The sequence below is a fragment of the Lactuca virosa genome, chromosome 5 (genome assembly GCF_052849685.1).
Source record: "Lactuca virosa cultivar CGN04683 chromosome 5, Lactuca_virosa_CGN04683_v6, whole genome shotgun sequence".
In the NCBI taxonomy this organism is placed as follows: domain Eukaryota; kingdom Viridiplantae; phylum Streptophyta; class Magnoliopsida; order Asterales; family Asteraceae; genus Lactuca; species Lactuca virosa.
Window position 1 is genome coordinate 178,180,303 of NC_136430.1, and position 72,089 is coordinate 178,252,391.

Sequence of the window (72,089 nt, forward strand, 5' to 3'; positions counted from 1 at the left end):
ATTCGATTTTGTCTTCCAAAAACCAATATTATCGATCCCAGCTCGTTCCCCAGTCGATTCGAAGATGCATTCGACATCCAAAGTAATCAACCCAAAATCGAAATTCCAAATCAATATACCCATAACGAAGTATTCAAAAGTGTTCAAAATTAACCTTGATTAACTCATAGCGAATTCCAACTCAATCTCAAAGCGAGCTTCCAAATCACAATTGTAGATGCGAACTCAAAAACAATCAGCCCAAGTTTCTTCGACATCAAAATTCGGTTCCACGCTAAAATTAACACCACATGTCGAAATCAACTCTTCTCAACATCAAGACTCCATATTTCGAAATCATCATTAACCAGAAGAGTTCGATTTCCTAATAATTGTTCAAGAGTCGAACAATATCGTATGAACTGTCATCAACACCAAGAACTTCAATCTAAGCAAATTTGAAATTTACCACCAAATCAAACTTGATTTCGACATCCATAGCCCATTTTCAACTCGTATCCACGATTTCAACCTCCAATTCTTTGATTCATCACTTAAATTTTTAATTTGACTTTTTCTCAGTTTGACGTTTTCGATTTCAAAGTTCAACACACAAGAAATTGTCGATTATAACAACAAATTTCAGATCAAAACGTGTTCAATCAACTTTTCTTCACCTCCTTCAAGTGTTCTTGGTCAAAATCTTTAAAATCAAAGACTCAATTTTCGATTTCTAATATATGACTTGAACAAAATCGATTCCATCATATAACAGATCATATGAGATCAATTCCTAATTTCAGATTAACAATCATAGCCATTCAATTTTTAGAGATAAAGAAACGCAAACAAAACTCATGAACTCGTTGATAAAAAATCGAGATATGCTTTTTCAAAACGTACAATCTGATAAAGCGTTTGAAGATTAGAAACATTTACCAACAGTAACTTCGATTGAATGAGTTTTATAAATCATTGGGCTCAAATAACTCGTGGACATTAAAGGATTCAAAAATATTTTGGGCTCAATGATTGGACATTAACAGTAACATCGAATGATATTTGGGCTAATTTTTTATTCAAAAATCAAATTTTAGACTTAAAGCAAATATGAACAATAATGGATATGATCTGGTTTTGGGTAATTTTTGATTCAAACAACAATTGCAAATTTAGAATCGAATCTAACAAAAGAATATGACATTGGATCGGGGCTTGATCAATGAAAAATTATTTGATCATAAAAAATGGGTTTTTCAAAGCAGATTTGATCCAATGAGTTAAAATGATCAAAAAATTCAAGAACGTAAGCACGAATCAAAGAGATTTAGAGGGATCCTCGAGAGACTCACCATAAACGTTCCAATTGTGTTGAATGTAGCCAACCCGATAACCTTTTCTTCAAAAAATCACTTTGATCTTCGAAGACCCGCTCTGATACCAACTGATGTGAATTATGAGCATTTGATTTGGCATGCGGAATTAAAGAACACAAAGAACATGGTGATTTTGGTGTTTAAGAGATGTATTCGATCATGGAAGGTGTTACAAAAAGTATAACCTAGATCTAGACGAATAAATAGCTCACACTAACACTCTCAATATTACATCTCTCAAGAACACCTCTACAAGTGGTATGAAACCCACTTTATATAGAGGTGTTTACATGTCTCTCTCTCTCTCTATCTATTTCTCATGTCACAAGGCTACTCTACCACATACAAGTGGGTCTACATGAGTCAAACCATTACAAAGTCATACATGGATAACTTTGCATCCCAACAAATACCTTATGGGTAAAGAACTAGCTTTAAAAAGGGCTTGGAACTCTTCATTTGGCTTGAAAAAAAAACGTAAGATGCATTTGTGCATGCTTAGTTTCTCACTTTTGTTCATCACTTAAAGAAGAACACTTGCTTATGCTCTCATTGATCAAATACTTGGGTATTTGTTTCAAGCTTAAGAGATTAAGAGTTTTGTACAAAAGAAGTAGCATTCTATATCATGTTGAGTTATTGTTGGTGCCTCTAACGTTCATCATTCTTCATTAACTTCCTATCCTCCCAAGAGGACCCAAAGAACTACAAGGGTCGTAATTTCTTCATTCTTTCTTTGGGTGGTGTTTAATCTTTCTACAAATTGCAAGACGATCCTTGGCGGGTTTAACTTGTTTATGTTATTCAAAATTTATAAGTCTTCTGTTTCTTAAATCTTATGTTTTTGAAACTAATTTTTGAATAAAAACCCAACAAAATACACGTGTACTTCACATACCTAGACTAACTGCAATACTTGTACTCATTTGCTTACTTTCATTTCTATAATCCATCCAACAATTAATACAAATTAACTAGGCATGTGATCATTATCACCTCCGAAGGTTTTGTGTTGGAGATCCTAGCAAGGATCAATGGCTTTCCTAGTAAATCACTTGTGTAATCTTGTTCTAATTTAGATAATCGCCTTACCTAAACACCACAACCTCTCATTGAATTTGGTTGATATTTAGTCAACTGATTTTTGAGAAAAATAACCACGATAAGGCTGCATCCGTAAAAGTTCAGGTAGCGAATTTCACCTTAGCATCCTCCATGTAGAAACTAATTCCAAATATTGATTCCATCTTTTCTATCCATCGGGTTAACCCGACTACTCCCTCGTTTCCATAGAAAGATTACGGCTTACAATTCATGAAATCTTTATATGTTCAAGCTCTTAGTGGACCTCGGTTGTCACCTTGAGAACTTTCACCACCAGTTCCTCCGTCTGATCCTGTATTCTTGACGGCTTAAAAGTTATCATTGTGCCCGCGACGCGTTGGGTTACTAGTGCTTCTATGGAAGCTGAGTCCATAAGCACAAAATGAAGGTTTGTCTGGGGTCCTGGGTTGATTCGGGCGATTCTATTTGGCAACATGTTTTTTATCATATATTAGCTAGTATTGAGGTAGGTGTTAGCCATTTGTAGCTTTTTCTAATCGTTCATATACGTACTGTGATGATTCGTTTCTTAATTGTGAGAATTAGAATAATTTGTAATAATTCTTCACAAGTTGCATGTCGCAAGATATTATGAATTTCAGTCAAATAAATTTGTTATATTGCACACAACTATTTCATAGTGTAACACATTTCTTTCATGAAATACTAATTTTTCATATATACATACGTTCTGATTATAGATATTGGTTTTACATTGTGATTTCTAGAATCGCACAAAATGTGTGGTTAGGACAGAAAAAGTAAGGTATTTTATATCGAAAAAGACAACAAGTGTACTATAATCTTGCTCACAAAACCTTTTGTAAGCCTAACCCATAAATACCGCTCCTAGCAACCCTTGCTAGAGTCGTCTACTAGAACCCAAAATAAACAACCAAAAGCACTATCAATTGTGCCAACTGCTGATAAAGGAAATCAACCATCATGTATGATGCATATGCCCTCGCCTCAAACACTACAACTCTATACTCCAATATCTCTGTGGAGAGCTCCATCTCTTCCATCAAAATCTGATGCATCTGGAGTTGTAAGTTTGCCTCCTCCAAATGTTCATAAGCATCTAGGATCCTCATCTCATCAATTTCCCTAACCTTCTCCAACTCTTGGACTCTACGTGATGGATGCCCAATCTCGCTCCTCGACATCCTAAGCTCATCCTCTATTGTAATGTTCCAAATATTCATACTAAAATTTTCATTTTTAAAACCATAAAGCATACAAATGAGTTGTTCCAAAACCAATCAAAGTGAATATATTGTTTATACATCAGAGTAAAAGTCACAAATAGCCAATGCGCTAAACTCTAGGGGATGTTGTGTAGTCACAACGAGCCCTTACCTTTGGAAATGGAAGTACCTGAAACCACAAACATAAAACCGTAAGCATAAAGCTTAGTGATTTTCCCCAGAATACCAGATACCGTACATAAATATAGAATGTTATGCACCAACCATAGTCTTCCAATTACTATCATGGCATGAACCGTATCATGGTCATTCCTTTCCAAGCCGGGGGCCAAAACCCAAGTCTTACAAACAAGTGCCAAGAGCCACCTCCTGGTCTTCAGTGCAAGTATCACAATGAAAACTATCATCCTACATATAACTGCTAGGGTCCAGACCCTAGACTTGCAAATAATTTGTCGAGGGCCATATCCAGGTCTTCCATGCATTTGCCAAGGGCCACCACCTGGTCTTCCTACATAATATAATCCAGTAGACTGACATTGGTGCCTTTAACCCACAAGCAAAGTTCGGAGACTCACCTGACTCACAAAGCCGACTAGAACGCAGCTCAATATCACGTCGACCACAGCTAACAGCTACTACTACCAAACGATGGGTGCGAAATGCCTCTTAACAATCCACATAAGGTAAACCCTAAGTCTACCCTCTAAAAATATAAATTTGACTAAAATTCAACCCATGCCCAAAGTCAACGTTCAAAGTCAAATTCAACAGCCCACATTGTCCACCATTGAGTCTCATGTCGTGACAAGCCCTTGGTCACGTCGTGAGGGCACATTCGACCCGATTCCCACTCGACTCACTCTAACTCAACCAACTCAGTCATGAACATCTCATTGGGTTGACCTCATCACGTGAACATTCCTCTGTCACGGTGTGAGCCCAAAAGATGCAACAAATTACAGGTTCTTTCATGGTCACATCGTGACATCCTTAGTGTCACGTCGTGGCCATAGTCTGAAGTAATTATCCAAATATTAGAGTCCTTAATCCATTAATTCTTTATCTCTAACTTTTACAGAAGCTAAAGGGGACTCCAAAGGTCCATAAAAAAGATTACATTATGGACATGCATGCCCCATTCATGTTCTCCATCCATTATAAGTAAAAATGAAGAGATTATACCAAAACTTATATGCATGGATCCAATAATCAACCAACGTCTAGATCTGAACATTATCATACTTAAGGGGCCCTTAGAATGCATAAAGTTGCCAAATTTATGAATTTATTCCATTTAAACTAGCTCAAACATGAAAGACATGGGACAACAACTTAGACCTAACCACTTTAAGAAATATGCATGAGCCTTTGACACTTATAAGGGTCCAGAAACAGTATGAGATGATGATGATGATGATAATGATGATGATGATGATGATGATGTTTCCTTGCAAGATCCACCAGTAGAACACCTTCTTCTCATTCTTCTCTTCTTCTTCAAGCCAAAAAAATGCTCCAAAAGGCCAAGAATTATCAAGGGAATTAGGGCTAGGGTTTTTCTTATGTAAAAGGGCAATGAAGCCTGATAATGAACCCTAAAATTGACTTAGAGAGGTTTAAATACGAAGGAACCCCTAAAATGTCATGGGTTTGGGCTATAACATGTCTCACGTCGTGACATCCTATGTCTCACATCGTGAGGATGGTTCCGAACACGTTTCTCGTATTTTGCATGTCGCGTCGCGACGACCCACTGGTGACGTTGTGACAGTCGATTTTCTCCAAAAACTAACCTTCTGAATCCTTAAAACCCTAAATCGATCCATCCTGGAAAATGGGTGTTACAACTTTCCCCCACTTAAATTAGCTTTCGTCTTCGAAATCATCCATCCTGGACATATAAGACATCTTATACAACCTCCCAACATTACCATCAATGACCATTCTTAACGAAAATCACTTACTCTGACGAAGAAGCGAACCTTGTCCTACTAACTTTAACCAATGAAGAGTAACCATCACTACTCTGCCAAAAATTCAAAACTTGACACCATGTATTACTTCCAGATAGATAGAATTATTCCAATACGAACCTAATGACACCAATCAGCAACCCGAACCAAACAAACCTCTCCGACCCGGAATTATCGTACTGATACCGGAGAAAAAGAACCCTTAAGCATTTGCCTTCGCTGATAACCCTACACCCAAAAACAAAGGCGACTCCCAACATGAGTCTTAATCATCAGTGCCATACCAACATACAATCACATTCTGCTAACCAAACATTCGCATTTGTGATCTATCCGAGATCTCCGGGGTTCCAAGCAGACGTACCAATCAAATGAAATACCAAATTTCCAACTGGTTGCTGAAGATGATGTACTCACACACGACCACACCACGAGACTCCAACCAAGATTCTATCTGACAAAAACTATCCTCGCCTGTTTCGAAACACGGATCCAAAAACCCTCCTGTTCGAACAAGGTACGACATAACCAACCAACACACGAACATTAGATAGTCCACTTCATTCTGGATGAATTCTACCAGCCCAACCGTAGTCTTGCATCAAACCCGACCCCAAATATGCCTATAACCTTCGTTAATCCCATGAATGTTGTATGCCACCCATAGTCTCACAACCCTTCCTACCATGGTTTATCTCTACCTAGTGAGTATACTAGCCGTATCATAGATTCATAACACTATCACATCTACTCATCGACCTGGTGAATGCTACAGGCCCCACCGTAGTCTTATAACACTTCCATAACTGCCTACCAACCTAGTGAATTCTACAGGACACCCCTCAGTCTTACAATGCTTATGCTACTTCCTATCAATCTAGCAAATGTTACGGGACACCCCGCAATCTTACAACACCTATATCACTGCCTATCAACCTAGTGAATGCTACGAGCCACCTCGTAGTCTTACAACACTCCTACCACTGCCATGGTCCAAACCCATTGTCTTGTCAAATATCCACGACAAAACTTTTCCATGAATCAATACAATCCAAAACTCTAATCTACAGATCCCCAGCAGGCATTCAGTTCATGCTTCAAACCACAAAGCCTTCATCAGACAAGAAAAAGAATAGAGTTCCTAATACAACCCTCACCCTAAGACTAGCCAGAAAATCAAAATGGGACCCTTCTGATGCTTCACGTCCTCGGACGAGATTACCGAAATTCCAAAATGGTCTTCTTTGATTACAACTATCCAACAAACATTATTCCATGCGTAAATTTTGGCTCATCCCATGATCAGAGCTGACTATACACTTTCTCTTGGCATGTCATTCCCATTTGACCTTCATTGGGAATATTTTCATTAGTCCTAAGCGATTCTCCCCCACACGGACTCATCTACACCCTATCAATCTCGTACCCATTCGAATTTCCAAGCCATCTATAACATCACTACTCAAAACGATCGCCAGCCTGAGTTTGCAAGAACTAAAATTCCATGATTAGTCGGACTAGCATACACACATCCCAAAAATCTAAATGAATACAACCCCAATATCTTAGCAAAAAACGATATCACCAAGTACCTTCCACTGATACAACTTCAAAAACATCGAGCAACTTTAACGGATGACGAAGAATGAATAGTTCAACTATTGAAATAGGTAAATCACCAATCCAACGACCTACCTGCTATGGAGCAATTCCCATGCGAACATGCAATCAATCACCCTGCAGGTATAAATTTGATAACAACTGATCTTACGCACGTGATTAGACCAATCCTTCTTTACATTGAAACCATGGAAGATCCCTACGAGTCCTACATTCAAACCGGCACAAATACTTTGCGGCTTCATCAGACTTCTCACTGGAACCACTAACATTAAATCTGCTGGTGGTTCAACAAGCAAAACACGCATCCTTCCTCCACTTAAGGCTTGCTCTATTGTTGGTCAATGTCTCCCACATCGAAGCCCTAAATCGGCTCACCTAATTACCCTCTAAGTGCGGCTCTTCGTATGCAAAATCACATATGAAGCTTCTAAACATAGTGTCTTGCACACATAGTACCATTATCGAAATCATAAATAATACTAAGAGCATGGAGGAAATAAATACAATGCATACCTGCGACGTTAGCTGATGGAACTCAGATCTCCTCTGCCTGCAACTGAAACCCTCGACTCCTCACTACGGGAGCCTCCACTCTGCCCTTGCCACCATCACTATTCCTTAGAGTAGTTGGTACTGGTGTTCGCATCACTCCACCTTCCAATCCCGGACAGTCAGCCTTCTTGTGGCCCACTTGGTTAAAGTGGAAACATATCGGACTCGATCCCTGGGGGCAATCCATGCTGATATGACCAATCCCACCACACTTGAAGCAACCTAATCCCCTAGACCGACATACCCCATCATGTTGTTTCTCGCACTTATTGCAATGGCCCCGACCCTATTGGCATCTAGCTCGTGAATCGAAAGTCTTGGGCTTCTTTGTTGAATCCTCGACTATCAGCACCTACTCAACCTTCCACTTCGAGAGGTCATCTGAATCAATATCCCGCTCTCGGGCTCTAGTTATCACGTCCTCCAATGTCCAACAAGCTGAAAAGCTAACAAACTCCCTGATATTTGCCCTCAGGATGTCGTGCTACCGAGTCTTCTTCATCTCCTTGTCTGCGGCATACTATAGAACCAACAAAGCCCTTTATCTAAACTTGGAGGTGATCTCTGCCACAGCCTCAGTCGTCTGGCATAGGTCCTAAAACTCCCTCGCCAGTTGTTGTACTTCAACAGCTGGTGCAAACTCTGCTCGAAATTTGGACACAAAAATTAGGCCAGATCATAGCATCAATAGTCGGTGCTCCCAAAGCATATCCAATCTCCTCCTACCAATCACGGGCTCGCTCCCTTACACAGCCTACAGTGAGCCTCATCGTCGACCCCTCTGGTCAAAAACTCGTCATCCAGTCACACTTCATGTTCATTATCCATCGCCTGTCGATAATGGGGTCTTTCACCCCAAAGAACTCTATTGCCCCACATCCCCAAAAATCCTTGAACGTAAGGGTACGGGCTCCATAATGCTCGGTGGACATCTCGGCTCAATAGGCCCGAAGGCGCTCCTCCATCATCTCAGTAATCCATTCCTTGATCGACCCAAAAATCACATGGTTCGCATCAAGTATGTCATGCGTAATCTCCGAGACGATGAACTCGCGTAATCCCTTATCAATTGGTTCGGTACCGGAGCCCGAACCAGAACCAAATCCTGAACCTCGTGCTCCACCATGTGTCGTCACCATTATGAAAAGCAACCATGAAATAATCAGAACATACCCAAAGGATCCTTATTCTACATGTTTCCTAGAATCTTCGTGACTTTTCTTGATTCGAGTATAGATCCTGTGCTTTTAGTAGTACAGGCCCAATACTACCTTCCAGACCTATCCATACTTTCCTCAAGAATTATCCTAAATCCTCTAAGTCAAGTTCTCAAACTGGAATTTCCAAAACCCGCTAAGAATCATGCCAATTACACTAAAGTACTTCCTAGGCTCTCCTAGGATTCCTACATTACCCTGCCCTCAGTTGCTGAAAGACTCCTACTAATGTCAGCTAGCTACTTCATGGATACAATTACATGCAAAAAATCTTATATAATCCTTCGACTAAAAGACTCAACTTGTAACATCCATAAAAATCATCCCAAATTTAAATTATTTAAAACATTTCAAAACCCATGGTTATTACAAAACTTGTTTTCAAAATAGTATAATGTCAGAGTGTCCCAGAATCAAATTATAAAATCATAAAATATGAGGAGTTGTATGATCACGCCTTTGCCTTCCCGTGAGCATCAGAAGTACCTGAAACAATAATCGATAAATGTAAGCTCGAAGGCTTAGTGAGTTACCCCCAAAATACCAACGCAATAAAATATATCAATAACATATAATCAAACAACATGCATAATGAGCCTTCAGCCTGACTGGACCTCCTCGCAGGCCTTCAGCCTATCTGGACCGCTCTCCGAGCCTTCAGCACTTCTAGACCGCCTCGCTGGGCTTACAGCCTATCTGGACCGCTCGCCGGGCCTTCAGTCTGACTAACATGCCCTTATGGGCATGTCGTCTATCCGGACCGCCCTTGGTATGTTGGCCTTCAACACAAAGCAGGACCGCCTCAACCCAACCCCCAATCAAACAAACATGTGCACATAAATATCATACGCTATCATATATCATAGTCTTCCCGATCTAACAGATCATCAATCATAGCAACATCCTATAACCAGGATACAGACCTAACCGGTCACTAACATAGGATCATCCTATATACCAGGATACCGACCTAACCAGGTCACTAAGCATAGCATCATCCTATATACCAGGATACCGACCTAACCAGGTCACTAAGTATATCACCATCCTAATTACCAGGATATAAATCAATAAGTATATCATGCAATAAACCCGGATACAAATTCGATAAGGGCTGGCATTGGTGCCTTATACCCTATTGATATAGTGAGGAGAACTCACCTCGCAAGTAGCAGAAAAAGATAAGCTCAAACTCCTCCAAATGCAGCTCCAAATCCAACACCTACAACCACCGGTGACTCCCTTCCATAAATTCCCAAATTACCAAAATACCCCAGAGGTCAAACTGGTCAACCCTTGGTCCAAGTCAAAGTCAACAGTCCATGTTGACCAAACTCGTAGAGTACAATATACTGACTCATCGAGTTCCTTCAGAACTCACAGAGTCATAAACCTAGTCGACTCGCCGAGTTTCCAGGCAACTCGTCAAGTTCAAGTGTGTCCAAAAGTCAGGAAAACCCCATCTAACTCGTCGAGTCGTCCCACTGACTCGCCGAGTCCATGCAGAAATCATTCTCAGGCAATCTTCATCCGACTCGTCGAGTTGACCATGCAACTCGTCGAGTCCTTTCAGTCCATTACTCATTCAGACGATTTTAAGCCACCCTAAAGCTCCAAATTGTAGATTTAGCTTCCTAAGGCATGCTTATCACGTAAATTTGCAAACTCTACATGCATGCAAGGCTCTAAAGGCGTAGAATACCAAATCCAAACTTAGGATGAGGTTTAACTCAAAGGGGAATAACTCATACTTGCTAAAGTTGGCAACTTTATAGTTATAGAGACCAAGATAAATTTAGATCTGAAGTTGCAACTTAAAATCCTAGCCCATACCCGAAAATGGTTCACATACATGCTTGAAAGACCCTAATATTAGACATGAAGGGATCTAGAAGGAGGAAAGTCAAGGTAACGACTTGTTACCTTCAAAATGATGCCAATAAGCAGAAGAGTCAGATCCACTAGCTCCTTTATACTTCAATCCTCTTATACTTCAAGCCTTCTTCTTCCAAATAACCTTCCAAGCTTGAAAATCACACAAAATGGAGAGTAAGCACGAATTAGGGTTTCTGGACTCAGGGGGGCTGTAAGGGAGGCTACTGACCCTTTAAATAGGTTGCAATACCCTGGAAATTGGAGTTTCATTCACTTAAACACGCCGAGTCGTGTCCTTCGAATCGTCGAGTTGGTCACTTAAACACGCCGCTGATTTCGTTCCTACTCGACGAGTCAGGGCATCCGACTCGTCGAGTAGACCTTTTAAAATGGAAATAAAGCTCTAAAATTTATACCTGAGAGTCGGGGTGTTACAATTCTCCCCCACTTGAACTAGACTTCGTCCTTGAAGTCTGCTGCAGTGAACAACTCCGGGTAATGCTCCCGCATCTCAGCCTCCGGCTCCCAAGTCCACTCAGATCCCCTCCGATGCTCCTGTTGTACCTTTACCAAAGGTACTTCCTTGTTTCGTAGAACTTTCACTTTCCTCTCCAGACCGGCTATCGGCCTCTCTACATAATTCAGGCACTCATCGACCTAAATATCATCTAATGACACTACCACCTCCTCGTCCAGAATGCACTTCCGCAACTGCAAAACGTGGAAAGTTTTGTGGATCTGACTAACCTCCTCCGGTAGCTCGAGTCTATATGCCACCTTGCCAACCCTGGAAATGATCCGGAATGGTCCAATGTATCGGGGACCCAATTTCCCCCTCTTCCTGAAGCAGATCACACCCTTCCAGGGTGAGACCTTCAGGAGTACCACGTCACCGACCTGAAACTCCAACTCAGATCGGCGCTGGTTGGCGTAGCTCTTCTGCCGACTCTGTGCGGTCTACAGCCGCTGTCTAATCTGATGAATCATAGCGGTAGTCTGCAGGACTACCTCGGTCCGACCCATCACCTTGTGACCCACCTCACCCCAACAGACTGGGGTGCGGCATCTCTGCCCATACAACAGCTCATATGGTGGGGCACCAATGCTAGAGTGAAAGTTGTGGTTGTAGGAGAACTCTGCAAGGAGTAGGTAGGAGTCGCAGCTCCCACCAAAGTCAATAACACAGGATCTCAACATATCCACAAGATTTTGTATGGTCCGCTCACTCTGGCCATCCGTCTACGGATGATAGGCTATACTGAAGTGCAGCTATGTGCCCAGTTCCACGTGGAACTTCTGCCAAAATTGGGAGGTAAACCGAACATCACGGTCTGAGACAATAGATACCTGAACCCCATGACGAGCGACAATCTCACGTATATACACATTGGCCAGTTTCTCGGCCGATGAGCTCTCCTGATTGGGCAGAAAATAAGCACTCTTGGTCAATCGATCCACGATGACCCAAATAGCATCGAACTCCTTCGCCGTTCTCGGCAGCTTGGTGATGAAGTCCGTTGTGATCTGCTCCCATTTCCACATAGGAATCTCCAGAGGCTACGTCTTGCCATGCGGTCTCTGGTGCTTGGCCTTGACCATCCTACAGATCAAGCACCTCTCAACATACTAAGAAATTCAAGCTTCATGCACGGCCACCAGTAACTCAATCACAAGTCCCGGTACATTTTGGTGGCCCTGGCTATCCTGAACAAACCGGGTGTTCTCACCCCTAATTCTCTCAAACTTCAAATTCTCCTGGTGCATACCCTCTTCTTGGGCTTCCCTGATCAAGCCCACAAGCGGAGAATCCACAGAAATCCCCATGCACGTCATTGGAGTAGAATATGCAGCTGACTTGCGGCTCAGAGCATCTGCAACCACGTTCGCTTTACCTGGATGGTAAAGGATCTCACAGTCATAGTCCTTGACTACATCTAGCCACCTGCACTGTCTCATGTTTAGGTTTGGCTAATCCATGATGTGTCTCAAGCTCTTGTGGTCCGTGTAAATGGTACAGCGGACCCCATAAAGGTAATGTCTCCAAATCTTGAGACCGAATACCACCGCTCCCAACTCCGGATCATGAGTAGGGTATCTCGTTTCATGCGGCTTCAACTGCCACGATGCATAGGCTATCACCCGTCCTCTCTGCATGAGAAATGTTCCCAGCCATGTGATGGATGCATCACAAAACACCACAAAATCCTCAACTCCCTTCGGAAGAGTCAAAACTGCAGCCTCACATAGTCGTTGTCATAGGGTCGCAAATGCCCTCTGCTGCTCGGGGCCCCACCCGAAATCCACCCCCTTCCTCGTCATATTAGTGAGGGGTACTGCAATCTTGGAGAAATCCTGTATGAATCTCCGGAAGTACCCTGCCAATCCTAAAAAGCTTCTGATGTCTGAGGGAGATTTCGGAATATCCCATTGCAAAACCGCCTCGATTTTGGCCGGATCGACCAAAATCCCCACATGTTTAACGACGTATCCAAGGAACTGAACCTCTCGTAACCAAAACTCGCACTTCGAGAACTTGGCATAAAGTCGTTCTTGTCTTAGAACTCCCAATAACTCATGTAGACGCTCCTCATGCTACTCTCGGGTCTTGGGGTACACCAAGATGTCATCTATGAACACTGTGACCGAGCGATCGAGCACCGGTCTGCAGACCCGATTCATCAGGTCTATAAATATTGTTGGCGCATTGGTGAGCCCATACAGCATCACCACGAACTCGTAGTGTCCATAACGCGTCCGGAACGCGGTCTTCTCTACGTCCTCTTCCCTAACCCTGACCTTATGGTATCCGGATCTCAGGTCTATCTTGAAGAACCAAGATGCTCCCTACAACTGATCAAAAAGATCATCTATCCTCGGGAGTGGATAACGGTTTTTCACTGCCAACTTGTTCAACTCCCGGTAATCAATGCACATCCGGTGTGAGCCATCCTTCTTCCTGACAAAGAGAACCGACGCTCCCCAGGGAGAACTGCTTAGACCAATGAACTGCTTGCCCAGCAGTTCCTGCAGCTGTGATGACAGCTCCTACATCTCTGGTGGTGCCAACTGGTACGACGCCTTGGCGATAGGGGCCACACCTGGCACTAGGTCGATCCTAAACTCAACCTACCTCTCCGGAGGCACTCCGGGTAACTCTTCCGGAAAGACTTCAGCAAACTATCTGACCACTGGAAACTCTGATAGTGAAACCTGATCCCTGACCCGTATATCCACCACATCCGCTAGATAACCCGCACACCCGTGCTGAATGTACTACCGAGCCCTGGCAGCCGAACAAAACCCTGATGCCAAACTGGTGCCTTCGCCATAAACAATCAATTCTCCCCCACTAAGGGTTCGAACTACCACTCGCTGACCCTCGCAGTCAATCATGGCACCAAAGCGACTAAGCCAGTCCATACCCACGATCACACATACATCCCCCATGGAAATCGGAATCAGGTCTATCGGGAAGGATACTCTGAAGATCTCCAATACGCAATCCTGATAGACCGAAGAAGCGGTAATCCCGTGTTCGTTGGCGATAGAGACCCGCAACGGACACTCTAGCTCTCCTACTGGCAAACCGAACTCCCTACTAAATGTCTGAGAGACAAACGACCGACTTTTCCTAGAGTCAAATAATACCAGAGCAGGTAAGGAGTTCACTAAAAACGTACCTAACCATAGGTACAACCATATAAGCATAATGTTGGATAAGGTGTCTAAGTCCATAACTATATTTGGTATGTACTTGACCCGAGAGTAGCATGGTCCATTTGGGTTGCATGGCACTAGAACAATTTGAAGGATGGACATTTGAGAAGAGGTTGTTTATGATTTATTAATATATTATAAGTTCTAATATATTAATATGAAATCATATTATTTAATTAGTATTGATCAAGAATTAGTTTGGAATTAATTTAGTGATCAAAAGAGACTAATTAAATATATGGGGATTGATTGTGTAAATCATTGATTCTTATAATGTGGGCCAATGATCCATAATTCTTTAGGTTGGGCTAAACCAATGTGACAACCCATGGATGCTCCATGGAGGTTTAAACCCATGGATCGTAAGTAATATGGAAGGTCATGCACATTAGGGTTCACATGGTGTAACCCTAATCCTTGCCACACTATATAAGAAGCCCCTTAGCACATGGAATCAGCACTAGTGATCTTTGGAAGAGCATAACCGAATTTTTGAGTGCAAGTGATCCTCTCTCAAGTCCTCCATTGTTGGTGGTGTTGTGTGAAGAATTTGAGGCATCACATTTGGGGTGCTAGGCAATTAAAGGTCCAAGAAATCAATCTACAAGAAAGGTATGTCATCTAACTATTTTTTGTTATACAAGTACCCATGTTTTGTATGCTAGTTAGGACAATGCTTTGGAAAATCAAATTTCATGTATAATTAGAGAAAACATAGATCCAAAGCATTTAGGGTTGTATGTGCACCTTAAGGTTGTTAGGATGCTCAAAATCATCAGTGGTATCAAAGCCTAGGATTGTTTTCTATTATACTTGATGTATTATTGGTTTTCAAATTTGAAAAATCGAATTTCTGCATTCTTTTCAGTGAACTCACCGAGTCCACTGGATGACTCGCCGAGTCCACTCATAAAATGACCAACTCGGCGAGTCCAGTTCATGTACTCGCCGAGTTGGTGCTCCAGTGTGCAGATTTTCGACTTTTGGCCACAAATTAGATTAGGATCATTACCCCAAACTGTTTTTTGAACCATGAAATCTGTTTTTTCATAAGGTAATGATCATGCTTGTCCAATTAAAAGGATAATTGTCATAACTTCAAGATTTGTATTAGTTTATATGATTAGGCTAATTTCTTGAAGATTAATGATATGAATTATCTTATGCTTATGAATTTAATTAGATCATATATGTATTTTCTGATTATTGTGTTAATTAAATTAATGATCTTAATGGTTTAATGGACTCCATAACTTGTCTGCAAGTTATTGAAAACCAAAAGTCTTTTTTTTAAAAGTCATTAAACTCATATGTTATGGAAATGAAAAGTTTAGACAAGTTTCCAAACTTGCCCTCATGTTTTGAAATTTGTAAAGTTACACTTATGAATACTTTAATTCCAAACCTTAGAAATTTAAAAGTTAAAATTCAACCCTTATACTATTATAATATTATAGGTATAATATATATATATATATATATATATATATATATATATATATATATATATACGACAAGTCAGTCTTACCGTTAGTAGGTGTCACACCCCGCTAAAGCGGAAACGCAAGGTATGACAGCGATAACGGTTTCATTGCAAAAGATAATGATACATCACCATAGCAGTATTTAAAAGTTTACAACCCATAGCTTCAAAAGAAACAAAATACAAGTTTTTCCAAAATAACATTGTTCAAAGAAAACTCCACAAATAACTTCAACACGATGCAGCATGCTCTATGATGATGAATCTTTATATCCACTTACTAATTATTTCCTGAAAAAGCATGTAAAACGAGCGTCAACTATGAAAATAGTTGGTGAGTTCACAAGTTTATAAAATCGAGCTTGAAATAAGGTTTTTCGTAAATACAAGTACATTGCTTTAATGATAACAGAGTTGATTGCTATTAATGAATACAAGTTTATTGCTATAACGAGAACGAGTTTTGTATGTGTATGAGAAAACAATGAGTCTCAACCAAACCTATGACTGAAGCCCTATCGAGATCTATGCTTATCGTTCCATAGATGAATATGGTATCATGCACTCCAGCGATTCGGGCGAGTGAGGAGTTGTCAATTCCTAATAGCGCTATCCATAATGACCATTGGCTCAAAGAGTTAATGGTTACAGATAAGGGAAGGGCCTTAGTACGATAAGTTCTCATGTTCCGTGTTGCATAGACATACATAAAGAGACATAGCAATAAAATAGCAATCATGTTTGATAATAATCAATTTAAATACAACATGCAAACAGTAGTTTTTCTGGACATACTTTTCCACCCCAAAACATAAAACGGAAAATAGGGGAGTGCGTGAATACTCACAACGTTTCGAGTAGGTACAAGGGGTACTTCGGAATGCACCAACGTCTTACTACCGGGATCCTACGACATCAAACACACACTAGTGAGTTTCCATGTCGAAATCTAATGCTAATATACTAAATTCTACATATAGTGAAATGCCAATTTATGTTTTAGTATTTGATTTTATATTAATTGGTTACACTTTTTCTGAAATAATGAAATTCTACAAATCGTGCGATTAATTACAACATTGGAATATAAATTTTCCAAATTTTTAAGTCCTTATTACAACATAAATTCACGAAAATAGCATTCAAAGGATAAAAATTCCCAAACTTTTTATTTAACTGTTATTACACAATACTAAGCTGGGAAAATTATAAAAATGGATTTCCAAGCTGTTTAATTATATTTTATGATTTTTGAGCATTTATTCCAATAAAAATTAAAATAAATAGAAAACAGTTTCCAAAATTACCCAAACTTTTTAATTAACTGTTATTGTACATAAATAGGCTGGGAAAAATATAAAAGATATTTTTCAGTGGGTATTTCTATTTTTCCTTGTTTTATTCCTTTAAATAATCATTAATTGAAGAAATAATATTAAACAGTTAAAATAATTTACCAAAAATTTTTGTAACATCATTTACAGTATAAATAACCTGGGAAAAATACCAAAAGTGGTCTTCATATTGTATAATCCGGTTTTGGGTATTTATGTGAATTTAAGTGTAATTAACTTTAGAAATTAAGAGAAAAATAGTTTTCAGTGGAGAAAAATTCTTAAAATTTTTATGTAACCTCCTACTGTACAACATGATGTTCTGGTAAATTTTCATGAATTTTGGGTAATCAGAACTATTTTTCCTATTTTTAAACCATTATAATTACCAAAAATTGGGAAAAATAGCAAGGCATGATGAAAAATGTTGAAATTATTTTTCTGAGTCATCCATCACAGGTAAGGTATGCGAAAATTGTTAGATAAAATTTTCACCTCTCCAAAGTGGTTTTGCGATTTATTATATCCTAACAAAAAGAAAATCGGAAAGCATACCAAACAGCAACAAAAATTGATGAAATTTAGTGAGGGGTCATTATCCTTCATAAGGGTCATTCATGAATTTGTTCCGGATTTATTGACCTCTGGAAGTATTTTATGTGATTTATGCCCTTGGTTTCTAGCAATAATTTTAATAAATCAAAGAAATAATAAAAGCTTTTGGTATTTTACAGATTATCACATGCATGTGAGGAAAAATGTTCGAAATTTATTCAGAAGGAAAATAGGGGTATTGAACCCAAACAATATAAGAAATGTTGCATGCAATGGTGCATGAGATGTAAATGTGGCTGAAGTTCATGAATTTATGAAGCACATTCTGTGGGGTTTGAAGCCACGAAATTTCAACCATCATTCACTGGATATGTTAAGTTTCTAAAGTATTTTTCCCCAGATTTATGGTTGGGTTTAAGGCCATTGATCATGCAAAGCAAAAATGGTGATCACAGAAAAAGAGCTGTTTGCGCAACCATTTTGTAAAAATTGCCAAAAATCGGATATTTAATATTTTACAGTGAGACCAGTTGGGTTTGAAAGTTAACTCATGGAACTATCCAATACAAAAAGAATATCATGATTTGGTTAAGTAATGACGGAGATATGGTCGTTCAAAGCTGAATAAAGTAATCTGGCAGATTGCATGTTTGCTTTGAGTGCATCCTTAGGACATTTTGACAAGAACATCATGCATGCCTTTGATAAGGTCCGATTTCTAGCACATTCATGGAGTGAATGAGCATCCAAGATGTACTAGAAATGGTTTAAATGCTTTTGATCATGCAAGAACACAAAAGAAATGGAGAAGAAGATGTAATACTTGTTTTTGAAGTCACATGAACATATGTGCATCATTTTCACTCCTTGCATGGGTTTGATCCCGGATTTTTCACCATTTCAAACACATGCATTGTGTTATGGTGAGAATCTACAAACCACAAGGGAAAAATAAAGATTTCTAGCCATGGAAAGGCATAGAATCCGAAAAGAAGAGAAAACTAAGAAGAAGAGGAAGTAGAATCATGAAACTATGGGAGAAGTTGTTGTTGTTTACCTTGGTTTTGATCTTGAGGGAAGTAAGAACACTTCAAGGTCTTCAAAATCTCGAAATTTGGCAGAGGAATGAGAGAAATTTCGTGGGTTAGAGAGAGAGAGGAAGAGAGTTTGTGGGTTAGGAGGGTGGAGTGTGAGAGAGTGAAGAGAGAAGAGGTAGAGTGAGGGTTTAAGTCTAATGATTGAGTTTTGGGAAGAGAGAGGACATAGGGAGGGGAGAGTGGCTGGATTTTTGAGGCATTAAGGCCTTCTCTCTCCTCAATTCAAATTTTATAAAAATCCCTCCTTAATTTTTATAAAAATCTAATTTTTATAAAAGTGATTCTTTAAGCAATTTTTTTTTTTTTTGATTTATTTAAAAATCTTGTTTTTAACTAATAAATTATGATTAATGCATGATAATTTAAATTTCTATTTCATTGGTATAATTCATAATTTGATTAATAAAAACTTGATATTAGGAAGTTTATAGCCAAATTTTTATAAAGTTTTTAAGCTTTAAGGTTTATAAATTTGGATTTTTGGCTCTTTAGGGTTTTTGGAATATTGTTTGATATTCACCATCACATTGAAGCATAATTAGAATACTTTAATTTATTTTTAGGGTTTTATACCCTTTTTCAATTGTAACAAAGTTTGAAGTTTCATTCTAATTATAGCATTGGCATTTCCTATTGTAGTTAAGCAACTTACTAGAATCGTAAGTGTCAAGTATATTAGTCCTAGATCTTAGTTGGGTCCTAGTTTATGCAAGATTTTGACCTAATTTATACTACTAGGCCATGGCATGTTGTGCATGAATGGTTTTTATAAAGATGCATGAGTCCGAGAATGACCTGAATTGACAGTTGTCACAGTATCCCCCACTTAAAAAGAATTTCGTCCCGAAATTCATTCTATGTCATTGCTTGTCATCGCATGGGAAAAGTTGTGGATACTTTTCCTTCATGAAGTCCTCACGCTCCCAGGTGTACTCCGGCCCGCGTTTTGAGTTCCATCGAACTTTCACAATTGGAATCTTACTCCGCTTAAGTTGTTTTACCTCCCTGCCAAGGATTTCTATCGGTTCCTCAACGAAGTTTAGCTTATCATTGATCTTAATTTCCTCCAGAGGTACTATCAATGTTTCGTTGGCTAGACATTTCTTAAGATTGGAGACGTGGAATGTGTCGTGAATGGCGCTTAACTCTTGGGGCAACTGGAGTTTATAAGCTACCGGACCAATCCTTTCAATGACTTCAAAGGGTCCAACATATCTCGGGCTTAGTTTTCCTTTCTTACCAAAACGCACAAGCCCTTTCCAAGGCGACACTTTTAAAAGTACCTTGTCTCCTACTTGGAATTCTAATGGTTTACGACGATTATCCGCATAACTTTTCTGACGATCCCTAGCAGCTTTAAGCCTATCCTTGATGATAGCAATTTTGTCAGATGTTTCCTGGATAAGTTCGAGTCTAGTCAACTGTCTGTCTCCGATTTCTGTCCAGCATAAGGGCGAACGACACTTGCGTCCATACAATGCTTCATATGGAGCACATTGGATACTCGTATGGTAACTGTTATTGTAGGAAAACTCAATTAGAGGCAAATGAGTATCCCAATTTCCTTTGAACTCAATGACACACGCTCGTAGCATGTCTTCCAATGTTTGTATTGTTCTCTCTGTTTGCCCATCTGTCTGAGGGTGGTAAGCTGTGCTCAAATCTATCTTGGTTCCTAGTGCCTTCTGTAACATCCACCAAAATCGAGATGTAAAACGACTATCTCTATCAGAAATGATAGATAGGGGGTAGACCGGGCAATTCCTCCGGAAACACCTCGGGATAGTTTTGAACCACTGGAATCTCCTTGAGTTGCTTAGCTTCAGGTTCTCTTTCTAGCACGTGGGCCATGAATGCAATACAATTCTTTTTCAGGTACTTGTGAACCTTCACGCTTGATACTATGTTTAAACTTCTTCCTGGCTTCTCACCGTGTATGATAAGGGTTTCTCCATTAGGGAGAGGTATCCTAATGACTTTCTCGTAACAACCAATGTCCGCTCTATTCTTGGATAACCAATCCATTCCTACTATTACATCAAAACTACCTAGCTCGATAGGAATTAGGTCAATGCTAAAGAGTTTATCAGCTAAATTCAGAGTACAACCAGGAATTATATCATTAGCCCTAATTTCATACCCATCAGCAAGTTCAATAGCATAAGCATTCCACATCTTTTTCGATTTCAAGCCAATTAACGGTCTAAATGCTAAAGAAACAAAACTCCTATCTGCTCCCGCATCAAATATTACTGATGCAAAATGATTGTTCAGGAGAAACGTACCTGTTATCACTTCAGGGTTCTGACGAGCTTCTTCTGCACCAATCACAAAGGCTACACCTCTTGGCCGCCCACCTTGATTTCCTTGGAAATTTTGCCTAGCTTGGCCTTGTCCATTGATACCAGGCCCCTTGTTCAGTTTGGGACAAGCACTACGCAGATGATCAGTACTCCCGCACTCGTAACATGCCCTTTTTCCATCCTTATTCAGCTTACAATACTTCGGGTAATGGCCTGTCTGTTTACAGTTTTGGCACACTGGGCAAGCTCCCTTGTGATGGAAGTTACACTTATTGCACTTCGGGTGCGGTCCTGAGTACTGCTTTCTCTCCTGCACTTCCTGTTCTTGAGTTTTCATTGGTTCTTGCTCCTGGGCTCTTACCATAAAGTTTCTTGAGACTTTCTGCTTCCTCCCTGACTTGCCTCCATACTTCTTCTCTCCCTGATCTGCTGGCTTCCTCTTGCTACTAGAGTTTTCCTTTGTCGATGCTCCCATCCTTATCATATCATTGGTTAGTCGATTTGCTAGACTTACTGCACTCTGAATAGTAGTTGGATTTGCTGAAGTAACCATTCCCCGAATCTCTGGTGCCAGACCCCAGATGTAACGATCTACCCGTTTCTCCTCAGGAGTAACCATGTGAGGTACCAGTTTTGCTAGTTCATGAAATCGGACTGAGTACTTCTCTATTTGTGTTCCAACCATAGAATGGTTCCAGAACTTAGATTCAAGCTTCTGAATTTCATCCTTGGGACAATACTCCTCTATCAGCAGCTTCTTTAGGTCTTCCCAAGTTAGCTGATATGTCGCTGCACGACCTCGGGTTTGCACTAAAGTATTCCACCAGGTCAATGCCCTATCCTGAAGTAGACAAGTTGCATACTCCACTTTGTTGCGTTCGAGATATTTGCTAATGTGAAGGACCGACTCCATACTGTCAATCCATTTCAGCAACCCGACCGCACCTTCCTTTCCGTGGAATTCCTTAGGTTTACAGGCCATAAAGGACTTGTAGTTGCATTCTCTTTCATTGTTTCCCCGGTTTCCTCCACTACTTCCTTGGTTAGCATTAAGTCCTGCAGTTACTTGAGTAACAATGTTTGGGATTGCTTCCATGAGTTGTTGTGCTACAATTTGAGCAACATCGGGTGTTTCGTTCTGTGGGCGCCCGCGATTAGGCCTTCCTGACATGGTTCTATTACACAGGAGAAGAAATACGTATAAATACATAAAATAATGTATAATATTTAGTTCACTACTATTTTGAAAACCGTAAGTGTTGTCAAATCACTGGTTTGCATTAATACTAGACATATATATTTTAGAAAGAAAAGAAAAGAAAAATATCTTTATTCGACCATTTACCAAATAAATTCTAGGGTTTGACCTCATAGTAAAAGTTTTCAAACATAAAATAAAATTCTTCATTACCATTTGACATTGTCTTAGAAACCAAACCAATACATCAAATCCAAAATAAAGTTTCAAATGTTTTTCCCAAAAGACACCCAACATGGGTTTTCATTTCATGACAAAATAAAATAAAATACTGAAATCAGAACCAAACACTAATCGCTATCCCAACAAGAAACATCAACACCACAATCAGTAATAGCCCAACAAGCACATAATATGCGGTCATCGCACGACATGCCACTCGTCTAGCAGTACTAGCAGTGTCAGCAGTCTCCATCGAATGCTGAAACAGGATTTCCATTCCTGTCACGACTTCATCCAAAACTTCCCGATGTCCAGCTATCACAGCGAGACTGTGACGTAGGCCCGCTGCTATCGACTGCAATCTCCGGGACTCCTCCGGGGTCATACCTGGCTGTCTGACAGGTATCCCTATGACTTGCTGTGGTGGGGGTGCTCTCGGTCCTGCAATGCTAGGTCCTACCCTGTTAGGTCCTGCCGTGCCAAGTCCTGCTGTGCTGGTGGCTATCCTTCCTGGAATGGGAACACTCTTCCTCGCCGTCCTCCGAATGCGAAGCCCATAAAGTGGTGGCTGTGGCATCACCAATGTAGGCGATGCCTCGCGTCGCTGACTCGGGGCGTTGTCATTGCTGATCTCCACCGAGTTTCCTGTATCTTCTGTGTCTTCCGAGGGGTCTTCCTCCACCGAGGCGGGGGGATCACGTCGAGGGATAACAGTGACGTAGCCGGACTCATCAGCTGGGGCGGTAGCGTGAGAAGATGACGATGTCGACATAGTGGACAGAGACATAGATTCAATGAGATATGAAATAAATGACAATGCATGCCTATAATATGCAATGCTTACACACACCAAAATTAACCTTTTTGAATTTTTTTGAAATAAAGTTTTCTCAAAAATTTTGTTGAACATATTCCCATTATAATTAGCTCAAGCTTTGTATAAATCTTTCCTTAATTAAACATAGGTGATCAGGCTATGTTTAATTGAGGTCCAACGATACAATTCCCGACCTAATTATATTAGTAATATGTTTGATGTAAAAAGAATTTTTATAAGTTTTGGTTATAGGTTGTGTTTTCTTAAAGGAAAACTGATGTTCTCTATAACTTTAGCTCTGATACCACTTCTGTCACACCCCGCTAAAGCGGAAACGCAAGGTATGACAGCGATAACGGTTTCATTGCAAAAGATAATGATACATCACCGTAGCAGTATTTAAAAGTTTACAACCCATAGCTTCAAAAGAAACAAAATACAAGTTTTTCCAAAATAACATTGTTCAAAGAAAACTCCACAAATAACTTCAACACGATGCAGCATGCTCTATGATGATGAATCTTTATATCCACTTACTAATTATTTCCTGAAAAAGCATGTAAAACGAGCGTCAACTATGAAAATAGTTGGTGAGTTCACAAGTTTATAAAATCGAGCTTGAAATAAGGCTTTTCGTAAATACAAGTACATTGCTTTAATGATAACAGAGTTGATTGCTATTAATGAATACAAGTTTATTGCTATAACGAGAACGAGTTTTGTATGTGTATGAGAAAACAATGAGTCTCAACCAAACCTATGACTGAAGCCCTATCGAGATCTATGCTTATCGTTCCATAGATGAATATGGTATCATGCACTCCAGCGATTCGGGCGAGTGAGGAGTTGTCAATTCCTAATAGCGCTATCCATAATGACCATTGGCTCAAAGAGTTAATGGTTACAGATAAGGGAAGGGCCTTAGTACGATAAGTTCTCATGTTCCGTGTTGCATAGACATACATAAAGAGACATAGCAATACAATAGCAATCATGTTTGATAATAATCAATTTAAATACAACATGCAAACAGTAGTTTTTCTGGACATACTTTTCCACCCCAAAACATAAAACGGAAAATAGGGGAGTGCGTGAATACTCACAACGTTTCGAGTAGGTACAAGGGGTACTTCGGAATGCACCAACGTCTTACTACCGGGATCCTACGACATCAAACACACACTAGTGAGTTTCCATGTCGAAATCTAATGCTAATATACTAAATTCTACATATAGTGAAATGCCAATTTATGTTTTAGTATTTGATTTTATATTAATTGGTTACACTTTTTCTGAAATAATGAAATTCTACAAATCGTGCGATTAATTACAACATTGAAATATAAATTTTCCAAATTTTTAAGTCCTTATTACAACATAAATTCACGAAAATAGCATTCAAAGGATAAAAATTCCCAAACTTTTTATTTAACTGTTATTATACAATACTAAGCTGGGAAAATTATAAAAATGGATTTCCAAGCTGTTTAATTATATTTTATGATTTTTGAGCATTTATTCCAATAAAAATTAAAATAAATAGAAAACAGTTTCCAAAATTACCCAAACTTTTTAATTAACTGTTATTGTACATAAATAGGCTGGGAAAAATATAAAAGATATTTTTCAGTGGGTATTTCTATTTTTCCTTGTTTTATTCCTTTAAATAATCATTAATTGAAGAAATAATATTAAACAGTTAAAATAATTTACCAAAAATTTTTGTAACATCATTTACAGTATAAATAACCTGGGAAAAATACCAAAAGTGGTCTTCATATTGTATAATCCGGTTTTGGGTATTTATGTGAATTTAAGTGTAATTAACTTTAGAAATTAAGAGAAAAATAGTTTTCAGTGGAGAAAAATTCTTAAAATTTTTATGTAACCTCCTACTGTACAACATGATGTTCTGGTAAATTTTCATGAATTTTGGGTAATCAGAACTATTTTTCCTATTTTTAAACCATTATAATTACCAAAAATTGGGAAAAATAGCAAGGCATGATGAAAAATGTTGAAATTATTTTTCTGAGTCATCCATCACAGGTAAGGTATGCGAAAATTGTTAGATAAAATTTTCACCTCTCCAAAGTGGTTTTGCGATTTATTATATCCTAACAAAAAGAAAATCGGAAAGCATACCAAACAGCAACAAAAATTGATGAAATTTAGTGAGGGGTCATTATCCTTCATAAGGGTCATTCATGAATTTGTTCCGGATTTATTGACCTCTGGAAGTATTTTATGTGATTTATGCCCTTGGTTTCTAGCAATAATTTTAATAAATCAAAGAAATAATAAAAGCTTTTGGTATTTTACAGATTATCACATGCATGTGAGGGCTTTCAAAAGGAAAAATGTTCGAAATTTATTCAGAAGGAAAATAGGGGTATTGAACCCAAACAAGATAAGAAATGTTGCATGCAATGGTGCGTGAGATGTAAATGTGGCTGAAGTTCATGAATTTATGAAGCATATTCTGTGAGGTTTTAAGCCACGAAATTTCAACCATCATTCACTGGATATGTTAAGTTTCTAAAGTATTTTTCCCCAGATTTATGGTTGGGTTTAAGGCCATTGATCATGCAAAGCAAAAATGGTGATCACAGAAAAAGAGCTGTTTGCGCAACCATTTTGTAAAAATTGCCAAAAATCGGATATTTAATATTTTACAGTGAGACCAGTTGGGTTTGAAAGTTAGCTCATGGAACTATCCAATACAAAAAGAATATCATGATTTGGTTAAGTAATGACGGAGATATGGTCGTTCAAAGCTGAATAAAGTAATCTGGCAGATTGCATGTTTGCTTTGAGTGCATCCTTAGGACATTTTGACAAGAACATCATGCATGCCTTTGATAAGGTCCGATTTCTAGCACATGCATGGAGTGAATGAGCATCCACGATGTACTAGAAATGGTTTAAATGCTTTTGATCATGCAAGAACACAAAAGAAATGGAGAAGAAGATGTAATACTTGTTTTTGAAGTCACATGAACATATGTGCATCATTTTCACTCCTTGCATGGGTTTGATCCCGGATTTTTCACCATTTCAAACACATGCATTGTGTTATGGTGAGAATCTACAAACCACAAGGGAAAAATAAAGATTTCTAGCCATGGAAAGACATAGAATCCGAAAAGAAGAAAAAACTAAGAAGAAGAGGAAGTAGAATCATGAAACTATGGGAGAAGATGTTGTTGTTTACCTTGGTTTTGATCTTGAGGGAAGTAAGAACACTTCAAGGTCTTCAAAATCTCGAAATTTGGCAGAGGAATGAGAGAAATTTCGTGGGTTAGAGAGAGAGAGAGGAAGAGAATTTGTGAGTTAGGAGGGTGGAGTGTGAGAGAGTGAAGAGAGAAGAGGTAGAGTGAGGGTTTAAGTCTAATGATTGAGTTTTGGGAAGAGAGAGGACATAGGGAGGGGAGAGTGGCTGGATATTTGAGGCATTAAGGCCTTCTCTCTCCTCAATTCAAATTTTATAAAAATCCCTCCTTAATTTTTATAAAAATCTAATTTTTATAAAAGTGATTCTTTAAGCAATTTTTTTTTTTGATTTATTTAAAAATCTTGTTTTTAACTAATAAATTATGATTAATGCATGATAATTTAAATTTCTATTTCATTGGTATAATTCATAATTTGATTAATAAAAACTTGATATTAGGAAGTTTATAGCCAAATTTTTATAAAGTTTTTAAGCTTTAAGGTTTATAAATTTGGATTTTTGGCTCTTTAGGGTTTTTGGAATATTGTTTGATATTCACCATCACATTGAAGCATAATTAGAATACTTTAATTTATTTTTAGGGTTTTATACCCTTTTTCAATTGTAACAAAGTTTGAAGTTTCATTCTAATTATAGCATTGGCATTTCCTATTGTAGTTAAGCAACTTACTAGAATCGTAAGTGTCAAGTATATTAGTCCTAGATCTTAGTTGGGTCCTAGTTTATGCAAGATTTTGACCTAATTTATACTACTAGGCCATGGCATGTTGTGCATGAATGGTTTTTATAAAGATCCATGAGTCCGAGAATGACCTGAATTGACTGTTGTCACAGTAGGCCTCATTCACAAAGCCGGTGCATAAGGGGGGTATAAGGTTACTGCCTATAAAATGACAGTTTAATGGGTGTCCACTCTCACCCACCGCTTCCTTGACTGGTGGAGGGTCGTTAGCCGAACGAGTAGGATAGGACATTAATTCTCATTAAAAGTATAATGATAATTATAAAGTAACTAAACTTTTATTAAATTCCCAATCTTAGTTACTTTAGAAAAATGTGAATTTGAAGCTAATCCATGAAATTGCACTTTGCACCTTGCCAACTCGTTAGTGGAGCGTGTGTGGTTAACCGGCACACTAACTTGGACTAGTAAGGGTGGCAAAGGGTAGCTTGGTTGTAACATCCCAGGTTCAGGTATTACCTTGTTAACCCTTGATCATTTGAGTAATTGGCCATTTTAGTCCCTTTATGAGAAAAGGTGGTGAATGAGTACGCGGGGCGTACGCGAGTGTACGCTCAGCGTACTCATATGCGTGCATTTGACGCGGAAGCCACCTAGTACGATGGGCGTATCATAGGGTACGTTGGACGTACTAGGCCCAAAGTAAAAACCCTAATTTAGGGCGAGTCCCCTATTTAAAGGATGTGATGGCCTCATTCCTGGCCACCATTCTCAGACACCAACCCTCCTAAACCCTAGTTTTTGTTCTTAGAGCTTGTGAGTGCATTTGAGAGCCTTGAGAGCATTCTTGAGTTTCTTTTGAGGGAAGAAGGAGTCTTGAAGAAGAAGGAGTGGGATTCCAGGCCTTGGATCTGAGCTTATCTGAGTATGGAGCTTCATTTTGAGGTATAAAGCTCAAAGCTTTTTCACTCTTTTGGTTTTTGCATCATAGTAGGGTATTTCAGGGTTTTGTCCCAAAAGTTGGAGACTTTATGTGATATTGTGCTCCAAAGACTATGATCCATCCCCTTTTAGTGTATTTTGTGATGTAATGCCATAAAAATTCAATCTTGGTCGTTGGAATCAAGCCTTGCAAGAGTTATGAGCTTGTTGAGAAAAGAGAGTGAGTGTTTTGTATGTTTGTGACCTTTCCAGCCATGCAAAGGCTTAAAGTCACTGAGTTTATGGAGTAAGAGCTATTAGGGAGTCCAGATTTGTGATATTAGCCAAAGTTGTAACTGATTAAGACCAAATGAGTGAGTAGGGTGAAACTGGCACGTACGCTGGGCGTAATCCTAGTTTTTCAACGTAGGGGTCGAGCATCCCTGATGCATGCATGGCAGCCGAGTATGCCCATCGTAGAGAGTTGGTACGCGCAGCGTACTCCTTGCCGTTGACTTTTGGTTGACTTTTAGGGTTTAGTCAATTTGTGGACTATTAAGGCCATAGAGGGGTAAAATGGTCTTTTGCCCTTCTGTTAGTTTGTAGAAGGGTTAGTTTAGCTTCAGTAAGAGCCTTATTAATTAGGGATAATTATCGTTGTGTTAGGCGGAGGCTAGACCGTTGATTCGAGTTCGAGATTATCCGAGTTCTTACGAGGTGAGTCTTCTCACTATATTTACCATGAGTGGTATCTTTGCGTGACTGAGGTGTCTTATGTGCTTATATTGAGAATTGTGATATCCTGCATTATGTCTATGTGATTTATGTTGTGTATTATTCTGAACTTGCTGAGTTACGGCCGGAGGGTCCACCCGAGTTGTGGGACCGGAGGGTCCCACTGAGACACATTGGCCGGAGGGTCTTATCTGAGTTATAGCCATGAGAGACTAATGAGATATGTGTGGTATTTTGGGGAACTCACAAATCTTTGTGCTTACCGTGTTATGTGTTATATGTTTCAGGTACTTCTCAGGATCACGGGAAGGCGCCGGCTTGATTGTACACACGTCAGAGATTTGAGTTATGTTTTGAGAGGATCCTAGATTTTCTATATATACAGTTTTTTTGGAAATTTGTTTTGATGACTTGATATTATGATATTTTGAGATGTTTTGAATTGAGAAAAATGTGTTTTGAATTTGAAAAATTTGGTTGAAAATTTACGTTGTTACATTGGTGTTTATCATAGATCGGTGGAGCGTGTGTGGTTAACCGAAACATCGATTAGGTGATAAATGACATCAAGTGTACCAAGTTAATTTGCATGGTTATTCACACCTTGTTTGTGATCCTCGGTATCCCAGTCAAAACTTGAAGGGAATAATTGAGATTTAAACATGCCATTGAAAAGTTCAATGAATCTCAAAGGAATCTAGGAATTTCAATCCAATTAAAACTTAATAATCAATTTCATTTTTCATGGTGGAAATTGGTAAATTATCCTTTACGTACCTTCAAATATTTTGCAAGTTAGATTACGGCATCCCTCTTCCAAATTGTAAAATATTGTGTTGGGTCCTAGCCTTAATATTTCATTTGGGTGTTATATTATGGACTCTTATCTAAACTACACTTTATTCTTTTGTTTTTCAGATGTCTTCTAACACTGCTTCTGGCTCAAACCCTACTGGCTCCTTCTCTCTCATGAACCTTTGTGGGAGAGTCATCTTTGATGGTACTAACTTCAATGACTGGATTAGGAACATCAGGATGGTCACTCGCTATGAGGACAAGGAATATGTCCTAGACAAGGAGCTTAAGGAAATCGATGAGTCTTCTGCTACTCCTCAGGAGATTGCTGAGTTTATGGCACATGAGAAGGATGCCACCAAGGTAGCTTGTATCATGCTTGCCACTATCTCAGCTGAACTCCAAAAGTCCTATGAGAACTTCTACCCTTTTGAGATGCACCAAGACCTGATGGAAAGATACCATCAGAGTGCTTGTCAAGAGAGGTATGAAATCATCTGCTCCATGATTACAACAAAGATGAAGGATGGTGAACCCATCACGGCCCACTTGTAGAAAATGCAAAGGTTTGTGGATTGTTTGCTCAAATTGAATGTTAACTTCGATGAAGAGTTGGCCATAGATATCATTCTACACTCTCTACCTTCCTGTTATGATCAGTTTCGTATGACTTATCATATGAACAAGGAGGAGGTCACTCTGAGAAAACTTCAAGGCCTTTTCAGGACTGATGAAAGTGGTCTCAAAAGAAAATCTGTTGTAACCACTCCTACAGCTACTGCTCCTGTCTTGGCAATTGGACATGGGAAAGGGAAGAAAAGGAAAGCTCCTTCCAAGAGCCGCAAGGGAAAGTCTCTTGATGGATCCTCTTCAAGTGGGACCAAGGTTGGTTCTGTTGCTCCCTCTTCCATTCCTAAGGAAGCAGATTGTTTCTACTGCCATGATAAAGGGCACTGGAAGCGAAGCTGCCCCAAATACTTGCAGGATGTAAAGGATGGGAAGGTTAAACCCACCCATATAGGTATTTATACTATTCTATCTAATAACTCATCACATTATTGTTCTTGGGTCCTTGATACATGTTGTGGAATTCACATTTCTTCTGATTTGCAGGGACTAAAAAGAAGTAAGGATGTGGAGCACGGGAAGATGAACTTGATCATGGGGAATAGGAAGGTTTCACCTGTCACCAAGATTGGAGTTTATTCTTTATTGCTGAGTAGTGGGTTAGAAATAGATTTGAATAATTGTTTATACTCGTCTGAAATGGCAAGAAATGTTATTTTCTTTCATGGTTTGTACAAACAAGGTTTTAGTTTTTCATTTGATAATGAAATTGGTGCTATAAATGCTTATTATAATGGTGTTTTTTATTTTAAAGCATTGCCTTGTAATGGTGTATATGAAACTGGGATGGTTGTAGACAACTTAGGAAATAATGTGTTGCACATTGATTCTTCCAATGAATTGGATAAAGCATGCTTGTGGCATTATCATCTTGGACATGTCAGCAAGAAGCGCATAGGCCAACTCCAAAAGGCTGGAGTTTTGGAGTAATTCGACTTAAGGTCGGATCACACTTGCGAATCTTGCTTACTTGGAAAGATGACCAAGTCACCCTTCACTTGTACTTGTGAAAGGCGTGAAGGTTTTTTGGATCTCATACACACCGATGTGTGTAGGCCCTTTAGAACCGCCAGAAGGGATGCTAACTGCTTCTATGTGACTTTTACTGATGATTATAGTAGATATGGCTATGTCTAATTAATCAAGCATAAGTCAGAAACCTTTGAGAAATTCAAAGAGTTTAAGCAAGAAGTGGAGAATCAGCTGGGCAGGAAGATAAAGATGCTCCGATCGATCGGTGTGGTGAGTATCTTAGTATCGAGTTCCTAGAATATCTTAAGGAATGTGGGATTGTTTCACAATTGACGCCACCTAGGACACCACAGCTAAATGGTGTGGCTGAGAGGCGCAATCGAACCTTGTTGGACATGGTTCGTTCCATGATGAGTCGAGCTTCGTTACCTATCTCATCCTGGGGGTATGCCTTAGAGACTACCGCCCATATCCTTAATCTAGTCCCAACTAAGAAGGTTGCCAAAACACCTCACGATATGTGGACATGGAATGTTCCCTCGTTAGCACACATCAAGTTTTGGGGTTGCAAGGCTTTCGTGAGGCGTGAGACTCACGACAGCAAGCTCGAACCTCGAAGTGAGCGGTGTATATTCATCGGCTACCCACAAAAATCCTTTGGTTATCTCTTCTACAGACCGAGTGACAATGTTGTCTTCGCTGCGAGGAGAGGAGTCTTTCGCGAGAGAGAGCTCATAGGACAAGGAGACAGTGGGAGGCAAATTGACCTTGAAGATCTTCAAGAGTCAAGAGGTAAAGGAACCTCAAACACTAGCAGTCAACCTGAGGAGGAAACTCATGTTGATCCAGTTGACGAGTTTGTACCTCTGAGGCGCTCTAGTAGAGTTAGTGTTCCACCTATGTTATATGGTTTTCATATAACATCTGAGGATGATACATTTATCAGTGATAACACACTAGTAAATTTGGATGAACCTAACAATTACAAGGAAGCCATGGCAGGCCCCAAGTCTGCTAAATGGAAAGAGGCTATGAACAGCGAGATTCAGTCCATGTATAACAATCAAGTTTGGAACTTGGTTGACAATGTACCGGGTCGTAAGACAGACGGGTGTAAATGGATCTTCAAGAAGAAGACCGACATGGATGGAAAGTTACACACATATAAGGTGCGACATGTTATGAAGGGCTTTACTCAAACTCCGAGAGTTGACTATGATGAGACCTTCTCACCAGTGGCGAAAATTAAGTCTATTAGGGTTACGCTAGCCATAGCTGCATTTCATGACTATGAAATATGGCAAATGGATGTCAAAACCGCTTTCCTTAATGGAAAGTTGGCTGAGGATGTTTACATGAGTTAGCCACAGGGTTTTGTCAATGCAAAGTTGTTGGATTAGTGTCTAAGTCCATAACTATAATTGATATGTACTTGACCCGATTGACATAGTCCATTTGGGTTGCATGGAATCGGAACAATTTGGGTAGACTTTTGTGAGAAAAGGATATTAATGATTTGTTAATATATTATAAGTTCTAATATATTAATATGAAATCATATTATTTAATCAGTGCTGATCAAGAATTAATTTGGAATTAATTTTGTGATCAAAAGGAGACTAATTAAATATATGGGATTGATTGTGTAAATCATTCATTCTTATATATGTGGGCTTATGATCCATAGTTCTTCATGTTGGGCTAAACCCATGGAGTAACCCATGGATACTCCATGGAGGTTTTAACCCATGGAGCATGGAGAATAAGGAAATACATGAGTTACATCGTGTAACCCTAATAGCCACAATATATAAGGACCCCATGGCTCAAGAAATCGACACTAAGGTGTGTACACATGAGGGCTAGCTGATTTGAGCATAAGAACTTTTCTCTCAAGTTATTCCAAGTTGTTAGTGGTGTTGTGTGAACCATTTGAGGTGTCACACTTGAGGCACTAGGTATGTATTCTAACTTGTTTTATTACCCTTGTATCAAAGATTGTATGCTAGTTAGGGTAATACCTTGGAAAGTTCAAGTTTGCATGTATAATAGAGAAAACATAGTGTCACACCCCCCAAACAGGAACGGCGGAAACGTTCGGGGGTGGAGGACGTCATGTAAAGTATCACAACAATTGAATAATAGTAATCAAAGCAACAACAACCATTGTATTAATAGAATAGTGTTTACATTATATTTGAATCATACACGATTGACTCCAAAAGTAAATACAAGTAAAGACTCGAAGCTACTATGCTTCATGTTCTTGAATCTGGGCGTGTACATGTCTACTAATGTCTTGAGAATACAAGTAGGTTTTGAAAGAGTATCAGCATAAAGCTGGTGAGTTCATAAGAATTTTGTTTTGGAAAATTGTTCTTTGTTCTTTGATATCTTTTGATATTGTTCCTCAAGAAAATCCATTATTTTCTTATGAAAAGCATGTTTAAACCCATTCCTTCTATGACTTCTTAGTTCATACTAGTTACGCATAAACCAATATCGAATAGACAGTTAATTGTGTGGATCTGCCCTAAACCCACAACCAAACAAGGAATAGGGAATGAGGCGGAAACCACACATTTCACAGTCTATTGGGTATTCTTCATACGTAACCCGGATGCATAAACTAAGGAGTCATGGAATTAATATGAATATTCGTTACTTGAATAATAAACCAACTATTTATAAAATACTGATGTTTACTCTGGAAGATCCTATATCTTCCCTAAGTGTAAGTTATTGAATTATCCGTTCTAAATCGAAGAGTACAAGTATCTACCATACTTGAGACTAAATGTTAAAATCACATATGATTGAATAAGGGAGGTTCACGGCCACACTAAGGTGTGTACGGCCATGGGGGCCTCTAAATCGAAGAGTACAAGTATCTACCATACTTGAAACTAAATGTTAAAATCACATATGATTGAATAAGGGAGGTTCACGGCCACACTAAGGTGTGTACGGCCATGGGGTTCACGGCCCAAGAGTGTACGGACGTACACTCATGAAGAAGTTATGAAAATAAGGTGTTTTAAGGTACTATCTAGCATCAAGGAAGTGTTCTTAGTCCCATGCTTAGCTTTAAGGAAAGTTTGAGGCTAACTATGAACATCAACAGGGGTTTACGGCCCTATGAGGTGTGTACGGCCGTACAAGGGTTTACGGCCGTACACCCTTCATGTTCTTGCTAAGATGGTCGATTTTAAGATGAATAACAAGTGTTTCTAGTAGATAACAAGCATAGGAAGCAGTTACTCATGATTTGGAAGCTTGATGAGGGTTCACGGCCACCAAGAACTAGTGTGTGTTCTTGGTGTTCTTGGTGAAAGATGAAGATCTAACCAAAGATGAAATTTATGGAATGAAAACATGGATTCATCACTAGTTAAAGCAATGTAGCAACAAATTAAGGTAGGAAACACTTACTTCTTAGAAGATCTAGGTGAGAAACTTGATGATAGTTGAGAGAGAATCCGAATTCTTGGCTTGGAAGTGTGAAAAGTGTTGAGAAAATGACTAAGTATCATTATACAGGTGAGAGTTCACGGCCATAGATGGGTGTATGGCCGTACACCCATGTGTACGGTCGTACACTCCTCTAGAAGGAGTGTTTGGCCCGAAAGCAATCCTATCACTTTAAATAACTCATCCCTAAACCCAAACCCTGATTGTACTAAGCTTAGAACACTAAAACAGACCCTAAATAACACGAAAAGATAACAGAAACGAGTCTGACTTTGATTGAATTGAATGGCTTATACCAAAGAGAAATTTCGGGTTGTCACATCATCCCTCTGTTAGAAGGAGTTTCGTTCCGAAATTCAAGCAGAGAATACAAATCATGGACTCGGAAAAAGATAAGGATGTTTCTGCTTCACCTGATCTTCGCGCTCCCAAGCGACTTCAGGTCCTCGCTTGGCATTTCAACGGACCTTCACTATCGGTATGCGACTTTGTTTTGTTCTCTTGACTTCCCGATCCATGATTTCAACTAGTTCTTCCACGAAATGTAAGCCCTCGTCTAGTTCGATCTCATCAAGGGGTATCAAAAGCAACTCATCAGACAGACACTTCTTTAGAATCAGTAGGGTACTTGGGTTTCATAAAACCCTTGCGTTCTTCAGTGAATTCAGATCCTCGCTGGGTGTTTCGGTGGATCATCACTTGTTGTATCTGTTGTTCTGGTCTGTGAATGGTGTGTAGGTTTGACTTGCCTGACCACGTTCATCCAACTGGTAGAATGCCCTTTTGTGGTCCTGAGCAGCCTTTGTCCTGAAGGTCGTGGTAGGACTCATACCTGGTTCATCTATCATTGTCTCGTGTACACAAGTCGTATATAATTAAGATTGATAAGACGGTCGGATGGGTGGCTCTGCCCCAGGTCCACAACCAGCCAATGAAGAGGAGATAGGGCGGAAACACACATCCTAAGTTCGTAGAATCTTAATTATATACCACCCTCGCATGTACATTTAACATGGATAGGTTAACCGTATTTGTCCCTAGCCTCTGTGCTTGAACTTGACTTGCTGCGCGAGTGGTATTTCCAGAATGGTCTGTCGGGGATGCTTAAGGAAGGTTACGGGTGGATACCATACTCTTCGCATGAATATTTTCGGGGTTTGAAGGGAGATGAATTTTCGAGGTTCACATCTAGTTTGTTGTTATGAGTGGCAAGAGTTTTGGTATTCGATCGGTTTAAGGCAAGGGTCTCCTCGGTGACATGTGGGTTTGGTATGATGTAGACTCAGTTGGACTAAGCAGAATGACGTCGTAGGATCGCGTGTTAAGTTAGTTTGGAAAGAGTGCTTTGTTAGAAAATCGGTGCATATGAGTGTATGTTTCTGGTGCTTTCTGTTTTGATCATGATATTACTACTACGATAGTTTTGCATTGCCTTACGTGTGTATTAACTGAAAGATTGTTCTAGTGATTGATACTCGATATTATGATCCCCATCCGGTCCCTCTATAATCGCTTGGTGTCTACAAGTCATATATAATAAAGATTGACAAGACGGTCGACTGAGTGACTCTGCCCTAAATCCACAACCAGACAAGGAACAGGAGATAAGGGGGAATCACGCACTCTAAGTCTATTGGTTCTTAATTATAAATGGCCCTAATGTTTACACCAACTCATTATAGCTTACCAGAAAGAGTATTTAGTTTCTATATAAACTATGTGCTTAGTTTAGACGAGGAAGAAACTATTATATCTAGGATTCAGTTGGGAAACGTACACAAATTTCAAAAGGGGAGGGAATTCCTCGTTACTATTGTATGTCATGTCGTTACACTCCTCCTTCTCCTCCTTCATTTCTCTCCATCGGAAAGTATCTCTTGAAATGCCCCATTTCACCACATGCATTGCATACTTGGATTATGCTAGCATCGGTAGGTGAAGTGATGTGTTGAGTCGGAGTTCTACAGAAGCGAGCTTCTTCGTTAATTCTAGTCTTCGGACAATTTCTCTTACAATGTCCAGATTCGCCGCACTTATAACAGACCTGACTTAAACCAATGTCGAGGACTTGAGTGGTTGGTTGTGTCGGTATCCTGCAGAAACGAGTGGTGTGTCTTTGTCTGTTGCAGTTTTTACATCGCAATTTGCGGCATTTTCCTAAGTGGTGGAAATTGCATTTCTTGCAATCCGGTAGATTTCCAGCATACTGCCGTACTGGAATTGGTAGTGGAGTGGCAGATGTCGTGGCTGTAGAGGTTGCCACAGGTTGTTGTCTCTTGGCAAGTTTTTGAGATAACTTGCGCTCCTTTTTGTTCCAGAACTTTCGTTTATTATTCTTAGGTTTGTGAGTTGGACTATCATCATGGCTAGGCCATTGTCGGTTTCCTTGTGTGTTACTACAACTTGAATTGTTGAAACTGTTTCCATTCTCGTTTGGGTTGTTTGAATTGAATTGCGCCATGACAGCTGTCACGGCGGCTGTGACCGCGGCCTGGAATGTAGTGGAGTCTACCTGTAGGATCGGTGTCTCACCAGTTAGTCGGTTACCTCCTTGTGAAGACATGGTTCTGTGGCATGACGAGAAACGATCTTGTGAGCAAGGATGGTCATTGGTAGTTGTATTTCACTAATTTATATATACTTATAAATTCCACGCCTTGATGGGCTATCTTGAATGTTTGTGACAATATTCCTGAAGTGTATTCTATGGAAGTGAGTATTGTACGAGTGTTATTTAAGCTAAGTTGTACCGATTTTCGAGAGTATCATGATCCGACTTATATAGTGTTCTGATATGAAATAGACTTTTGAATTTGGAGTGACTACTCTGGAATGAATTTTTATGATATGGTTTACTGATACTGGTTGATATGAAAAAGGAGACAAGCCTAACACATAGTGTGAGTAGTGTAATCACTAACTCACTAGATCATATTAGTTAGTTAATTATTAGTATGACGTATATGGTACTCTACCACCCTGCGTACCTCGGTAGGGGTTTCCTGTCCTAGTTATGATGGTCTTGAATTCAGCCGTGGGGATTTGTTGTCTATGAACTTTCCTATAGTTTTCCTATTCACTACAGCTCATGCTTCGGGTTCTATCACAGATGTACAGTACCTCCTGATGAGAGATTTGACTTCTCGTATGATTCCTTCTCGGAATCCACTTTATGAACCCTCTCTTATTCCTCATTGACTTCTCTGTTGGTGGTTGGAGTGGTTATCTATTTCTAGGTTGTTCGTGCGAGAATGGGGATGTCTAAAGAATCTTATGAGATTAAGTAGAACATTTCTTTTGTAGTTATTGATGATCCAAACTAGGTCCTCCTATAGTCAAGCAGTGCATGCAAGCTGTATATAACCAAGATCCAATAGACCTTCGAATATGTGATCCTACTCTAAAACCACAACCAAACAAGGAACGGGTAATAGAGCGAAGATCACCAATTTCTAAGTCTATAAGATCCCAATTATATATAACTCAGGAAGCATGCGCTTCGCAACTATAGACCTGTCAGTAGGGATCTTTTAGTTCTCATATAAGTTTGTTATAGTGCCTAAAATACTCCTATAGTATTTTATCTTTATGTTTTGTTCTAGGGATACTTTGTATATAGAGTTAGGTAAGTTTTAGACTCGTTGCGACACCACTATCACTCCCAAACACATATTGGTCGTATCTCGAATAAATATAGTTGATCAGGTTATATTTATTCCAGATATAATTACATAACTGCTTAGATTTGACTGTAGTGTCCAACATCTAAATACTTTTGTTTGTTTTGTTTCTATCTGTTCTTATTGTAATACTTGTCCTTAGTACGTATACTTATTAGTATACTTCTCGTAAAATACTTATATTTTAAAAGTATACTTTTAGTCAGAGCACTCCGGCCCCATTGTTATTTATAGTTGTATATCTTTTACTGGTTGATATACTAAGTTCACTATAAATGTGACATCGCGGAATTTAGGTCATAGACTGTGAACGGTCAAGTTCACAGTAAACCTCTTTATAATTTGACTCATTATGTTTTAGTTCATCTAAAGAAAAATAATTGAGTTATTTGAATTATTATAAGATACCAGATAGTATCTTACTTCCAAATGTGTAATTTGGCAAACAAATCAAACGGCAACCGTAGGAATTGCGTCTGAAAAATTGAAATTTTGTAATAAGTCGTTGGGAGAAAAACAAACACTCTAGACTCGTAATACGCGTTTCCCTGATTCTGAAAATATAAAAAACATCCAAAACGGAATTTGTATACAAAAGATACGACCATTTTAAGAATCAAAAACCAGTATAATCTAATGTTTCTAACCATTGAGGGACTTGCACCCTTCAAATGAAAATTCCAAAAGCATTTTTGGATTCAAGGTATATTCTAATATTTAATTTCATATTTGAAATATTTTTAGTAATAATATTTATAAAAAGTAAAAAAAAGATTAGTACGTTCAACTTTATTAGCCACTTTCAGAAAGATTTCATGTTTCGATATGATGACACTCGGTTCGAGAAATGAGACCTACATCATTCATATACATAATACATGTTATTTTTATTTGAAAAGTCAAAGAAAACTTTTCTTTTGGTATTCTTAAGAAAACTTCTATATGAAGCTACCCTTTTCATATACTCCACCTCCCAATGTCTCTTCTCTCATCTCGTTTTTCTCTCTTGTTTTCTTTCTCCACCGTCCATTATTGTTTCTGATTGTCTCCCTTACCAACTCTCCTCTCATTGCAACCACCCGAGAATGCCCATACGAACTGTAGACGAGGATAAATGAGGTAGAAAGGATGTCGCCAGGAAAATGGGCTCCCCGGAGACCTCGACTTTCTTCATTCCACCGCTATGCACGCCGTCCAGGCGCTCAACTTCGTCAAGCTCCGTCGCAGTGAACTACCCAGGCCGACGCAACCCACTTCACCACTCACCGTTGTTGCTGTTGTCGAAATCCATTCCTCCGACCGCCTGCTACTCTCCCTCGTCCCTCTCTTCCTTCTATCTCACCGGTAGAAGAGAAAACAGAAGCAGCGGAGTCCGCCGGAGCCACCCACCGCTGTTGCTGAACAACCCTCAGCCACCACCACCTGTTGCCACTCCCCTCGACCCCCTCCACTGTAAGTGCCCACCGCTACCTTCGTTTCACCATTGCTATTTCCGTCACTGTGTTTGAGTTAGGATCGAAGGCCCTCCATGCGAAAAGATCAATTTTTTTATTTCATTTCGTTTATACATTCTGCGTGAAAACGGAACAGAAGAAGTTGTACTATGCAAACTTCATTTAATGTTATTTAAAAACAACCTTCAAGTTGCGTGTGATTTACAAACCAGTCCCTCCCCATCAAACTTTCATTTCAAAATAATTATTTGAACCCTCCTAAGGAAAAAGTTAACAAAATAAGTCCTACTACCCAAACTTTGGTTTAAAATGTACAATACAACCCTCTATTTTGGAAATAATTTACGAGACCAGTCCCTTGTTGAATAAATTTAGCAAGATCAATCCCTAGAATTTAATTGTTTTAACAAAAATCACCCTATACTTAATAATTAATACCAAAACTACCCTTTGGTCTATTAGGAAATATAAATATACTCGGTGGTTTGTTTTAAAAGCAAGGAACATCACGTAACAACTTTCACGACTAGTTTTACACCACGAACCTCGTCCACGCTACAAAAGTGAGTTCATACTCCCGTATTTTTATAGTTTTTACTGTTTTAAGGGGGAGAATACAAGTCTAACACAATGATTTTTGTGTTACAAACAAATGATTTCAAATTGTGATAAAATGTATTCAAGTCATTAAAAATATTTCAAAATATTAAACTTCTTTTAAATGTTTTTATAAACTTATATTTTCCTCAGAAATCATATATATATATATATATATATATATATATATATATAAGATTTAAAAGGCTTAAGACTGATAAATCGTTTTGGTTCCTTATCCTTGTGTGGATGTGGGATTATAAATATCAGTTATTTGTCTGAGTGTCATTTAAATTTTACTTATATATATTTTTATATGTATATAAGTATAAAAGTTATTTATTAAGTTCAAATACCATTTGTAACATGTTGAGCAAGGGGTTACATTCATGAATACTCGGTATCAATTCTAAAAGTACATATAAATTATAATAGGTATAATTTATGATTCACAAAACATTAATTTATGATTCAAGTATACTAAAGTACATTGTTTTACAAGAACAAAGGTTTGATTCAAAATTAATCAAGAGTATACATTTTTCATATACATGTTAAGAATACTAATTCAAGAACATATTGTCAATCATTTATTTCAGAATGATTGAGTTTTCATAACTAGTATACATGTAACGTTTATATGCTTTTTATGAGTCATTTTATACAAGTTGTTTAATTTACTTTAAACAATATAGTTAAAGTCCTGACATTATAACCAGAATCTCCAGTCGGGGATCGAAACAATGTGTGTATAGATCTATATTGGGATTGACAACCCCGCACTCAGACTGCTAGCTACAGTCAGGCATACACGCCTACGAGTGACAATTGTTATCAACAGTTTTAGACGCCTTCAAAGCGTTGGGTCAGGTGATCTAGTCTCAGTATGGTTATAATAACTCATTAAAAATGATATTAACAATACGTTAGTGTATAATTAATTAAACGTAAGTACATTTTCAAAGTACCAGTTTACCATGATATAGTTTTTACAGTATTACATCTCAGTATTCAATAAACAGTTGGTTAAGCCAGGCACACTCTCACTTATACAGTTTATACAAAAGGAATTCACTAATAGAATATTGGTTTATAAATAGAACGGTTTTATGTAATTAAAACTACTTTTCATATACAACAGAAAATATAGGATTTTCTGGAACAGTTTACATATTCAAGAAACATAAAACATACTTTCAAACATAAATATTTATGCACTCACTCAACTTTATGTTGATACTCTCTTTTCAAATTACTTGTATTCTCAGGGAATCAGTAGACAGGTACACCCCGAGCTTTTGAGAAGATGGAGCTATTTATGTCTTGTCTTCTTCTTTTGTACAACTATTTATTTTCAATATACAATGTTGAAACACATGTAAATACTTATACTTTTTAAATATAGTGGTTGTTTGTAATCTGATTACTATAATGCATGTGTTGTGATACTACAAATGAAGTCCTCCACCCACGGACGTTTCCGCCATCTGGTTTGGTGGTGTGACAATAAACAATGCTCTGATACCAATCTGTCACACCCCCAAACCGGAACGGCGGAAACGTTCGGGGGCGGAAGACATCATGTACAATATCACAACAATTGAATAATAGTAATCAAAGCAACAACAACCATTGTATTAATAGAATAGTGTTTACATTACATTTGAATCATACACGATTGACTCCAAAAGTAAATACAAGTAAAGACTCGAAGCTACTATGATCCATCTTCTTGAATCCGGGCGTGTACCTGTATACTAATGTCCTGAGAATACAACTAGGTTTTGAAAGAGTATCAGCATAAAGTTGGTGAGTTCATAAGCATTTTGTTTTGGAAAACTGTTCTTTGTTCTTTGACATCTATTGATATTGTTCCTCAAGAAAATCCATTATTTTCTTATGAAAAGCATGTTTAAACCCATTCCTTCTGACTTCTTAGTTCATACTAGTTACACATAAACCAATATCGAATAGACAGTTAATTGTGTGGATCTGCCCTAAACCCACAACCAAACAAGGAAAAGGGAATGAGGCGGAAACCACACATTTCACAGTCTATCGGGTATTCTTCATACGTAACCCGGATGCATAAACTAAGGAGTCATGGAATTAATATGAATATTCGTTACTTGAATAATAAACCAACTATTTATAAAATACTGATGTTTACTCTGGAAGATCCTATATCTTCCCTAAGTGTAAGTTATTGAATTATCCGTTCTAAATCGAAGAGTACAAGTGTCTACCATACTTATATTGTTTAAGCATTGTTCTTTTTGAAAACTCTGGCTACCTCCAGTAATGTATATTAGTCTTATTACATAAATAAAACTGGTTGAAAACGTGTTATTCTGTATACCGAAAGTGTTGTTAATACCCTCCTATGATCACTTAGTACATACGAGTTATAGAAATCTAGATCGAACGAACAGTCGATTGGGTGATTCTGCCCTAAGCCCACAACCAAACAAGGAACAGGAAATGAGGCGGATATCACACATCCCACTGCAAGTCAGATATTAATTTCATATTACCCTAATGTACATACTAAGTCATCACATAGTTACTAACCCCGTTGACTGATTTTTAAGTACATTATTACGTGGACGAGTCGTTGTTTCACCTGTGGATTCTTATAACTATACTATGGACGATAAACATTACGACGTACTTCAGACGTCGCGAACTGAATGACGTTTGTCACCCTCGGTTGACTATAGCTAATAGTCAGGGTGCGGGATTGTCACTCCCATATAGATCTATATACAAACTCACGCTCTCCCTCCAGGAGACTCTAGTTACAAGGCGTCTCACACTGTAGCTCCCTCAACGAATCCACGAATAATACTATGAAAACCCTTTTTATTATTAACATGAATCCTTATAAAATAATATCTTTTATTTCATAATTCATAAGGTTGTTTCCTTTGTTCTGAAAACTGTATTTGCAACGTTTGTATCTTAACATGTTTATAAAACTGCTCGCAATTCTAGTATTATATGTGTTCATCATGTTTTGGAAAGTTCTATGTTCAATGTATACTGATGATAGGAAAATATAATAAACCAAATTATATTTTTTAAACACAAGATTACTTGTGCTTTTACGTGTATTCCCCCCCCCCTGAAAACATTAAAAAATCGGAAAATATAGGGGTATGAACTCACTTTATGTGTTTGATCCGATTGAAGGTTCGCGTAAGGATGAGAAGTTCCACGAATGAATTCCCGAGACACAAACGAGTCCTAAATGACATATAATGGCATATATAGGCTTGTAATTAGTGTTTTGGACAACTAACATGCAAGGAAGCACCCTTAGGGACTAGGAAACACTTGAAACTAAATGTTAAAATCACATATGATTGAATAAGGGAGGTTCACGACCACACTAAGGTGTGTACGGACATGGGGTTCACGGCCCATGAGTGTACGACCGTACACTCATGAAGAAGTTATGAAAATGAGGCGTTTTAAGGTCCTATCTAGCATCAAGGAAGTTTTCTTAGTCCCATGCTTAGTTTTAAGGAAAGTTTGAGGCTAACTATGAACATCAACAGGGGTTTACGGCCCTATGAGGTGTGTACGGCCGTACGAGGGTTTACGGCCGTACACCCTTCATGTTCTTGCTAAGATGGTCGATTTTAAGATGAATAACAAGTGTTTCTAGTAGATAACAAACATAGGAAGCAGTTACTCACGATTTGGAAGCTTGATGAGAGTTCACGGCCACGAAGAACTAGTGTGTGTTCTTGGTGTTCTTGGTGAAAGATGAAGATCTAACCAAAGATGAAATTTATGGAATGAAAACATGGATTCATCACTAGTTAAAGCAATGTAGCAACAAATTAAGGTAGGAAACACTTACTTCATAAAAGATCTAGGTGAGAAACTTCATGATAGTTGAGAGAGAATCTGAATTCTTGGCTTGGAAGTGTGAAAAGTCTTCAGAAAATGACTAAGTTTCATTATATAGGTGAGAGTTCACGTCCATAGATGGGTGTACGGCCGTACACCCATGTGTACGGTCGTACACTCCTCTTGAAGGAGTGTTTGGCCCGAAAGCAACCCTATGACTTTAAATAACTCATCCCTAAACCCAAACCCTGATTGTACTAAGCTCAAAACACTAAAACAGACCCTAAATAACGCTAAAAGATAGCAAAAATGAGTCTGACTTTGATTGAATTGAATGGCTTATACTAAAGAGAAATTTCGGCTTGTCACACATAGATCCAAGGTATTCAGGGTTGCATGTACACCATAGGAGTGTTAGAATGCTTAAAACCCTTCAGTGGTATCAGAGCCTATGCTTGTTTTCATTTATACTTGATGCAACTTATTTGTCAAAACCAAAATCTGCCCAGACTGGAAAACTCGTCGAGTTTTGGCCAAAAACTCGCAGAGTTCATGAGTTAATACATGAACTTGACGAGTTACTTATAGAACTCAACGAGTTTGTCTTACAGTTTGCAGTTTTTCGAGTTTGGCTGCTGGAAATGGACTACAAACATTACCCTAAACTGTTTTGGTCTTATAAAACTTGTTTTAGATGGTGTAATGTTTATGCTAATCCATTACCGTTAGTAGGCCTCATTCACGAAGCCGGTCTATAAGGGGGGTATAAGGTTACTGCCTATAAAATCGCAGTTTAATGGGTGTCCACTCTCACCCACCACTTCCTTGACTGGTGGAGGGTCGTTAGCCGAACGGGTAGGACAAGGACTATAATTCTCCCTTCATTATAAGTATAATGATAAGTATAAAGTAACTATACCTTTTTTAAATTCCCAATCTTAGTTACTTTAGGAAAATGTGACTTTGGTGCTAACCCATGAAATTACACTTTGCACCTTGCTTAAGTCGTTAGTGGAGCGCGTGTGGTTAACCGGCACATCGATTAAGTGATAAATATTAAGGGTACCGAGTATATTTGCATGGTTATTCACACCTTGTTTTGTGATCCTCAGCATCCCAGTCACAAAACTTGAGAGGGAACAATCAAGATTGAAACATGCCATTGAAAAGTTCAATGAATCTCAAAAAGAACTAGGAATTTCAAATCCAATTAAAACCTAATAAATTATTTCGTTTTTAATGGTGGAAATTGATGAATCGTCATTCGCCTACCTTCAAATATTTTATAGCTTGGATTACGGCATCCCTCTTCCAAGTTATAAAATATTGTGTTGGGTCCTAGCCTTAATATTTCATATTGGGTGTTATATTAAGGACTTAAATCAACTGACAATATCTCCCATATTAGATGTCTGGTTTAGACATCTATGATCTTCCCAAATCCCTTGGAACAAGCTTTCCTAATGAATATGATGTTCCGTGGTTGGATAATGGAAATTATACTTCTCTTCCTCCACCTCCTCCAATTATTCTCCCTATCCCACAAGTTCTTGAATAATTCAAGGTCACTCAAGCCCTATTGGCAAGCAAGGTCTATGTGTGCTCACATCTTGAAGATGAAGTCACATATTGACAGGCCGGGAGAGTTGGGTGTCAAAGTCTTAAGAAAGTTGGTTGTTCAATCACTTTCTAAGTCACATAATGAGTTTCCTTTGGGAGTACTATGAAACAGACTATGACATGACCCTTAATGATCTTATCTATTTGCTTGGTACTGCTGAATCAACAATGATTTGGAGGACCGGTAAAGCAAATTTGATTAGAAGATCAACTTCCTAAACTTCCATGGACATTGACAACGGTAACATTGGAAATCCAGAAAAGCTATCTCTTCCCAATGGAAAGGGATCGGCCATAGTCAACTCCGTTGACCAAATGGTAAAGATAAAGGCTAAGTCTGAGACAGTCTCGTGTACCATTCCCAAAGAGTCCATATGCTTATATTGACAAAGGAAGGGGCATTGGTTGCAAAGCTGCCCTATTTACCTGAAAGATCATAAGGTTGGTCAAAAAGTTTGACTCTACTTCAGGTAAGTCCACTATCTAACTCTATTATGTTCATATTTGGAGATTCTTATTACATGATGTGACTGGGTCAAATGTTGAAGTTTTAAGAATCAAAGAAAAGAGAGGAAGCTTAAAGAAGAGTAAGATGATTCTGATCGCGAAGATGGATTTCGATCGCATGGTTCGGTGATCATAATTTTTGAGCTGCTACTTAAGAGTTGTGATAGATTTCTTAGGCATAGATAACAACATAGTTTTCATATGCATTTTGCATTGTAAGGGTAAGTTTTCCGCAAGTTTTAAATAAAAGAAAAGTTTCGTTTTTTTTATTTTATTTTAAATATCCTTACAGTGGCATTTGTGAAAAATTGTTGTTTATATGTTTCCATTGATAGCAATATTGGAAAATAGATTTGATTTTTTCATTTGTGGTAGTGTCTAATTTACCAAATAAGGAAAGATTCTCATCACCCAAGTTTCAGTTGGATAGAAACTTGGAATCATGCAACTTGTATTGTATGATGAATGAAAACCTTCATCTTTGGAAAATTAAGACTAATTCCTTGTTCACATGTATATGTGAGTCAAGTGAAGGACTAAGGGATCGAGTACACATTCTTGTGCACTGGTCAAGTCCACCACAAAAGATCGATAAGACTATTCGTCATGATTTACTAAAGTTTAGTAAATATGGTCATACTTACAAGTTTAAGTATAATTCTGAAGCATTGGAAAAGTTTTGATGTATGGCAGAACGAATGAGAAGAATTAAATTTGACAGAAAGATAAAAGTTTCTCAATTCTGAAAAGATGGGAGAGTACTTTCGTATCATCTTTTATGATCATCTTAATGATTGTGAGACCATATCATAATTCATACTCTAGGGACATCTTAGTGCATTCTTATGGCTAAGAAGAGGAGTCATGAATTATTGAAATGGTTAAATCAAGAAGGTGATACATACTTCGTTCCAAAACAAGTCTTAGAGTCATACTCCAAGATTGTAATTTGAGTGACACATCTTAAAGAAGGGTTATTAACACTTGTCAAATGTAAGAGTAAAATGTGTCCTACTCTTGTACATTTGAAATTGGTAAGTTGTGATGTTTTGGATAAAACAAAGACCAACTAAGGCCAATTGTGTGAAGTGTTTGTCTTGATAAGAATCCGCACTATCTCTTGAATATTTTTTCGTTAAGGAATGGGTCTTGGCAAGAGAGTCTTATATGTCAAGAGGACAGTGGGAGTCTAAAAGATCCTGAAAGATTTTCAAGATCAAATCAAGAATAAAACCTGTAGTTTATCACTAGCACACGACTTGAGGATTATAACTTATCGTGTTGACATATTCCTATTTCTGTGCCCATTCTAGTTCAAGTTGGCTTTGCATATGAGTTCTGAGAGTTCTCAATTTTTTGCATAACAACTTGGAAGCAATGACAGGCCCTTGTGCTGCAAGGTGGCAAGAAGTTAAGACTGCACAAGTTCAGTCCATATGAATTTGTCACTAACCGTGTCTTGTGATTATGGTTTTGACAAATTCACATGGAAAGGAACACATACACCATAAAATCTAAGTGTCATAAGGTTTCTCTCCGATACATGAAAATGATGGTGAGGAAACGCTTTCACTAAGAGATTTTAAGTAGATAGCAATTGTGATATTTGCATTCTCAAAGTCGTTAGTGGAGCATGTGTGGTTAACCGACACACTAACATGGACTTGTGAGAAATGGCAAAGGTCTAAATAATTGAGACTATGATTATGACATCCCTTTTCATAGTTTTGAAATTGTTTAGACACACATGTGTGCTATCTAAGGAAAGGTGTATGATTTTCATCAAGTTTTATCAAAGCATCTCGTATCAGAAATCTGAACTTTGGTAAGAAAGTCAATAAATTATTGATTTCTAGAAGTTCAGCTGATTTCTGAGTACATGTCAAAGCTAGTGGGAGCATAAGTGTTATGCTAATAATCATCATGCAAGTGGGAGTATGATAATTATGATAATTGTTGCAAGTTACCAATTTTAATTATAGAAAAAAAAAGTTCAATTGGGAAAAGTTGTTTTGCTATAATTAAGGGAGAGGAAATTATACTTCATTTCAAATCTAAAAGCTTAGATCGTGAGATTTTAATCAAATTTAGTCAAGTATATATATATGAATGTTATGTTGGAATGGTTCAACATAAGGAAATTCTATATATGGGAACATTATTTGCGTTCTAAAATTCAATTGTTATTATGGCATCCCTTTTCATAATCTGAATTATGAGAACATGGCAAATAGAAATTGAAATATTATAGCAAAAGATTGGTCTAGTATCATGTCTTTATTTGAGACATCATGAATCGTGTCCCATATGCTTCGGGTATAGGATCGATTGCATGTGCTATAATATATATCCTTTCTAAATTTTCCAAATTCCTGGGGGCATTAAGAGGGGAAAAAGTACTAGAACTGGATGTGACTAAAGTGATTAAGGAATTGTCGAGGACAATCTAAGGTTTACCAAAGATTGGTTGCTCAGGGACAGTTGGAAGTATGGTGTAAATTTTTGGAGAGGAACATATTTTGAAAAGAGGCAACTCTTGTTCAGAAGTGATAGTCAAAATGGGAATGTGGAAATGTTCCCATAGGTGGAAGTCATTCATTAAATCTGTGTAAGATTAGGAAACTTAATGTAAGAAGGATGTTCAAATCAATGTAGTTTGAATTTGAGACTTCGTTTCCATGGAATGATCTCCATTGGAATACTCTGTAATGACTGTTGACAAGCCTTTGTGACTTTGTGCATAATCATTACGAGAGGATCAATGCATATATGTTTAAAATCCAACAGATTTCGGTAAATGATAGGAATTTGGAATTCTTGAATTTGTGGTAAGGATTTGGGATTGTGAAATAAGAATCATTGGAATTATGTTCAATTGACCTATTTCACAAAGTAAAAGATCATAGACAAATTTAGTGTGCATACTTGGTGTATGGCATAACTAATGTTTGGACAAACATAGTGTGTGTACTTGGTGTATGGCATGACTAATGTTTAGAAAACATAGTGTACATGCTTGGAGCATGGGAAAACTATTGTTTAAGTTCAAGTATTAAAGTTGATAATTTGAAACAGTATGCAATGAATAATGTGTAATCAATATGGTGATAAATAAAAGGTGTTCTATTTATATTCATAAGTTCTGAGACCATATTGGATTCGATTATTCTTGTGTTTCACTTTGCATGTTTTGACTTCCAGAATAACTAGGTCATTCTTTCCGAATGACTAAGTTATTCAAACCATCCATAGTCGATAATACGTTGGAAGTAGGTATTAAGGCAAGACTGTCATGAAGCTGGTTCTAGATGTCCAAAGTATTGGACATAGCAAGAGTTGCTACAACATTCATGAGTGCTCATAAGTTTTGAGTATTGGATTCAACCCACGCTCATTTGAATCACTTCATGGATTTTATCACGGGTGATCATGAGACAATAATATCTTATATTCTTCAAACCTAGAGATATGAGTTGTTGACTATAAGTTGGTTATACATTGATTGCACGAAAACGCATTTGGTAACTCGATGTTATAAAACGTGCCTTTGTGTATGATTCAACAAGTATTAGAACAAGCATATGATTCGAAGTTTATCTATTCCTTTTACCTTTGATGGGATAAAAGCGATATATGTGGGCCCCTCGATGATTTAGTGATGACACTCCGAAGTGCTTGGCCAAGCCCGGACTGATTTGATTTGTTCAATTAGTCGGTCGTCATAAATCGGAAATCGGGAAACAATAGATGGACAGAGAGAATGAATATAATTCATGTCTCAGTCCATATGATATCTAGAATGGAGGAATATATTATCTCTTATCTAATGGACGCGTCATTGATTGGTTCAGTGTTCGACAGCAACTTTTAAGAGCTACGATTGTTAGTCGGGTTGCAGAGTTATATGCAATAATAGTTTTAGACTTATCCAAGTGGGAGACTGTTGGATTAGTGTCTAAGTCCATAACTATAATTGGTATGTACTTGACCCGATTGGCATGGTCCATTTGGGTTGCATGGCATCGGAACAATTTGGATAGACTTTTGTGAGAAAAGGATATTAATGATTTGTTAATATATTATAAGTTCTAATATATTAATATGAAATCATATTATTTAATTAGTGTTGATCAACAATTAATTTGGAATTAATTTTGTGATCAAAAGGAGACTAATTAAATATATGGGGATTGATTGTGTAAATCATTCATTATTATATATGTGGGCTTGTGATCCATATTTCTTCATGTTGGGCTAAATCCATAGAGTAACCCATGGATACTCCATGGAGGTTTTAACCCATGGATCATGGAGAATATGGAAACACATGAGTTACATGGTGTAACCCTAAGAGCCACAATATATAAGGACCCCATGGCTCAAGAAATCGGCACTACGGTGTGTACACATGAGGGCTAGCTGATTTGAGCATAAGAACTTTTCTCTCAAGTTGTTCCAAGTTGTTGGTGGTGTTGTGTGAACCATCTGAGGTGTCAAACTTGAGGCACTAGTATCTTAAGCTCCATGGAATCAAGCTACAACAAAAGTTATGTAGTCTAACTTGTTTTATTACCCATGTATCAAAGATTGTATGCTAGTTATGGTAATACCTTGGAAACTTCAAGTTTGCATGTATAATAGAGAAAACATAGATCCAAGGTATTCAGGGTTGTATGTACACCATAGGAGTGTTAGAAAGATTAAAACCCTTCAAAAGTACCCTAATAGAGTGTGTAAGCTTGAGAAATGCATTTATGGATTGAAACAAGCATCTCGCAGATGGAATCTTTGTTTCGATGAGAAAGTTAAAGACTTTGGCTTTTTGAGAAGCGAGGATGAGTCATGTGTATATGTCAAGGTTAGTGGGAGTACTGTTAGCTTTTTGGTATTGTATGTGGATCACATACTACTCATAGGAAATGACATCCCAACCTTGCAGGAAGTTAAGTCCTGGCTTGGGAAGTGTTTCGCTATGAAGGACCTTGGAGAAGCTGCTTACATCCTAGGGATAAGGATATTGAGAGATAGGAGAAAGAGACTAATTGGACTTAGTCAAAGTACCTACTTGAAAAAAGTGTTGAAAAGATTCAACATGATGAATTCCAAGAAAGGTGACTTACCGATCCAGAGCAATGCCAAACTGAGTAAAACTCAGAGTCCGAGTACAGAGGCTGAGATAGCAGAAATGAGTCATATACCATATGCTTTCGCATTTGGTTCAATCATGTATGCTATGACTTGTACTCGCCCTGATGTGGCCTTTGCTTTGAGCATGGTCAGCAGATATCAAGGGAATCCTAGCAAGGCTCACTGGACTGCGGTAAAGAACATTCTCAAGTACCTGCGGAGGACTAAGGACTGGGTCCTTACCCTCGGTGGGAGTGATGACTTGAGAGTGGTGGGGTATAGTGACGCCAGCTTTCAGATCGACAGAGATAATTTCCGCTCTCATTCGGGCTGGGTATTTACCCTGAACAGAGGAGCAATAACTTGGAAAAGTTCCAAGCAGGAGACGGTAGTTGATTCAACGTGCGAATCAGAGTACATAGCAGCAAGCAAGGCAGCGAAGGAGGCGATATGGCTGAAGAACTCCATTGGAGACCTTGGAGTTGTGCCAGCTATAAAGAAGCCTATGGAGATTTTCTGTGACAGCGAGAGTGTGGTTGCCTTAGCCAAGGAACCAAGGGATCATGGCAGATCCAGACACATTGACAGAAAATATCACTTCATAAGACATCGAATAGAAGAAGGAGTCCTCGTAGCAAAGAGAGTATCGTCAGAGGAGAACCCAGAAGATCCCCTCACGAAGGGACCGAGTAGGGTTAAGCACATACAGCATGCGAGGCGCATCGGGATGAAGGACAATATTAGTTTTAATGATTAGATAGTTTAAAACTTGTAATAGTTGAAATGTAATTGACATTTGATGATTAAATAAAAAGTGTTCTTTATTTATAAGTAATGTTACTATCTTGTGTCAATCATTTACTATTGTTTCATTTTGCATGTTTAGACTCCAGAATAATTATATTATTCAAAATGTCCACAGTCGATCATACTTTGGAAGTAGGTATTGAAGCAAGACTGTAATGAATTTGGCTTGTAGATTGTCTGAAATATATTAGACACAACATTGTTTGCTACAACATTCATGAGTGCTCATAAGGTCTGAGTATTGGATTAAACCCACGCTCACTTGTATCACTTCATAGAATTTATCTCGAGTGATCGTGAGACGATAATATCATATAAGTATTAAAACCAAGATATATGAGTTCTTGACTATGAGTTGGTTGTACATTGATAGTGCGAAACCGCATTAGTAACATGATGTTATAAAACGCACTATTGTGTATAATTTAACAAGTAGTTAGTATAAGCATATACTGTCAAATTTTATCTGTTCCTTTTAGTTCTTGGAGGTTTAAAGTGATATCTTGGGCCCCTCGATGATTTTGTTTTGACTTATGTGTCGGGCCCGGTCAGAACTCAATTGATGTGTTCGATTAAGTTCTATGTCAAACAAATCGGAAATTGGGAAACAAACTGTTGGACAATAAGTATGACATTGTTCCATGTATTTGTCCGACTGATATCTTGAGAACAAAGGATTAGATGATCACTTATCTAAAATGGCACGTCACGGTTCGATAGAGGCTTTTAAGCGCTACGATTGCTAGTCGGTGTTTGAGGTCATACTTACAACTATAGTTATTAAACTTATCCAAGTGGGAGACTGTTGGATAAGGTGTCTAAGTCCATAACTATATTTGGTATGTACTTGACCAGAGAGTAGCATGGTCCATTTGGGTTGCATGGCACCAGAACAATTTGAAGGATAAACATTTGAGAAGAGGTTGTTTATGATTTATTAATATATTATAAGTTCTAATATATCAATATGAAATCATATTATTTAATTAGTATTGATCAAGAATTAATTTGGAATTAATTTAGTGATCAAAAGAGACTAATTAAATATATGGGGATTGATTGTGTAAATCATTGATTCTTATAATGTGGGCCAATGATCCATAATTCTTTAGGTTGGGCAAAACCAATGTGACAACCCATGGATGCTCCATGGAGGTTTAAACCCGTGGATCCTAAGGAATATGGAAGGTCATGCACATTAGGGTTTACATGGTGTATCCCTAATCCTTGTCACGCTATATAAGAAACCCCTTAGCACATGAAATCGGCACTAGTGATCTTTCGAAGAGCATAGCTAAATTATTTAGTGCAAGTCATCCTCTCTCAAGTCCTCCATTGTTGATGGTGTTGTGTGAAGCATTTAAGGCATCACATTTGGGGTGTTAGGCTCTTAAAGGTCCAAGGAATCAATCTACAAGAAAGGTATGTCATCTAACTAGTTTTTGTTATACAAGTACCCATGTTTTGTATGCTAGTTAGGACAATGCTTTGGAAAATCAAATTGCATGTATAATTAGAGAAAACATATATCCAAAGCATTTAGGGTTGTATATGCACCTTAAGGTTGTTAGGATGCTCAAAACCCATCACATAACACAAATATAATCAACAAGATAAGGGATAGAAACATACCAGCAACCACATCCGGTGCTGCTCTGGCCTCCTCTGCTGTAAGCTGGGAGGCGCGTCCCTGGGCCCTCCGGGGCGCTGCTCGACCCTAACCCCCATCAGTAATCCTCAGTGTAACCGGTGCTAGAGCCTGCGTCGGCCTGGCCGCGAGCTGTGGAGAGTTGGTCTTCATATGACCAACCTGATGACAGTGGTAGCAGATCCTCATGTCCTGAACCGGGGTTGTCTGGTGACAATCCTTCGCATAATGCCCCTCCTTGCTGCACTTGCGGCATGCCTTCCCAAACCTGCAAACCCCCGAGTGACCCTTCCCACACTTGCCACTAGTGCGGCCCTGCTGTCCCCTGACCTGGAATCAGCGGTCTTAGACCGCTTTGGCGCCGGTTGTGACTGTGTCGGGGCCTGCCGCTGCTCCCTCAACTGCAGCTCAATCTCCATCTCACGCCGCCTAGCGGCCTCCTATAACTCCAGAAAGTATCACATTGCTGAGTAGCAACAAACTGTTGAATATCAGTCTTGAGTATGCTCAGATAACGTGTCATCTAAGCCTGCTTAGAAGAAAACTCCGGGCAGAACATCGCCCTCTCTGTGAACATGCGGGTGATCTCCGTCACCTTCTCACCATCATGTCTCAAATCCAAAAACTCCTGATCCAACCGTTCCCGCTCGACTCGTGGAATGTAGCGAGCGCAAAACATATCCCTGAACTGCTCCCAAGTAACAGCAGCTCTCTGATCATCAGAATACGACCCAGTCACTAACCTCCATCAGTCCTTTCCCTAGTCCTCAGCAGGCTTAGGGCACACCTGACCTTCTGGTCAGTAGGACATGAACACGTGAAGAAACACCCCTACACGTCAGATAAACACCTCATGGCTTTGATGTGATCCTTAGTCCCATCAAAAAATCAGGGGGCTTTGTGTTGTCGAAGTCCCGATACTGAAAAGCCCGACCGGCTCCCAACCCTACCGCTGATACAGCGGTTGTGGCTGCTACGGCAACCGCCTCAGTGAGGGCTGCATATCGATCATCGAAATACTCCACCATAGCGGTCTTGATAGACCCAAACATCTCTGGCAGTTAAGCCCGGAACATAGCAGCAACCTCATCATGTAGGATCTCCCGGATCTCGTCGTCCATCTCATCTAGCCTCATCTGGCTGATAGTCTCGGGCGCTGTCAGTGCCTCCTGTCCGCCCTCTGTTGATCCTGACCATGATCCAGTCACAAATCGTCGTGTAACCACCATGATGAAAATATACCAAAAGATATCAGATATTCCACATAACAATCCGGGAACCAACTCCCAACAAAACCCTAGGAGTTGTGACTTCCTTGATACGCATATGGGTCCTGTGCTTTCAGTAGTACGGGACCATACGACCTTCCACACCTACCCATATTTGTCTCAAGTATCATCAGAACGCCCTAAAACTGTACATAAGCATGTCATGTGCTCAGTCCTCACTCCTAGCGGAAGGCTAAATATCTCATAACCGGCAGACTCATCCAAACAACCCATCCATGAAACTTCTACCAACCCTGCAACACTCGTGTATACTAGCCATACATAACGCTGGACCCTATAGACTTTCGAATACCTGATCCTACCCTAAGCCCTTCATCAAACAAGAACAGGAAATAAGGACAAACCAACCATTCTCAGGCTATAAGATCTTAATTATGTGTATCCGTAATGCATACACTAAGCAACTTTAGTAATGATGTCAATTTCATATAAGGAAAACCCTAGGCTATCAGGCATCATATAATCAGACAATTCTATCATGCAATTCCTGAAGATCCCTAGCCTAGTACTAACATGTTGTTCTAACATATCACATAAATCAAATAATCCGTAAGGTATTTTGGGGTCTATCCGCGAGCTCCAGCTGATCGTACACTTGCATCCTCCTTTATTTTGAAAACATTTTAAGAAAACCGTTTTAAAATATTGTCCTCAGTTTGAGACTGGAGACACACAGGTGTTTCCTCCAATTCACTAAAACCAAGGCTCTGATACCAACTTGTAACATCCACAAAAATCATGCCAAATTTAAAATTTTTGAAACATTTTAAAACCCATGGTTATTAAAAAACTTGTTTTCAAAATAGTATAATGTCAGAGTATCCCATAATCAAATCATAAAATATGAGGAGCTGTACGATCACGCCTTTGCCTTCCCGCGATCATCAAAAGTACCTGAAACAATAATCGATAAATGTAAGCTCGAAGACTTAGTGAGTTACCCCCAAAATACCAACACCATAAAACATATCAATAACATATAAGCAAACAACATGCATAATGAGCCTTTAGCCTGACTGGATCGCCTTGCAGGCCTTCAATCTATCTAAATCACTCTTCGAGCCTTCGACACGTTTGGACCGCCTCGCAGGGCCTACAACTTATCTGGACCGCTCGCCGGGCCTTCGGTCTGCCTAACATGCCCTTCTGGGCCTGTACTCTATCCGGACCTCCCTGGGTATGTTCGCCTTCAACACAAAGCAGGACCGCCTCAACCCAACCCCCAATCAAACAAACATGTGCACATAAATATCAGACGCTAGCATATATCACAGTCAAACCGATCTAGCAGATCATCAATCATAGCAACATCCTATAACCAGGATACAGACCTAACCGGTCACTAACATAGCATCATCCTATATACCAGGATACCGACCTAACCAGGTCACTAAGCATAACATCATCCTATATACCAGGATACCGACCTAACCACGTCACTAAGTATATCACCATCCTAACTACCAGGATGTAAATCAATAAGCATATCATGCAATAAACCCGGATACAAATCCGATAAGGGTCGGCATTGGTGCCTTAGACCCTGTTGATATAGTGAGGAGAACTCACCTTGCAAGTAGCTCGAAGGGATAAGATCAAACTCCTCCAAATGCAGCTCCAAATCCAACACCTACAACCACCGGTGACTCCCTTCCATAAATTCCCAAATTACCAAAATACCCCTAGAGGTCAAACTAGTCAACCCTTTGTCCAAGTCAAAGTCAACGGTCAAAGTCAAAGTCAACAGTCCATATTGACCCAACTCGTCGTATACAATATACTGACTCGTCGAGGTCCTTCAGAACTCAGAGAGTCATATAACCTAGTCGACTCGCTGAGTTTCTAGGCAACTCGTCGAGTTCAAGTGTGTCCAAAAGTCGGGCAAACCCCATCTGACTCGTCGAGCCGTCCCACTGACTCACCGAGTCCATGCAGAAATCATTCTCATGAAATCTTCATCCGAATCGTTGAGTTGACCATGCAACTCGTCGATTCCTTTCAGCCCATTACTCATTCAGGCGATTTTAAGCCACCCCAAAGCTCCAAATTGTAAATCTAGCTTCCTAAGGCATGCTTATCACGTAAAGTTGCAAACTTTACGTGCATGCAAGGCTCTAAAGGCGTAGAATACCAAATCCAAACTTAGGATGAGGTTTTACTCAAAGGGGAATAGCTCATACTTGCTAAAGCTGGCAACTTTATAGTTACAGAGACCAAGATAAGTTCATATCTGAAGTTGCAACTTAAAATCCTAGCCCATACCCGAAAATGGTTCACATACACGCTAGAAAGACCCTAATCATAGACATGAAGAGATCTAGAAAGAGGAAAGTCAAGGTAACGACTTGTTACCTTCAAAATGATGCCAATAAGCAGAAGAGTCAGATCCACTAGCTCATGTATACTTCAATCCTCTTATACTTCAAGCCTTCTTTTTCCAAATCACCTTTAAGCTTAAAAATCACACAATATGGAGAGTAAGCACGAATTAGGGTTTCTGGACTCAAGGGGGGATGTAAGGGAGGCCAAGGGAGTCTAATGACCCTTTAAATAGGGTGCAATACCCTGGAAATTAGGGTTTCATTCACCAGCTGCAACTCATCGAGTCGTGTCCTCCGACTCGTCGAGTTGGTCACTTAAACACGCAGCTGATTTCGTTCCTACACGACGATTCAGGGCTTTCGACTCGTCGAGTAGACCCTTTAAAATGGAAATAAAGCTGTAAAATTTATACCTGAGATTCGGGGTGTTACACAACTGTACAATGGTTAGACTCAGACAAGAGCTGCGCAATACGGCCAAAACAATCACTCTGAGATTATTTAACCTTTGCAGCATGTAACTTAACGTATTCATGAATTAATTAACTTACATCAATATGAGTCCTATAAAGCACAAAGCAAGAAACTTTCAACCATCGAGTAATCAAAATCAGTGCATCACCTAATCAGTCCATTACGTCCAACATTTGAAACCCATATTAGCATGAAGTTCTAAAAGCTCTACCAACATGCATATAAAGGCATCTCTCCTAGCATTCTGTCATGATATCTTGAGTAGATCCTTAGCCCTAATCTAGCATGAAATTCTCATATACTCATACCTAAACAATAAGCATAACACATCTATGGGTATTTTGGTAAACACTTACTTGAGCTCTGCTGATTGTACGTATTATGCCCCTTTCTTGTAAAAGTCTTTTTAGAAAATTTTATTTTCTTTCAAAAATTTTACCAATTCCTCAGTTTTAGTTCAGACACATCCGAGAGTGCACCCGAATCCCTCAAACCAAGACTCTGATACCAACTTGTAACGTCCCAAAAATTCATAGTAAAATTTTCATTTTTAAAACAATAAACCATACAAATGAGTTGTTCCAAACCTAATAAAAGTGAACATATCGTTTAAACATCATAGTAAATCTCACAAATATCCAATGCGGTAAACTCTGGGGGGATGTTGTGCAGTCACGTCGGGCCATTCCTTTTGGAACCGGAAGTACCTGAAACCATAAACATAAAACCGTAATCACAAAGCTTAATGAGTTTCACCAAAATACCACATACCATACATAAAATAGAGAATTCTATATACCAACCATAATCTTACAATTACTATCAATCCATGAGCAGTATCATGGTCTTTCCTTGCCAAGTCGGGGGCCAAAACCCAGGTCTTACAAACAAGTTCCAAGAGCCACCTCCTGGTCTTCCATGCAAGTATCACAAACACAACTAGCATCCAACATATAAATGCTACAGTCCAAACCCTGTTCTTACATACAATTTCTTGGGATCCATATCCAGGTCTTTCATTCATTTTCCAGGGCCACCACCTGGTCTTCCTATAAAACATAATCCAATGGGTCGGCATTGGTGTCTTTTCCCACAAGTATAATGAGGAGCCTCACCTAACTCACAAAGCCGACTAGAACTCTGCTCAATACTGTGTCGGCCATAACAAAACAACTCTCACTGCTAAATGATGGGTACTATACACCTCCTAACAATCCACACAAGGTAAACCCTAAGTCTACCTTCTAAAAAGAGAATTTTGACCAAAAGTCAACCCATACCAAAAATCAATGGTCAAATTCAAAGTCAACATCCCACGTTGTCCACCATTGAGTCTCACATCATGACCAGCCCTTGGTCACAACGTGTGGGCACACTCGACCTGATTCCTACTCGACTCGCTCCAACTCAGTCAACTCAGTCACAGACGTCTCATTAGGTTGTCCGCACGACGTGAATATACCTCTGTCATGTCATGAGCCCAAAATACATAACAAATTGCGAGTTGTTTCATGGTCACGTCGTGACACCCTTAGTTTCACGTCGTGACTAGAGTCTGAAGCAGTAATCCAATGATTTGAGTCCTTAATCCATTAAATCTATCTCTCTAACTTTTCCAAAAGCTAAAGGGGACTCCAAAGGTCTAAAAAAATGATTACTTTTTGGATATATATGCCGCATGCATGTCCTCCATCCATTCTAGGTGAAAAATGAAGAGATTATACCAAAACTCATATAAATGGATCCAATAATCAACCAACTTCTAGATCTGAACATTATCATACTCAAGGGGCCATTAGAATGCAAAAAATTACCTACTTTATGAATTTCTTCCATTCAAACTGGCTCAAACATGAAATATGTGTGACAACAACTTAGACCTAACCACTTTAAGCAATAAAGTTTGAGCCTTTGACACTTATAAGGGTCCAAAAAGAGTATAAGATGATGATGATGATGTTTCCTCGCAAGCTCCACCAATAGAACACCTACTCCTCCTTCTTCTCTTCTTCTTCAAGCCAAAAAATGCTCCATAAGGCCAAGAATCATCAAGGAAATTAGGGCTAGGGTTTTTCTGAGGTAAAAGGGCAATTGAGGATGATAGTGAAGCCTAAAATTAACTTAGAAACACTTAAATATGAAGGAACCCCAAAAAGATCATAGGCTCGCCCTGCATCAGGTCTCACGTCGTGTGTAACATCCGGAATCTAGAAGGTCAATTATGGAAATAAAACCTTGTTAGAACAAAGTTCTAGTAGGATCGATAGATTCTAAGCAGATAAACAATTAAAGACGTAATGAAGAACACATGAATGGTTTAACTGATGTCGAATGATTAAACTTTAACACCTCAGAAGAGCTCGACTAAGGACTTCGACTGTAGAGGTGTTTAGCGTTACAAAAGCAATAATCGCTATATTCACGTTAGTATCTAAGGCATACATGCATGAACTATTTATAGCTAAACCCTATAATAATCATGGATGGACAGGCCCAATCCGGATATACAATACTAAGCCCATGACGCAACATAACATACCCAAAAATCTCCCCCTTTGCGTCAATGGAGCCGAAAGCTCAGTCGGGTTGAGCTATAGAAAACTTCTTGATAGTCTTGAACACCTTCGGTATGATGGCCAAAAGAGTATGACGAAACGTGATATACCACCGAAGCATGTCCGTGAAGTTCTTCTTGTCTGCCTCAGAATTCTGCTTGCACCGATGGGTGATACTAATAATGTGCTCTAAGCAGTCCGTTGAGAACAGATGTTTGTCAACAAGAGCGAAAAGAAATCTATTGGCTTCGCCTCTTGTGAACATCACCGTGAGATGTGTAGAATCAATTTGGCCTATCTTCATTTTATTCACATCTCCAGGTTTCACTGTTGGCTTTACAGTGGGGTTCTTATTCATAACTTTAGCTATCTCCTGATCCATTGCAGCTACTTCATGGATATAGGAGGCCAACATCCTCTTTAGATGATCCAGGATCGGCTCATATTCTTTCGGATTGGTGAGCAGTATGTTATACAACAACATCCAATCATGAGGATTCAAATTTGGAAGATCTGCCAGGGATATAACCGAAACCGAGTTTGCTGAACCTCGGGTTATTTTGAAACCAACATTGATAAACTTCCCTGCAGATGAAGGTTTCAGCACCTTGACAGTAATAATCTTCTGTGCACTCCATGTCAGGTACTGAGGCTGACCGAACGTCAGATAAAAATCGATAAGTTCGCGATCAACTTTAGGATGAGGGAAAGGAACTTCAACAGTCGAATCAAAGCAATGAAATGTAAATGCCTTTCGTGTTATAGGCATGTCGAACTGCGAGTCCCTCGAGTTTTCACAATCAAAAGAAGCGACAGGTTCCAGCCAGTAGACGCTTGGAAACTCTATTTCCTCTTTGATGAGCGTTTCTCTTGTCCAGAGAGGAAACAAGGCCTTTTTGCAGTTTAAAGCATCTTGCTCTTCCTTGCTCTTTCTTTCCCTTTCTTCAGCTTCCTTCGCAACCCGAAGGGTTTCATCCAATTCTTTATCCCTTTTCTTTCTTTTCAGGGCTTCAGCAATTGTCTCTTCTTCTTCATCACTATCATCATCCAATCCCTTCTTCTTATCTTGGTTACCCGAACTCGAAGCTTCATTACCCTTCGGTTCGGTTTTGACTGTGACTTTCGGTTGAGTAAATTGAGCACCTTCTCCCCTTGTTATGGAGATACGAATCTCTCTGAAACACCCTTCATTTCATGCAAGAGAGCAAGGGCAGGAAGAAGCTTGGAAGTCAAATGATTCCTGATGGTCAGAGTAAGTATAGGATCATGAGCACTAAGAAGATTGGTAAGCATATTCTTGACATCACCAGCACAGCTGCGGAATACAGCTCGCTCAGTCTTCAACAATGATATTTCCTTTTCAGCCTGAGCCAATTGAAATTTCTGAACTTCTATAGTAGAGGCTTGACGTGCAAGATCTTCCTTTAATGCACTCTCCTTTGCTAAATCAGCTTGGAGTGTTTGAAGGTGAGAAGTCACTGAGCTAAGTAGAGAAGTGTTCTCAGCTTGAATAGAAGAACGAACATGCTCAAATTTAGCTTGCTCCTCTTTGAGTGACTTGGATAAAGAATCAATGGAAGCGTTCACCTTGGCTGCATTTGAATCAGCATGTCCTTTGAGGGATTCGAGAAAAATCTGAGAATTATAAACAAGTTCTGCAACTTCAGTAGTGGCCTTCTTGCAAGAAGAAGAGGAATCCTCAACGGCCTTCGTCGATTTGTCAATGGCCCCAGTATATTGCCCAAAAGCGGTGTCCAGAAAAGCTTTGAGCACAACATCGTTGTATGACTTGTTAGAGGCAAGCAATTGATCAAGTTTTTCATCAATACTCTGCAACTGTTGTCGTGAGACATGAGCCTCTTCATCGTCATCTGTTGGAAGCCGATAAGGACTGTAATAAGTCGAGTCAAATTCAACATTATCACCACCGAGAGTGGCACCAGAGTTGGTTGAAGGTGAGAGTGAAAGAGGTTTGGATGTAATAGGAGGTTCGGTTTCAGTATTCGCCCCCGTATCAGATACGTGGACGTTAACTATCGGTTCGGTTGTAGTGGTGGTAGTTGCTTGGGAAATGATAGGAGGTGGTAAAGGAGTGGTAGAAATCGGTATGGTACTAACTGGTGGTGGGGGTGGAATAGAAGTTGTGGTTTGAGATGTAGTAGGTGGTGGAGTAGGAGCAACCGAAATTGGAACAGTGGTTTTTGGTGGAGATGGAGGAGGTGTGGGAATGTTGTCATGAAGAGGTTCGGTTGGAGTTGGTGAACGAGAAGGTGTGTTACCTCTCGGTGAATCGTGATGCTGAATTTCCTCTTCCTCATCCTCCTCATCATTGTCTGAGCTGGGAGGAGAATGACTCTTTGATTTCTTTGCCATCTTCTTAATCCTCTTTGGAGCCGAAGAATCACCTTTATCAGCCTTTCGCTTTTTAGACTTAGCAGCTTTAGACGAAGGACCTTCGGTTGTCACTTTCTTGGTAGTTGCCCTTTTTCCTCGGTTGGCAGGCTTCTCCACAGCATCCAAAGCAGCTTGCTGTTCAGGAGTAAGTACTCTCGGTCCTTTGGGAGGAAGCTTTCGGTAATCAGCCATCAACTTACTTTCGGCTGATGCACACTTGTACATCGTCTCAGGTATGGAACCGTTGTGGGAGAGCTTTGTGGCATCAGAGAAGATGATCTTCTTCGTGTGAAAAGTAGCCACAGAAGAGAGCAGGGCATTCGTCATCACTGGAAGCGACCACAAGAAATTTCAGAGTGTCTCGTTGAAGTGTTGAGACTTTGCACCACCTGGGACCAAATAATCGACCCATAGTCAAGATTAATCCCGTTGTAGAGACCATATAGAATGGTCAGAAAACCCTTACTGGTACCATCTGACCCAGCAACCCTCTCCGCCAAACTATTGTTGAGAAGAGTAAGCAATCCATTCCATTGGGGCGACAAACATGATTTCTTAACCTTCGTCACGGTGGTAAGAACATCACTGTAGCCCATCTCGTAGAGTATTGTAAATAGTTGGGTTGTGGTTATGAAATCTGGAGAGATAACAGATGCATCCACGGCAAGCTTTAGAAGGGAACGGAATCGCCCTTTCGAGATTGATGCATTGTGCGAGAAGATTTGAAAGTAGATCCTCTCCTTGTTCTTGTCATAGGTTGCAGTAGAGTAGACTTGCGAGAGTAGAGACATCGGTACAGATTCCACCTGTGTGAGTGCGATTACCAGAGGAGAGTATTTGAGGCATTTAACAACTTGAAGCATGTACGAATCATACAGAAACGGGTTCAGTTGAATGATCATGTTTTGATTGGGTTTGATCACGAGCACTGAGGACGATGCAGTTTGATCTTGAACCGATGAAGAATCCGCCATTGTTGAGCTAAGGAAGAAGATGAACAGTATCAGATCGCCTTGTGTATTGAGAGAATTTGAAGAAGGTAAGAAGGTACAATGTGTGCGAGAAACCCTTTATATATCGTTGCCAGGAGAGAGAAAGAATCTTCGTGATGATGATACGATCACTGAAACATCACCTGAAAAAGCGCGATGACAGCTTGGTTTCCCCAGATAGACGTCAGCAAGCGTGGGTTTAGGAACCGTTCAAATTCACGCGCCCAAAATCTTATCCACATAGCGACTTTTCAAATTCACCTTCGCTTCAAATATGATAACAACCATTTTCGCGCCTAAAAGAAACTTCACACAAGCCATAAGAAACAACCAGAATTTTGGAAAATCACAAAGTATTTTCATGCAAGAGTGTGCCAAAAATTAAGAAATAAAGCGAAATATGTGTAGGATGTGAGTGATGTCTGTTAGAAGACATAAAGCAGATGATTCCGGGCAAGAATCGCTTCCTTCAAAGTCAAGAGAGACTTGAAGTGCTTGCGTGGTTTCCCGAGAAAATACGAATGAGTGCTTGTAAAGAAACACCGAATGGCTTCTTTTAAATAATAGGCTAAGGGTGGCTTATCTTCAACCGAACGTCGATTCTTAACATAAGACCGAACGATGGATGAAGTACTTGTGAGACCGATGTGGTCTGTTGAACAAGTAGGTGGGAAATAATATGTGGTGACTAAGGATATTATTAAAAATCTCAAAAACAAAAACAAACTGGATCTTTTTGGGAAGAAATGCCTTGGTGTTAGACAATTTCATAAAAGACCACTCAAAAATAAAATGAGATTTCATTAGGTAACATGTAAGATCTTGAATATAAAGATTCACCGTCAATTCATTGTTGGTGTTGGATTGTGGGTTTCACTCAGCACGTGGTGTACGTATCTAAGATCATAAACACGGATTTTATGCAACCATAAACCTCAGTGGTAAAAGCTGAGAGTCTCAAGGGTTATAGTGGTGAACCGAAAGTTGATGGAGAATATAAGGAAGGTGGTTAAGGAACCGAAAGTGCCTCTGCTATATAAACGTGACAAAGCAGAAAACTCTTAACTCATTTGAGAAGAGTAAGGTAGCTCTTGACTTGAGTGGATTTAACAGCCTGATTGGGAAGAAACGATAAACATAGATCGAATCACTAAGGCCTTGCTCTTAGTCTTATAGGCTTCGGTCGACATGCAGCAGCATGCTTCTAGGGACACTTAACTAGTTTATATGAAAAGAATCATACCTGCCTTAGCTCCAAATTATGTTGCACTGAAGTACTTGGGACCTAAATAAAAAGAACAAGCAAACAAACAAACCACACAAACAAAACAAACAAAACAAACAAAACAAAACAAAAAAAAACTTTTAGAAAAATATTTTTGGAATTTTGAAATTTTCTGAAAAATAATAAAAAGAGAAAAATAAAAGAAAATATTTTTGGATTTTTGAAGTTTTCTGAAAAATAATAAAAACAGAAAAATAAACCAAAGGAAATTAGCACAAAACACTCTTAAAAATAATAATAATAATAAAAATGAAAGAGAAGATAGAGTAAGAAAATAGACTTAAAAGAATGAATAAAATTTACAACCGAAACCAAACCTTTAAAGAATGAAGCGAAGTAAGCCGAGCGTTCGGTTCATTTCGGTTCCTTAAAATTCCGGAGCCGAAATAGACCGAGCGTTCGGTTCATTTCGGTTCCCGAAAATTATGGAGCCGAAATAGACCGAGCGTTCGGTTCATTTCGGTTCCCGAAAAATCCGGAACCGAAATAGACCGAGCGTTCGCTCTATTTCGCTTGTCTAATTTTTAGAGAGAGATTTGAGGGTTCGGTACCGACTCTGCATCCATCATTCCCAAACCTTGTAAAATTTTATTGAAGATTGCATCTGGTAAGGCTTTAGTGAATATGTCAGCCAGTTGATCAGAGGACCGAACGAAATGTACTTCCACGTTCCCATCTTTTACATGGTCCTTGATGAAATGGTATCTCAGAGCAATATGCTTTGTCTTTGAGTGTTGCACTGGATTGTGGCATATTCTTATCGCACTTTCTGAGTCACAATAGAGAGGTATTTTCTTCATGCTTAGTCCGTAGTCCCTCAGTTGGCTTTGTATCCATATCACTTGAGTGGTACAGGATGCTGCAGCTATATACTCAGCTTCAGCTGTTGAAAGAGACACACAGGTTTGCTTCTTAGACTGCCAGCTAACAAGTTTACCGTCAAGGAATTGGCATCCACCAGTTGTGCTCTTTCGGTCCAGACCACATCCTCCAAGATCGGCGTCAGAAAAGGCTTGAAAAAAAAAATCATGATCTAGCAGGGTACCAAAGACCGAGAGAAGAGGTTCGCTTCAGATAACGGAAAATATTTTTCACTGCCACCATGTGAGGTTCTCTTGGATTTGCTTGAAACCTGGCACAATAAGAAACAGAAAACATAATGTCTGGTCTACTAGCCGTTAGATACATAAGAGACCCTATCATTTGACGATAGAGTGTTACGTCAACAGCAGGTTTTTCCAAAGACGGTTTTAACTTTGTGCCAAACGCCATAGGAACCTTCACTTTCGAATCTCCCGTCATACCGAACTTTGTCAGCAAGTTCTTCGTGTAGGCCTCCTGGTTGATAAAAATACCTTCTAGTCCCTGTCTTATATTCAAACCAAGGAAAAAATTAATCGGACCCATTGCGCTCATTTCAAATTTAGTCTCCATCAACTTCCTGAATTCAGCCGTTAAGCTAGGATTCGTGGAGCCGAAGATGATGTCATCGACATAAATCTGAACTATCATTAGATGTTCTCCTTCTTTCTTTCGGAAGAAGGTTGGGTCAACCGAACCTTGCTTGAATTTTGACATTTTAAGAAAGCGAGTTAAAGTTTCATACCAGGCCCTCGGTGCTTGCTTCAGACCATATACAGCTTTATCTAACGCATAGCAATGATCAGGGTATTTATCGTTCACGAACCCAGGTGGTTGCTCAACGTACACCGTTTCTTCTAGTTCACCATTCAAGAAAGCACATTTCACATCCATTTGGAAAACTTCAAAGTTTTTATGAGCAACATATGCCAGAAAGATTCTAACTGATTCCAACCTTGCTACAGGAGCGAAGGTCTCCTCATAATCTATTCCTTCTTCTTGGCAATATCCCTTCACCACCAACCGAGCCTTATTGCGTATAACGTTCCCCTCTTTGTCCAACTTATTCCTGAAGACCCATTTTAAGCCGACCACCGAAGCATCCTTTGGAGTGGGAATCAACCTCCAAACTTGATTACGTTCAAACTCATGGAGTTCATCTTGCATTGCTTGTACCCAATCAGCGTGATCAAGTGCAGCATTAACCGTCTTTGGTTCGACTTTGGATACAAACGAATAAAACATACATAATTCAACATTAGAGAATAATGCAGTTTGTTTCGCTTACAATTGAGAACGTGTTAGAACCTGCTCAGATGATTCACCAATTATTTGTGCTTTGGGATGATCCTTAGTCCATTTCGTTAAAGGAGGGTAATTAGGGTCATAAGCTGGATCCAACTCTGCATTTACCTCTTCTTCAACTTCTGATTGATTACCTTTGTCATTTGTTTTCTCATTCTCCCCCTCAAATGGCGAAGCGTATCCCTTGTCAGGTTCAGAGTTTTCCTCTTCTGTTGGAGTTGGATCCTCCCCCTCGACTGGACCATTATTGGTTGGTGTTGGAGTTGGATTCTCCCCCTCGACTGGACCTTTATGGGTTGGGGATGGAATTGGATTCTCCCCCTCGAAAGACATATCGGTTGTCTTTGGTGCAGATGAACCCTCCCCCTTGAACGGTGAGCTGTTGTTTGGAGGATCAGTAGAGGGTTGACCACCAGTCGGTTTAGGAGGTTCATTTTCCATTTCTTTTGCAGCTTCATCTATGATCTTTTTGAGATTGCCGATTTTGTTGTCTGCTGCTTTCACCTCTGAATGTGCAACCTTCTCTGGTCCATCAAATAGCCTATGTACTCTTCAAACAGGTTGGAAATTAGAACCGAAACTTGTCCTGATTCAGGAAATATTTCTCCCAAGGCACTTTCGCTTCTTTGAACTTTCTTCATGTAGTTGTCATCAAAGGTTACATAGTATGTCTCTTCAATACGTTTGGAACATTTGTTCAAAACTCTGTATTCCTTGAAGTGAGTGAACAGCCAAGAAAAATTCCCTCATCGGCTTTGACGTCAAACTTGTTTCGGTTCTCTTTGGAATTGAAGATGAAACATCTTGAACCAAACACGTGAAAAAATTTAACGTTGGGCTTTCGATTGTTCAGAATCTCATATGGAGTGATTGAGAACCGTTTGTTGAGTAAGGATCGGTTCTGAGTATAGCACGCGGTTGCAACTGCATTAGCCCAGAAGTATAGTGGAAGAGAAGCGAAGCTTAGCATGGTTCGGGCTGCCTCACATAAAGAACAGTTTTGTCTTTCAACAATCCCATTCTGTTCTGGTGTATAGGGGGCTGAGAAGTTGTGAGATATCCCCTTTTCAGCCAGAAAATCCTCAAAATCTTTATTCTTGAATTCAATCCCATTGTCGCTTCTGATATTCCTCACCAGCTTTTGCAGCTGCACTTCTACTTGCTTGATGAACATCTTCAATGTGGGAGTTGCGTCTAATTTCTGTTTAAGAAAGAAAACCCAGGTGAAGCGTGAAAAATCATCTACTATGACAAGAATGAACTTACTACCACCAAAGTTTTCGATAGCCGAAGGTCCACATAAGTCAATATGCAGAAGTTCAAGAGCTTCAACAATCTTTGTATTGATACGTGCAGGATGGCTCTTTCGGCTCTGTTTTCCCATCTCACACGCTGCACATAGGTGTTCCTTATCAAACTTGAGAAGAGGAAGGCCTCGAACATGATCACCAAGCACCAACTTATTAATGTCTTTGAAGTTCAGGTGCGATAGGCGTCGATGCCACAACCAGCTTTCATCAGTGTTCGCCTTTGACAGCAGGCATATTGCTGGTTTTACTCGAATTGGGTTGAGATTTAAAGGATACATCTCTCCCTTGCGTTCAGACTTCAACATAACCCTTTTAGATTGCTTCTCAATTATTTCTGATCCCTCATCATCGAATGAAACCTTCAAACCAGTCCCCACAATTAATTGTGATACACTGATGAGGTTATGCTGCAACCCTTCCACATAAGCTACTTTTCGAATCGAGAATTCTCCGTTGGTTATCATTCCATATCCTTTGATTGTGCCATAAGAGTTATTTCCATACTTCACACACCCACCATCCTTTAGGGACCGAAAATTCCCTCAGCTCTTCCTTCCTTCCTGTCATGTGACGCGAGCATCCACTGTCTATGTACCATTCGTCATCGAACTGCTCGTCACTAATAACCTGCAAATTCAAGCAGATTTAGGAACCCAAAGTTTCTTGGGCCCTGGTGAGTCTTTTACAGAAAAAGGAATAGCAGTAGAAACATCAATCAAATAAGTTCTTTTTATTAGAGTTGTTTGGTCTTTTCTTTTGATGGTATACACCTTGATTTTGTTTTTATCTTGTTTAAATTTTGGTGTATTAGATGGTGTGTTGTTTGATGGTTTTGGGATATTCTTTTTAATCCTAGGATTAGCTGACTTTTTCTTATTATTGATATCAGAATCTGAATCAAGCTTTCCCTTTCCTTTGATGTCCTTTACTGAATTCGATTTTCTTTGGGAGTAGGAAGGACCGAAACTTGACTTTCGGTTATTAGCCTTGGCGTTGTGACCGAAACTTGACGTTCGGTTCTGAGCGCTGGTGTTGGAACCGAAACTAGACTTTCGGTTCTGAGCTTTGGAATAATAGGAATTTGGACTGAAATTTTCTTTTCCTTTTAGCTTTTCCTTTTCTTTGGCAATTGACTCTTTCTTGGAAGGAACGTAGTTGGGGTTTTGAGATTGCCAATAACGTTTTCGCTCATTCATATTTTTCATGTATCTTTGATTTCTTTGGCGTTTCTGTTCAGCTAACTCCTTCTGAGATTTGTGAATATTGAAGCTTGATTTTGGCTTCTCCTTTTGAGTTTCGGCAGTCTTGGAAGGAACATTCGGTGTTTTCTTTTTTTCTTCAGGTATCTCTTTTGTTCCACTTGTGCTTGGTTTGTCAAAACTCGAGGGTTTGTTGATAGGTTCATCAACATATCTACCTTTTACCCTCCATGAGGTTTGCTCCGATAAGCCGATGGTTTCGTCTGCATTATCAATAGGGGCTGACCAGAAATAATCGTCGCACCCTTCAGCATTGTCTTTGTCGACAAAGATTTTCAATTCAGCTGTTTGTTTTGCAGTGACTCCTGTAACAGCATATACCTGATTTGGCACAGTTTGAACATTTTGATAAACCATTGCCTTCTCTTTGAGTTTCTGTGGCTTGTCCTTTGACAGGCGAGCGTATTCAACCGAGTTTTCAGAAATGAGGGGTTTCTCATTCTCGGTTTCGCTCTTCATATACTCAGAACAATCAACCACGTCTTCTACCGAGATTTCGCTCATCTCACTTTCCGCATCAAATTCAGACGTATTTTCTATATTCATTTTATGTTCTGAAATTAATTTGGCGTTAGACGAATCAAAAGATTGAATAGTTTCGGACTTAATTTTTAACCTATCATTTTCATCTAAAAGATTTTTGAGCATACACTTATATTCCTTAGAGTCAATGAAGGTCTATCTTGTCCAGTCCGATTTTATAAGCGATGGATGTCTCTTCTGAGGACATTATGGATTCACATTCAGCGATGACCTCATCCTCCTTAAATTCAAGGAAGGGTAAGATCATCTTATGAATCTTTTTCCCTATTTCACAACTTAAGTGCAACTGAGCAATATTTTTATATAAGCGTTTAGAAATTAAACAAAAAACATTCCTTTGTTTCAAAAACTTTAAATTGTTTCGTTGCAAATAAATAACTTCATCCCTAGCCCTATGTATCTCTTTCTCCTTCAGCTCAATCCACATCCTTCTCTCTTCACTCTTTGAAGACACCCTGCTGACTTGGTCAGTTAGGTTAGAGTTCGCTAAGCGAGTTTGCATGAGACTACCACTTAAGTTAGAGAATTTAAATTTTAATTTATTTAATTCTTCTTCATAATTTGTTACTAGAACTTTAAGTGATTCAAGGATGGATTGTACCTTTTTGATCAACCAATCACAGTCGTTGATCTTCTCACTCACGGGCTTGGCTGCAAAGCACTTGTCCTCAGTCACGTTCGGCTCCTTACACTCACTTTCGTTTGGTCTACCAGCTGTAACCATCAAACATTTTCCAGCCGAACCTGTATCCCTCGCCACATAAGCTCTTCCATGTGTGGGCTTCCTCACTTCTTCATCCTCAGAATCGGTTGACCATACTTCAACGCCACCGAACTCATCTTCATCCGCATTTTCCTGCACAATCAAGGCATTCATTGAACTGTTAGTTGCCTTCTTTTTCTTGATCTCTTCCAACTTTCGCATGTAATACGCTTCATCATCTTCACCATCTCTGTTCTCAGCCATCTTCCTCAGCATGCAATCTTTGGCAAAGTGGTTCTTGCCATGACAGTAATTGCAGTCGAATACAGAGTCTCCTGTAAGCTTGCTCTCCTTCTTGTCGTCATCCTTTTGAGAAGTATTCTTCGCTTCATCTTTCACCTTCTCAGAACTGTAACTTCCCTGCCA